The sequence below is a fragment of the Leuciscus leuciscus genome (assembly GCF_965113295.1).
Source record: "Leuciscus leuciscus genome assembly, chromosome: 16".
Classification (NCBI taxonomy): Eukaryota; Metazoa; Chordata; class Actinopteri; order Cypriniformes; family Leuciscidae; genus Leuciscus; species Leuciscus leuciscus.
Genome location: NC_138740.1, coordinates 5,050,185 through 5,122,273, shown reverse-complemented (window position 1 = coordinate 5,122,273; position 72,089 = coordinate 5,050,185). Strand labels below are relative to the sequence as shown.

The 72,089-nt window shown below is 38.3% G+C and overlaps 1 protein-coding gene across 1 annotated transcript; it reads right to left on the bottom strand.

Moving 5' to 3' along the window:
• Positions 1-38,543: 38,543 nt before the first annotated feature.
• Positions 38,544-69,169, bottom strand: gabra6b (gamma-aminobutyric acid type A receptor subunit alpha6b). Its single transcript, XM_082141365.1, has 10 exons — positions 68,959-69,169; positions 68,760-68,878; positions 68,363-68,430; positions 67,530-67,750; positions 67,090-67,172; positions 66,860-67,003; positions 66,406-66,558; positions 56,879-57,126; positions 48,762-49,012; positions 38,544-39,903 (listed from the first exon to the last, which is right to left on the bottom strand). Exons 1-10 carry the CDS (start codon positions 68,991-68,993, stop codon positions 39,894-39,896), a joined length of 1,332 nt encoding a protein of 443 aa, XP_081997491.1. The 5' UTR covers positions 68,994-69,169; the 3' UTR covers positions 38,544-39,893.
• Between the last annotated feature and the right edge of the window lie 2,920 nt (positions 69,170-72,089).

Genomic DNA, 72,089 nt, shown 5'->3' with positions numbered 1-72,089 from the left:
CTTGTGCAAAAGTGTTTTCTGGTGTGGTGAATGCACAGCAGAGGAGACCACAAGATCTTTGAATGGGTCTGGTCCCACTGGGCTCATGTTTGTTCTGGCCTTCTGTCAGGATATACCAGACTCAGAGACAGTTAGTTAAACCCAAATGCTGGCGTTTATTGACACAATGGCAAAGGAATCAATGCAGGTAAGTAAATGAGAGATATACAGTTCAATGATGAGACAAGGGATAAATAACAATGCTCTCTTTCCTTTATCAGGGTATTGGATGATCCGCACACAGCAGAGCAGTTGAGACGTTAGCATACACAAACAGGAAAGATGCTGTGAGTATAAGGGCGAGTAATACAAAACACAGAGGTTACCAGGGGATCGCTGGAGTTAACAAAGGAAACGCTGGAGACTTAAGAGCCAACCACCAAGGTAAGTAAAGCAGGTAAAGAGTTTGTTTCCTAGATGTAGGTCAGATGCTGAGTGACTGGTGGTTTGTGCTTATATGGAGAATTGTGTCTGTGTCTGGCAAAAAATAAATAAATAACAGCTTACCAGGTTTTTCATGGATATTTTTAATGTAAAAAAATACATTTGGTTAAATGATGTTTTAGACATCATAAATCTCCATAAAAATGCTTTTAATGTATAAAAGAGTCACATATATTTAAAAGGTATTTGAGCTTGTTTAATTTACAAGAATTGTTCACTATGCCCAGATCCAAAATGGATCTTATTTAAAAACAAACAATTATAATGCATATAATATAATGCATATAACACTAATTTATAGATACATACAGTAGATGGATAGATAACACTGGGACAAATTACAAAATGTTTAACACAAGAACAAAAAGCACAGCCAAAAAAAAAAAAAAAAAAAAAAAAAAAAAAACAGCGATCATTGGGAAAAGATGCTTTAAAGACATAGTAATTACTACCCTCACACGAGGTCTATAATCAAGTTTAAGCCTTCTCTGCCAGTCTTCAAAGGGAGGAAACTGATGAAGGTCAAGAGTTTAGCAGGTTAGACAAAGGTTAATCTAGACTGAAAAAGCATTATTTGTAAGAAGCCCGGCTATTTCAGGGCATTCTACAGAAACGTCCACTTTTGGAAGGGCAAGATGTCTTAAAATTGATTTATTTTTCTAACATTTAAACTTACACCACATTATTAGACTACCCTTTGACTTTATGAATATGCATAAATGACAGCTTAATGATTTTTTATATTTTTTGTACATTTATTTAAAGACCGCATGTACCATTTTTTTGTCACTGGTGTTACCTTACTTCTTTGGCAATATTATTTGGTTTTTATAAAATATTATTTCTAATGTTTTTCAGCACATGTAGACAGAGTTAGCGAAAAATAATAATAATGCAACAAATAAGGAGATTATGTTTTATTTATTTTAATCAGGTTTGTTAAAAGTGTGCTTGAATGAGGTTAGTTCATCTGCGCTACCATCTATTTGCTATAACAATGAAAATATTTGAAAACCAGTTAAAATCAAGTAATGATGCAATCCTTTAAATCTTAACTTTTGAGTGTAGCAGAATTAAATGGATGTAACATTATTACTATGTCACATGTGACATTGCATTTAATGTGACAGAAAAAAAGACAGTAACACCAGTGACACAATAAAGTTTATCTATAAATGGAAGTCACTGGTGTTACCCATAAGAAAGGTGACACCAGTGACAGTAACACCAGTGACAATTTTCATGAAAAATTATTTTTTACAAAATGGCTGCTGCAAGGTAACAAACCACATGTTGTCAAGCATGGTATACTAACTAAATTAAGTAGTTTAATCCATTTGTATTCTAGTTTTTTACAATTACCTAACAGTAATGTAGGTCATACCAGTGACTTCAACTAAAAGCTTCATATGAAATCATGAGATAAATGAGAAGATTTCTGATAACTGAAAAGAGACAGTGGATCTACCATGGGCTTTTCTTCATAGATATTCAGGAAATTGGAAGAAGAAAGTCAAGTGATGTCATCAGTGTGATTTTTATTTCAAAATAAGAGATTTTTGTTTAACGGTAACACCAGTGACACAACTCCAGGGGACCACTACTTTCATTATAAATTTAATAATATTTATTCTGCATTTTTTTTATATATATCATTTACATAATATATTTGATAGTTATGTATACATTATTGTATTTTAAATGGTGTAAAAATCTGTTATTGACCTCAAAATAAAGCATTTTCCCTCTGGACATGACTGTGGGGACGAGCACTTCTGTGGTGCTTGGAATTCTATATAATTAATACAAATCAAATATTGCCACATTGATGGCTCAAGAAGGTGTAATTGTTCAAATAACATATTGTTTTATTTTAAAATGTAAAGAAATTGTAACCCTAAAGTGTTTTTTAAGTGTAATATTTCTGTAAAGGCTAGGGACAGAAAAATTGACATTTTCATAGAATGACCCTTCAACCAGAGTGACTGTGAGAGCATAAACACAATTTATGCACAATTTTCTAAACCTAGAATCACTAATTGATCAAATTCTGTTGTAAGATAATAGTATTGTAAGTGCTTTTATCGAAAGGGTATGGCTTGAAACTCTTTAATGTGTTACAGTTTAAGATAGTTTTTTCTAGCAGTAAACATTAAAATTAAACACAAAACACATTTATTTTACTATAATCGTGGGCACTTGCCATATACTTCTATTGGTTTTATACCTGTTATGTCCAACTGGAAATCGAACTCGGGTCTCCTGCGTAGCAGGCGGGAGCTCTATACCTCGGTGCCACAAGGTGGTGTGTTTCAACTCAGAATGCAGAGACAAAGACAATAACTCAGTTCAAAGGCTTTACTTGAAAAGTGGAGCAAAAGTATCCAACAGGGAACAGGAAAAATCAAAAGTAATAATCCAGGCAAAGGTCAAAGTACACGGTATCAGTCAGAATCAGTGAATAATCCAGAAGCAGGAGGCAAACTCGTAATCCAAGAAGAAGAAGAAGAACTACTATTATTACTATTACTATTACTATTACTATTATTACTAATGGACAGGTTTAGTCAACAGGACTGCACCGGTGTCAACTCAAGACGACAGGGGTTTTAAATAGGCAACTTCACAAGTTTCAGGTGAAACTAACAAATCAATAATGAGAACATGTGACAGGCATCAAACAAAAAACAGGAGGACCTCACATGGCCAAAAAAAGGAACAACAGTCACATAATTCATGACAATACCATTCCCTAACCCTAGCTCTACCCCTATCCCTCCTAAACCTGTAAACCTTTACATTTTGAGATTAAACATAATTTATTGTAGTATTAATCCATTTCCCTCATGGGAACTGCTGGCCGGTCTCCACAATGGACCTGTACACACACAATTAAAATGTACCACAAATGAAAAAAAAGAGAAAAGTTTGCTCTGGTTTTCTTACTACAAAAATGTGGTTGAATTTGAAGAATACAGTCCAGACTTTAATTTGTGTAAAAACTAAGAAGCTGGAATTACTTTTCATTTACTTGTCCTATGTGATGTAAAAAGAGTTGTCACATCCTGGGTGTCACAAATTTAAGGAATGTTACTTTTAACATTCTTTTAATGGGGAAAATTATGTTCAACAGGGTTAAGTGCAAAATGTTTTACAGTAAGTTTCTTCTGCCAAACTGACAATCACCCATGGGATCATTGTCTAGGTCATTACCATAATCAGCATATAACAACTGGAGGCTGTTGAACTGGAGGCTGTTTTCATGTTGATGAAAGATTTTTCATGAGTATTTTGCATTCCATGATGCATGGAATAATGCTTGAGTTAATGAAAATAAAGCAGTATACTGTGTTATTTTAATACACATTTGACCCTACTCTATTGTCCATGTGGCTCTACTAGCAGAGGTTCAAATAGCAATAACAGCTGGTGACAGGTGGTAGAGGTTTTACAGAAAGTTGGCTTGAGCATATGAAACCAGCTTGGCACCAGTGTGTTTCCATGGTAATGAGAAGTTAACCTTGTTTTCGTGTAGCATTTATCATTTCCTTTGCAACACAGACACATCACACTTACTCTCACAGACTTAAGCTAAATGTGTTTTTGTGTCACACTTACACAAATAACCCAAGGGTATGTTCATCTATATTAGCATAGCTTCTGTCCAGCATACTCAAGGTGCCATCAATCAGAAATATGCAAATGTTTCTGTATAGGGGAAATAAGAAACATCAGAGGCAGTGGCTCCCCTTGATCTATGGGTAGTTATATATATAAATACTGCAATCCAGATTATAACAGCAAAGTGTTTGGTATCTGTTTTATATCTTCAGCAATTTTGGCATAGTAAAAACGTGTGATTCTTTATCATGCCCATATCCATCACTTTAGACAGATATGCACAGATAAGATAAAACTTTCAGGTGCTTACATCAAGAGATATCCCTTGCCGTTTTAGCATTGTCTTTCAAGGTCTTTAAGTTATTAACAGCTGTGGATTGATATAACTTTAGAACAGTCTTTCTCAACCAGGAAATCACTTTGAAAGGTCACGCGTGACATAGGCAGAAGTACCAACCTAGTGTTTACAAAGCGAACGAGTCAAATGCCATCTACTAATAATGTAAATAAATAAATAAATAAATAAAAGGTAAAACAACGATGGCAGATGATTTTGAAGTTGGAGGAGAAAATGAGATGGAGTTCTTCGCCCTACCCTACCTTTTTGAACCGGAACACCTTTCAACATGACTACGTAATGCGTTGCGCATCGCAGATCTAGTGCAAGATGAGCATTTGTGGTTAAAAGTATATATATATATATTATTTATTTATTTTTTAAAGGACCGATCGTTTCGCTAGATAAGACCCTTAATCTTCGGCTGGGATTGTGTAGAGCCCTTTGAAGCTGCATTAAAACTGCAATTTGTACCTTCAAACCATTGTACCCCATTGAAGTCTACCATATGGAGAAAAATCCTCGAATGTTTTCCTCAAAAGCCTTTATTTATTTTCCACTGAAGAAAGAAAGACATGGACATCTTGGATGACGTGGGGGTGAGTAAATTATCAGGACATTTTAATTCTGAAGTGAACTAATCAGGTTAGAACTTGATAATAAGTTTACACCCAAAAAAATGTAAGCATATTTGGCCTATAGACCCCTTTTCAGTTGGTAAACATTTTTTTGTGGGCGGAGCTTAGGTGGAGGCAGAACGATCCCTCTGGCCACTTCACTAACGTTAGTGTGCAAGTTTTGTTAGCTTGTTTTTTAACAATGACTGGAGAAAATTCGATTTTATCTTAATGTGCAAGGTCACTCACTGTCCAGGACCGCGATTGTTATTTGCAAAAGTAAATTTTAACGGACATCCCAGATTGGCTGACCCGGCATACACGCTCATTCAATGAATGGACGATCTGACAGGATTAACGTCAACGCTACCTTCGGTTGAGTGGCCTGACTTCTACACCTACCTGATAGAGAAACTGAGGGTAAAGAGAAACTGAGGGCATATACATATTTAGATGCCTATAACTGTACTAAACGGTCACGTACAAGACTTGTGTGGTAGCCTACGATCCGCAGTTCTGCCTAGCCAGCGTCATGACCAGACAGAAGACGACAATATAAAGAGTGACATTACGGTGCAATTTTAATGATGTGAATATTTTCTAGAAATAAAAATTCCAGATACAGCATATACATTTTTTAACTATGTATTTGATTACACTTTATTAACAGGTTCTTCAAAAAGTCTAGTCACAATCAATCAAAACAATGTATACAATCATAGATGATTCACAAATAATCACAATCATTTAGAAAACATTATGCGATAAAATTTCAAATTGGAGCCTGTACTCCGTCGATTCTTGCACCCAACAACACAACAAGAGGACATTTAATAACAATAAAAATAATTTAAGCTCCTTATTATGTAGCCGAATCTGTGCCGGTTTGTATTGGCCGCCTCCAGTTTTCCGTTTGTTTTGCCTCCAGCTAACGCTGTGACGTAACTGTGACGAAACTGTGACGTCGGCACAAAAGGGGTCTATATACTTCATCTATTCAATTGAAAATCAGAAAGAGATCAATTTTTTTAAAAATGTTACCTTGAGCTTTGCAAGCAACTCCAAAGGATCCTTTAGGTATTTTAACACATCGTCCGCAAATTGCGCTATTTAATGCTTTATCGTCCTTTATGTTATTTCCTACATTTGCCTAATACACTGTCCCAGGGGTTCGAGAAGAGGGGACAAAGGGCACCCTTGTCTTGTGACCCTTTTCAGTATGAACATCTTTGTCAGATCACTATTTATTTTAAATCTTTCAAAAGGTCTTGTAAATTCAATCCTGTATATTACAGAAATAACTTTCTCTTGCCATGAGGCGGAAATCATTCTGATGTAAATCTGGGCCTAGTGGTTTATTTGTTTTTAGTTAGGATATTGCTTAATTTATTTATTCAGGAACATTCGCTGATAGATTATCATTCTGGATATAACTAATATTGGGAAGTTTTAAATGACAAAGTCACAGTCAAAGCTCCACTAGATCCATGCTGTGCATGATTAATAAAGAACCAGAGAGTGAACTGTTTAGTGTGTGTTTGTTTATACAGGTTGACAAGTCGCACATGGATGTTCTTCCCATTGGCAGTGGCAGTGTTAAAGTCAGACAAAAAGGAATCTAGCAGCTAAAGATGGACAAGTTAGTAAGTGTGCCCACATTAGTTGTGCCAGGACAGAGAGAGTAGTTAATTAGAGAGTAGGCAACGGTTATATTACTCCTCACCATTAGTGGGCATTAACCTACCTCTAACTGTACGTTCACACCGCCGCCGACTTGAGCTTCCAAAGTTACCGGAAGTCATTCATTTTCAATGGAAGCTGGCTTCTCTCAGCTGCAAGGAGCGTCAAATCCATCGGCGTCGCGTTTTGGGCGTTTTGAGCGTTTTGAGCGTCAATCTGAAAGTTGAAAGTATCTCAACTTTATGGTAATGAGCTATGACGCGGTTCAGCGGCAAGCAGCGGCAAACGCCAGCAACCAATCGGAATATAGACGTCCTTCGCGCTGGCTGATTCCGGAGAAACATACGATGTAAACTTTCGTTCCTACCAAAACATTAGTTCCGAGAAAATGGAGGAGAAACTGATAATCGTTGTTGCTGGGTTTCCTATCATTTATGATATGACGTTATTTTCATATAGGGACCCAGTTACAAAAGAGAGAGAGCCCCGGCCGCGCGCGCGCACTCACTTTCACCGTCTTCAAACAATACGTCTTGCTCTCTCTCCCTCGCGCATATTAGTCAAAATATTTTTTTTCCCGACCAAATCGGTTATAAAAATGCTGTCATTATAAAAGGTTCCTAGTATCAATGTATTGCTTGTTTTTTTTTCTGTTTACATTTCATGGTGTGACACAGACTTCAGAGCGGCCAAAGCGTCAACAAGCTTCCCCGTACTTTTTTGACAAGCGTCCTTGACTGGGCGGCCAGAGCTTCTTTGCAGCTCAAGTCGGCGGCAGTGTGAACGTACAGTAAGGAGGGTATTTATACATGATGGTTACATGAAGCAGTCAGCTGGGGGTGAAATTGCTGTCAGGCAGTCGGAATCAGAAAGGCGGATGGATGGGTGGTGAGTTACAGCAGCTATATTGTGAATGTAATTGAATGGCTTCAAGATCTGAGGATGATGGTTGGCATTTTGAAAGGGACATGGAATGAAGGTTACTATAAGGTTACTTTTAAGTGTAAGAAGAAAAATAGTAATGGATCAGGAACAGAAACAGATGATACAGTGAAAAGAGTAAGGGGTGTTTTCACTCTTGATCCTTTTTCAGGGGTCTGAGCACCGTTTGCTGGATTGTCGGCCCATGTATGAACCGAACCGACACCATCTCAGGAGGTGGTCTGAGTACGGTTCGCTTTTATCTTATGGTATGGTTTGCTGAAAACGCGCAATCTGATCAAAAACCTCTCCAGGCTCACTTGATTTTTCCATTCGTGTATTTTTATTAATTTGGTCTAACACACCTCCATACAAATTGTATATTCATCATAGCTGCTGCTGGAAGAGTTAATGACATATGGGGAAACTACAGAACTTCTCCAAATTTGGGAGGAAGTTCCCCCCAAAACTTCCTAAAGTTTAGGAAGACTAAATAATGCAACAATTATCAACCACAGACAGTAATGCAGAAGTTTTACGCAAAAATGAAAGACAGAGGATATAACCGAACCCCCTTTTCAGTGCCGAGTTAAAGTAAAAAAATTATATAGAAATATATGGCCATATACAAGATAAACTACGGTGTAGTGGGCAATCAGCCGATGTCGAGTGGCCTCTCTAGGATCTGTTAGACAAAGGGGCAATGTTAGGGTCACTAGGAACGAGATCCATATTAGGCTCGGCCAGTATGGCGCTACTAGTAGTAGACTTATTCTGTCCTGGCAGACCTTCTCAAGAACTCCTGGGAGCAGAGCAATCAGGGGAAAAGCATATAAATGTAGCCTCTGCAATATCTGTACCATGGTGTACACTGATCTCAGGGACAGCATCTTCCCTAGGGACCTCGGGAGGATCTGGTGCGCTAATTTGCTCAGTGGAGTCTGTGCGGACAAGCACACAATGGCCTCTTAGGTCTGGGAGGATGTGTTTGAAGGCCATGAAGACAGCCATAATCTCCAGAAAATGTATGTGCCACATACTTACACATACATCCCCAAGGGGGAAGTGGGTTCCCCCTTGAGGAAAACTCCTTGGTCTTGAGCCACCACTGCAAGGGCCTCATGTACAGCAGGCCAAAAGGTATCACGTTGGACGCAGCTGCTGTTAGACCCAACAGTCTCTGAAACTATTTCACAGTGAGTGACTGGCCTGGCTTTATCTCTTTTATGACTGTGAGGATAGCCGCAACACGAGCAGGCGATAAGATGGCCTGCATTGTCACTGAATCCCACACCACACTAAGAAAGGTGGTCCTCTGTACTGGAGTAAGCACAATCTTCTTGGCATTCAGTCTCAACCACAACTTTTGCATGTGGGCGAGAACGACATCTCGATCCGAACCGCCATCGTCTATATAGATCAGAATACGAATTCCTTGCAGTCTGAGTGGCGGCAGAAATTTACGGAGCATCCACGCATTTCGTGAACGTGTGGGGTGATAGAGCTAGACCGAAGGGAAGAACCCGATACTGGTATGCTTTGTCCCCGAAAGCAAACCTCAGGCATTTCCTGTGTTGTGGAAGGATGAAGACATGCAAGTATGCATCCATTTGCTCTATCGTGACAAACCAGTCCTCGGATCTGATTTGAGTCACAGTCTGTTTCAAAGTCAACATCTTGAGCTTCTTGACTAAACATTTCAGATGACGAAGATCTAATATAGGACACAACCCCCCATCCTTCTTTGGAACGATGAAGAACCGGCTATAGAAACTGTTTTTATGAAACTGAAATTAAACACATGTTGTTTTCATCTTATGGGTTTTATGCGCTATTCATTTTTAATGTACACTAGCTACAATATTGGGGTGTCTTTTAAAATTAAAATAACATAAATTTCAACTACAGCCAGTAGATGGCTTCAAAGCATTACTCAATGGCTCATTTGCCATTTCCATTGCCATATTTTCACAAGTTTCTTTTTTTTCTTTTTTTCTTTATGTTTAGACATTCTAACATAATTATTACAACAACGTTTAGTGTGTAGTTTTTTTGTGTGTGTTTACTCCATCAGGGATGTGTTGTGGTATTGCCCCTTAATTTTTGTGTGTTTTCTGTAATTTAACTGCCTTTTTTGACAAATTATGTAACAAAAATAAATGTTTTATCGTCTCCCATTGATGTCTATGGGTGATTTTTGGGGGTGGGGCTGTTTGTGGAGGGTGGAGCGGTGTATGTGTGTGTGTGAGAATGAGCGTTACACATTGTGGATGTGCTATAGACCTTATGTAGCCCCGCCCCTTTTCAACGCTGCGCTCGTTGTCTTTTGACTTCCGGTCTGTATTTTCACAGCGATTCTGCGTGTTTATTAATGAGCGGCTCGTTTTAAAATATTCCTGGTCTACTGACATTTGTTTAGTCATCTGCTTTAAACATCACAGTCCGCATGATAACTTTCGTTAACTTTACATTAAGTAAATCCACTTCAAAAGCTAATTACTCCTGGACAGCAGCGCCATAGAAATATACAGAGCGACCGCAACAACGGAAGTTAAAAGACAATATTCTAAAGATGGCGGCGCCCTCGTTTCTCTGGCGCATAAGGTCTATAGGATTGCCATTTCACTTTGGTGTATATGTGTCCTGTGTTGTGGCTGATTTAGTTTTTTTATTTGACAAATATAAAAAAGTATTGATTATTTAATTTCCCCATTCATCCTATTATTTTTAAAAAGATTTTAATTGATAAAAAATACATTAAATCCCCCCAATACTGCACAAATGTAGAGTAAAAAAAAAAACATTATTATGTTACAAAATCACATTTTATTTTCTGGGGTCTCGGGAGATTTTTTTATTTATTTTTTACGCTAACATACGACCATATATCATTCAGATTTTTTTGTTTTGTTTGTAGAGCTAGCAAGCATGACACCAAGTCTCATGCTATTTGCAAAAAAAAAAAGAAAAAAAAAAAAAGTTCCTCCCCCTGAATAGCGCATAAGGGTTAAAGGGAGGACGAATCAAAATTATGTCTATAATTTAATCAACATTATGCCATAAATGCTGTTCAGTAAATGGAACTTGTATTGAACCAGGAATATTCATTAAAGCAGCCTAGAAATAGATGTGGTAGCATTAAGTCCTATCAAATGTATTTTTTATTACCAACATTTTGCCATACATGTTGTTCCCATCATCTTTCATTGGCAACTGATGACAACAACAACAACAGCATCAGTATTGATGACAGCTCCACACCTCCTACTGGATCTTTAGTAGAAATCAGTGATGAGGGGATTTCAAGCACTCATCCAGTTGAAGCAAAGAGAAAGGCCGGCAAATCCAACCAAGACGAGAAGAAAAGCTCTCTACAACAAATTACCACTTTGATTTCATCAGTCATTGAACAGCAGAAGAAAGACTATCATTTTATTTTTTTATTTTTTTATTTTATTTTTTGCCGAAAACAAGAGGAAAGGCACCAGAGGGAATTGGAGTTGGAACGAGAGCGTTACAAGCTCCAAATGGAAGTGGAAGAGAGGCGACACTGTGCACAGATGGAACATGATCAGGCTATGATGAGGATGCCGTGTCAAGATGAGCTATGATGAGCTCAGCTGTAACTAACACTTTTCCTCCTATGAACACACCTTTGTACCCCAGTGAATTGGTCTCTCAAACCCATCCAACTGAATAACCATTTTATTATACTTTGACTGTCGTACACCAACCAAGAGTTTCAGTTACTGGTCAAGGAGTCAGTAGTACCAGCAGTAGTGTGCAGACACTGTCTTCTATCTTGCATGAGTTGAGCAGTTCTGATAAATAATGCAATTCCAGTTTGAACAGAAAACTGCCAGTTTGTAGCAGATTTTTATAGCTGCGATTAGTAACATTTGCTAGTGTGTTCTTTTTGTTTGCTGAATTATTAGTAATGCGGCTTACCACAGTTCTGACTGGTTACAGTTGGGACCTTTATGCGGACAGGTAATAAACCAGCTAATATTGTTTTCATTTCATAATTTTCAGTTATGTTTTATGAGAGCAGGACCATTATTGCTGATTGATACTTGATTCAAGTATATTTGCAGTTAAAAAAAGAGACCAATTTTGAAAAATATTTTTGTATTTTGTGATGAGCAGTATTTTGAAACATTATTTGTTGACGTGTGGCAGTTTTACAACACACTGACAATAAAGTGCTTTCCAACAGTTTAAATTGTTTGTACCTGCATTTATTAAAAAAATTAAATAAATAATTATCAGTAGGATAATTTTTTTTTTATATGCTTTACATATTACATCTAGCATTTAACTTTGCCTATTGTGTTTCGCCTAAGGAACTGTAGACACACTCAGAACCCTTTCAGAAACTGACTACACACTACGCACATATACTAACCACACACACACCCACACACCCACACACCCACTATGTATATATACTACACACACACACACACACACACACACACACACACACACACACACACACACACACACACACACACACACACACTATATATATCAAGAGGTTTAGCAGTGACGGAAAAATCTGAAAGCCATCCATCATTTTGTTTGTAACTTATCATGAGATATGTGACAGTGATTAGAAGCTGTTTTATTGACGTATTTCTGTGGTTGAAACACTGATTGAGCGATTACATAAGAGACATGATACGGATTTCGGTAAGTTGGACTGTGTCTTTCAACATATTTTTTGATGGTCATTCATTCATGTTTATTTCGTTCTGTTGTGACACTGTCACATAAGAAACATGTTTTACTGCTCTATCCCGTACAAGTATTGGTATACATCATGGGTCACCAAACTAAGGCCCGCGGGCCGACTCATGCCCGCCACCCCCCTTTGACGGGCCCCCCTAGCCCCTCTGCCCCCCACTACTTGAACTACTATGAGGCAATCCCCAAAAGTCGTCATGGCCTATTTTTTTTAATTGCTTTTTGGAAAATAATAACATGTCTGCATCTGGTATTTTGTTGATTTTTTTCTGTTACAATTTTTCAAATTTTCCGAATTTTCGTCACCCGACATGCTCGAGATCAAGCAGTGACAGACAATGCACGCGCAGAGAACTGTCAGATAACTGTAAGTGTTCAGGACAGCAAAATGGCTAGCGTTAAACGAAAAGTTGATAGAGAGTGCAGAGTTTTCAAAGAACAGTGGACCAGCGATTATTTTTTTGTTCAGTGTAAGGACCGTGCAGTTTGTATTATATGTAAAGAAAGTGTGGCGGTTTTCAAAGAATATAATCTGCGTCGTCACCACGAAACCTGCCACAAAGAGTATGCTAGCTTGCGAGGGCAAGCAAGAGAAGACAGGATTCGGAGGATGGCTGTGCCTGGACATGGTAGTGGGGATGGCTGTGCCAGGCTAGTAATCTCTACTGCACAATGAGGCCTGCTGGTGGTCATTTTGGTCTGGGTCATACAATTTTATGTTATATAGCTGACCCGGCCCCGGCCCCTCCATCACAGTCAAAAACGATAATGTGGCCCCAAGAGAAAAAAGTTTGGTGACCCCTGGTCTACATGTTTCTTAGTCCATATTATTCCCCTTAACATTTTAAGTGTGTATGTCTTTAAGAAATGTATGGTTGGCCTGTCATGTGAGGGATCACATGATAGGAAGCAGAAACTACACTTGTATAAAGAGAGCAGCATGGCAAACAAACAGGGTTCCAACAAAGATGGGAAAATAGCAGAACAGGTGGTTTTATAGTATTGAGAAATCAGTAGGGAAAAAAGTGCAGTTTTTTGGAAGATATAGAAAAGAAGTAATGATATCTAGATTAAGAATGGGACATACAGGATTAAACTCAACATTAGCATTAATGGGGAAGCATGAAAGTGGGATGTGTAACGAATGTAATATTTTAGAAACAGTTGAGCATGTGCTTTTTAATTGTGGTAAATATGATGGTCAGCGTGACAGTCTTTTTAATAGTTTTAAAAATAGGCCAGCGTTGTGGATCTTCTGGGGAAGGGTTTAAGTGACAATCAGATATATAGGGCTGTTTTAACCTTTTTGGAGGTTACAGGATATAGAAATATAGGGTCTGAGGGTGAGATGTATGGTGCCTCTGCCTGCCTTAAAGGTTGAGGAGCCCAGTGTGGAAGTTGGAGGAGCTGAACACGCAGCGTCAGCTTTGGGGTGGGTGGGGTATCCACCCCCCCTTCATTTATTTTTATTTATTTATTTATTTTTTTTTTTTAAGGAAGGAAGGAAAGGAAAAGGAAGGGGAAATAAAGAAAAGAAAAGAAAACAATACAGATTCATCACCCAGGTGGTTAAAATATTCAGTAGGTTGCGGTAATGCTCCTATGGAGTGAACGGCCAGACAACTAAAAGAAGAAGAAGAAGAAGAAGAAGAAGAAGAAGAACAAACAGGGTTCACAACAGATACCAGTCACTTTACTGGAGTGTGGAGTTACACTGAATTGAATACACTGGTGGACACTCACATTGTGACGCTTCAACACAAGGATTTTTATGGACTGTTTTAGGGAATGGTGCGATGGACTCTATGCTTTTAACAGCCTGAGTTTTCCTGGTTTTATTGTGTTGTTTTAAAGTCTCTTGTGAAGATTGTATATACAATATATACAATACACCATTCTTATCCACTTTAACCTCAGTTTTGTCTCATTCTTTTAACACCCAATTCCTCACACAGTAAAATCTGACCCCATTTTAACTTTTGTAATCTCAACCTTATTGGCTGAACGTTACACTGTAACGTAGTAAAGCGGAAGGAATTGATCGCCTTCACTCGTGCTCTGCTTCGCTTGAACTCAAGCGCTACAGTGATCTCTAGCGCCACATCAAAGAGTGCCAAAACGGTATTTATTGTTTGAATGTTGTGAAAAAATAGACAGAATTTGAAAGCTGAGACTTTGTTTCATATCAAAAGTAACAAAGCACAAAGCTTATTGCGATTTATTGGACAAACATTCATGAGATGAAACCTGAAAAGTGATGCACAGTCTCTGTTGAACTTTCTCTTCATAAATAAATAAATGCATAATAGATCATGATGGAATATTTATGACCCTGTCCGTCAAAATTAGAGACAATGCGGAAGTGTAACACGACCTCTGCTATACAGTGTGTATATATATATATATATATATATATATATATATATATATATATATATATATATATATATATATATATATATATATATATATATACATACATTTTAAGCAAAATGAAGAATATATTGCACATATTGTCTGTGTGATGTTATTTCATTAAGCAAGTTTACACATAAAATGCAATTTGTTTGAAGAAATTTGATTGTATAAGTATATTTTACATCAGTGGACATGCAGTGTACCCTAAATTATACACACACACACACACACACACACACACACACACACACACACACACACACACACACACACACACACACACACACACACACACACACACACACACACACACACACACACACACAGCACTCAACCACTTTGAGTTGAGAAAAATACGAAGCAAGTGCTGTGTGTATGTCTTGTCCTGTAATGTCATCTGCAATAGGTTCATCCACTTCTTTGCTCGCTACTTCTGTTTCAACTTCAATGAGATTTGGTTCCAACTCTTCACCACTGCCCTCACATATATTGTGCAGTGCAACAAGAAGCGATTACTGCGTTGATGGTGCTTTTGAGCAAACACCGCCAGCAAGCTTTTCGTCTTCCAAAAAACCCAGTCAGAGCACATTCTTGTGTGGGTTAATCTGTAGTTGTACTGGGCTTGAGTGAAACCTTGTACCTCTGCAAATGGTATCTGTAACCATGGCAAAAGGGGGTAAAAGCAGCATCACCTATTATTGTTAAAGAACAGGTACACCCTGAAAATCTTCAGTCCATGCTGGAAAAACCCTCCTAGACTGACCTTTTCTAAAAAGGCTATTATTTGCAAAACCACATGCATCATGTACCTTTCCAGGCCATCCAACATTAATATTCTAAAACTGTAGCTTATGGTCCACAACAGCCTGCAGCAGCACTGAATAATAACCCTTGCGATTGTAGAAATCTGCCTTTGTTTGACGAGGTTCAATCACATGAGTATCATCAATGGCACCAGCACACTGGGGGAAACCCCATTTGTCTCTGGAACCATTAACAATATCTCTCAAATCATTTCTGTGTGGTACTTTAATAAACTCTGGCATTATAATTTGTATAATTTCTTGCACAACTGCTCTTGTAATTATGCACACTGTTGAGATTCCTATCCCAAACAGGGGAGAGATGGTCCAATACTCTGTGTTAGTAGATGGTCTCCATAAAGCCACTGCAACCCGATTCTCCACCGTAAAAGGTCTTCTGTAGCGCGTCGTCGTCCGTTCAAGGTGAGGTCTTAGTTCATGGTATATAAACATGAATGTCTCCCTGCTCATTCTGAAGTTTCTGTTCCAGTCAAAGTCAGACCAAGACTCAGTGCTCTCTCACCAAATGCGTGATCGGTTTCTGGTCCAACAGGATCTTTAAAATATTCAACAGTAAGTGGAGTTATATTGTAAAAACAGAAAATATATGATATCAAGTGAGAAAACGAACTTTTGAGGAGATGGCTCGATTGTCAGCATCACTGAAGTCAGCATAAGGTGAAGTCACAGAGATAAACAATGCTGCTTCAGCAGGAGTTTTGTTTGGCTTGCTTTTTTTCTCCTTATCCTCTGCATTTGTTTGTTGTGATTTGTTTTCAGTTTTTTTTAAAAAAGTGTTCACTATTTTTCTCTTTTAATTTTAAAAACATGTTGTACGGGAAAATTAGCATGTGTTTAGAGTCAGCCATCTTGCACAATTGTGCTGTACCCACAATGCACAGCATTGCAACATGACTACGTCCCAAAAGGAAATAGTACACTCTAAAAACTCCTGGGTTATTTCTTCAACCCATTTTCTGGGTTATTTGTGTTGGGTTAAAATTATGGGTTATTTTTTCAGAGAGTAACCATTTTCTGGGTTATAGGGCTAATATTTTGACCCAATTCATGGGTTGTTTGGGTTTCTGGGTTATTTTTCAAAGAGTAACCCATGTTCTGGGTTATAGGGTTGGCTTTCTCTCTCTCTCTCTCTCGCAGTTGTTCTGGAATTTTCTCACAACAGTGTTTGAAATAACCGTCGCTTCGCGCTCGATCCGTTTTGGCCTGTGCTTCATCGGTGCAACTTCATCTATATTCAAGGTAAGAGAGTATTTTCAGTGTTGATGTAATGTTAACTTTTCTGTGTCCATGTCCCTATTGCTAGTTTAGCACCATTTGCTAAAAATAAATAAATAAATAAATACTTTGCTACGTTGAGACTAGCGTTAGCCGTGGTAATTCTGTGGTTGGCATGTAGCCGCGGCTATCACGACAACATCTAGGTCTAGGACAACTCGAGGTAACGTTATCGCACAAGTGGACGCGATTTTGAACACGGTCCTGAGCCGTTGCTGGGTGCCGCGGACAGACCGCCGCTGTGTGTGTGTGTGTGTGTGTGTGTCCGTTACACTCATAGAGAATAATGTGTTCGAATTTTAAAGACGCGGCGCTGCGCTTCGCGAGCCCCTTGAGAGAGTGCACGTCCGGTGAGCGATACCTCGAGTTGTCCTAGACGCGACGCGGCGCTTCTTGTCCGGTGTGCGAGTCCATAGCTGCGGCTACAGAGCGACGAGGCAACACAATAGTTGAGTTATGTTTACCAGCTGTGCCGTGCTTATCATATTATACAGTGCTCTACTGGCTGAAGTAACGTTAGGTAGAGTTAAAGAAGCGGGTCAAGTCTTCAAATTGTTGCTAACCTCTATATTGCTATGTTTTCTCCACAGTTTTGTCGCTGATAAGCTAACTGAGTGGCAGCTGTCTGAGCTGACAGAGAATTTTAGAGGTGAGCATTTTACTCTTATTGCCCTTATATCATCTCTCTATACCTACTTTTTTTTTTTAATAAGACTTAAATGTGTCAGTGCAAGATTTTGTGAAAGTCACAACTTCTTCGACAGTGGGGTATGTACAACCCTAAAAGATTACTGTGCCTTGTCTTCAAGCTGTTATGCATAAGAATGGGCTGTCATTACACTTTTTAATGAAAGAAAATATGTCATTCACACAAAATGGGTAATGTTAATGCTGCAAAAGAACCACATTAGTTAACTAGCAATTTGGGCCACGTAAAAAAAATTAAATAAAAAAGCCACTGCATTCCCTTAAAAGTGATTATTTGTTAGCTTGATAATGAAAGAGTGTCTGGTGAGTGGTTCACAATTGTCTCGAGTCTCGACTTATTAACAATACTCATATTGTCTTGTTTTCTGTCTTTCAGATAGATGAGGAGGCATTTCTTCTCTTTGATGAGGACACTTTCAAAAATCTGGCCCCAGGCTTAAATTTCTGAGGCTCTTCTGAGAATTGTTGTTTATTTTTCTATTTTTTATTTCTAATATTGTTATTACAGTGTGACCTAAAATAAATATGAAAATAAACATGTCCAAGTGTGTGTTTTTTCTTATAGATTTTTATTTAATGCAATAAAAATGTAAAAGTGCTTGAAGTGTGTAATATAATGTAAAACAAAGTTTTATTTTCTGAAATAAGGCATACTGGGATAGTGACCCAAGTTAGGTTATTTTTGACCCAACTCCTGGGTTAAAAAGGGACCAACTAATTTTTGGGTTATTTCTACCCAGATGTTGGGTTTTTTAAACCCAACATTTGGGTCAGGTATTTAACCCATAATGTGGGTCAAAAAGCATAACCCAATTTTCTGAGTTGAAATAACCCATAAATTAGTTGGTCCCTTTTTAACCCAGGAGTTGGGTCAAAAATAACCCATTATGGGTTATTTTTGACCCAGGAGTTTTTAGAGTGTATGAACACAAAGAGGTCTGAGACCCCATTAATGCTTCAGTGGACCAAAACATTCCAAAAGAGTCCTCTTCTAGGGACAGGTACAGTGTGAACGTAAAGAGAACTGGGTCCTTTTTCACTTGGTGCACCTTTTGGTCCACTTAAAGGGGTCTGAGTTTGGTTCTTTTAAAGAGGAACCAAGTGTGAAAACACCCTAAGAGGACATGATAACAGAACATCTTCCATGGAGTCTCAATTGTACAGTTTGGCTGTAACAACAAAGTTGAAGCAGACAGACTGGCTAAACCGACCGTCTGCTAGCTGTCTCACGTCACTGAGGTCAGATAAATCCCATCACATAGAGACTGTTTCACCTACATAAATATCATCATATAGAGACTGTGTCTGTTCCCCGAATTAGGAAATACAAAAAACTCCCAAACCCATTAAAGGGTATTAACTTAATTGATGTTTAACAAACAAAAAACAGATATAATACAGACGAACAAATGATAAAGCTCGGGTTGCTGAATATTCGTTCCCTTACTTCAAAAGCACTTATTGTTAATGATATGATTACAGACTATAACCTAGATGTGCTGTGTTTGACAGAAACATGGCTAAAACCAAATGATTACATGACTTTAAATGAGTCCACCCCACAAGATTATGGTTATAAACATGAACCTCATCTGAAAGGCAAAGGGGGAGGTGTTGCAGTAATTTATAGTAATATCTTCAGAATTACTAAGAAGTCTAGTTTCAAATATAATTCTTTTGAAGTGTTGGTGCTTAATGTAACAATATCTAGTGTAAATGATAAATCACGTTTGAGATTTGTGCTGGCTACTGTATACAGGCCACCAGGGCACCATACAGACGTTATCAAAGAATTTGCTGACGTTTTATCGTCAGTTAGTTCTGGCTGCAGAAAAAGTCCTAATTGTTGGTGATTTTAATATACATGTAGATAACAAAAAAGATGCATTGGGATTGGCATTTAAAGACATTCTGACAGGACCTACTCATTGTCGTAATCATACTCTAGATCTAATATTATCACATGGAATCAATGTTGATGCCATTGAAATTCTGCAGCAGAGCGATGACATCTCAGATCATTTTCTAGTATCATGTATACTTCATTTAGCCAAGGCTGCAAAGCCGCTAATAAAATGGCTTTTGAGGAAAGTCTGTGTACCCAGTGGCCCAATAGCTGTCTGGTTTGGGGGTGGGTTTAGCCTCAAATCAACCAATCCACTTTAACATGAATGACCAAAAGAAGACGGCAGAGTGTCACAAAGGTGTTAATGTCCCCTGAAAAAAAAGTTTTAAGGGGATTACTTGCCATGGCAACAAATGGCCATTGCGCTGAAGAATACGTCAGTAACGTACATCCAAATTTGTATAATTTCAGCAGTATACGGACCCATGGTATTCTCCATATCTGTACCATGAAGCCGGTTTAGGTGGCTAGCCAGGTATGTTTCAGGTTAGTTTGCGCCAAGCCTGGGTTTTAGGCACCATGAAAGTGACTTAGATTTTTGTGGTGTTCATCGCCACAGTATCTTGCGCTCCACGGCTAACCTGCTCTGGGGCATGTTCTGTGTAAGAGAACTCAAACTGAAATTGGACCAGTCAGCTGTGAGCAAAGTGACACATCTCTGACACAATAAGGTCACTCCCCCAGTTACTCTTGCTCCAAATTAAAGGTCACCCCATAGTAAAAGATTTTTAAATACAAAATTGTCTGAATTCGGACATTTCTTTTGTGACATACTGTTTTTCGCTTACTATATAGTCAAGTCAAGTCAAGTCAAGTCAAGTATATTTGTATAGCGCTTTTCACAATACAGATTGTATCAAAGCAGCTTCACAGTATTAAATTAAAATAATACAACAAAGTTTGTTTCAAGAGGAAAGACTATATAGTAGGGAAGTATGCAATTTCAGATACAGTGTAAATAACCCTCAGTAAATTGAGTATTTTTTGTGGTTTAATATATTTTTCTAATAAATCCTAAAAGATTCCTCTGAATAATCTGACTTCTCCTGCGACGACTGTCATATTGGGCCCTATTTTAACGATCTGAAACGCAAGTATCAAGTGCGAAACGCAAGTAACTTTGTGGGCGGATCTCGGGCGCTGTTGCTATTATACCAGCGGGATAAATGACTCTTGCTCCCGACGCAAATCTAAAATGGGTTGGTCTGAAGTAGCTTCATTATTCATAGGTGTGGTTTGGGCGTAACGTGAAATAAACCAATCAGAGCGTCATCTCACATTCCCTTTAAGAGCAGGCACGCTTGTTCTATGGCGGATTGCTATTATAACGGCGGATTTGCCAGGCGCACGCCAAGAGCGGTTCACAGCCGAGGAGACCGACGCTCTCGTCAGGGCCGTAAAAGACAGAGAAGCGACATTGTATGGGGATGGAGAAACCCACCCAAATTAACTTCGGTTAAACAGGCGTATGATAATTTGGGTAAATGTGTAAGCTAGATTTATGCTTTTATAATAAACTGTCTATCTATCTATCTATCTATTGTAATAATGTATGATTTGCAAAAATGAAAACTGCTGCTTCTGTGTAGATGAGAGAATCAAAGTGTATGCGCGTTGTGCACACGCTACATTGATTATGGCCAAGCATGCGCCCTTAAAATAGCATATGAATAACATGCGCAACGCGCCACTGACTTTAGACTAGGTTTTTCCTGGTCAGTGGCGGAATTGTTTTCTAAACCTGCAAAATAGCATCAGGGAACGTTTGCGCCGGAACACGCCTCATCTTTGCGCTGAACCACCCTGGGGAGCGCAAGTGTATTTCCTAGTTTACCGACGTGCGTCTGTGGAGGGAAAAGTCCACTGTGCGCGGGTGCAAAATAGGAATGATACATGCATCGGTGTACAAAGTCAATTGCGCTGGGTGCAAGATAGGGCCCATTGTCTTCGTTTTTCAAGACAAGCCATGAACAAAATTAACGTAGGAAATTTCTATGTAGCCACCATTTCAATCCCGCGTGTAATGCAGCTCACTGTCACTAAATGTTTCTTTGATTGATGATGTAAAACTCCAGTCGAGTTTTCTTGTGTGCGTCCATTTATAACGCGTCTTGACGGTCGTAGAGTCTGAAATTAATGACAACTGAGATCGTACAGTGTGACATGGCTTACAGCGATGATCATGTTCGTACAGTCTGACAAGCAACAATCGTAAAGAGCTATTATAAATCGTACAGTGTGCATCCAGCTTAAAGGTGCAATATGTGATCTGGGAAATGCTAACTGCTAACAGCAGCCACACATTGGCTATTCCCATCCCCTCTGCGGAGCTTTGGGTCTGCGCCATCGGACTTCCTCCACCTGTGCCATCTGGGTCTCATCGTCCTGCCATCACCATCCCTTCGCCACATCTTTCGGAACCCCCTCCATACCTCCCTCTGTCTTCGTTCTGTTACGGCACAAGGTCGCTCCTTGCCAGAGGGGGCGTTATGTCACCATTCTGTTCAGCTTAGTTTAATTTTCATGGACTTTCAATTTGTTTTCATTTGTCATGTGTCTTCTTTGTTCAGATTCCCGCCTCTCTGTCTCCTTGGTTACCGTCATTATTAATTTGTATGTGTCAGCTATGTTTGATTAAGTATCCTCATTTGTGTTTACTAAAGTTGTTCCTTCACCTACACTCCTTGTCCCGGTCACCGTTATACTCAGTGTGTGTGTTAACCTGCTACCTTTTCAGATTAGATTAGATTAGATTAGATTCAACTTTATTGTCATTACACAAGTACAGGTACAAGGCAACGAAATGCAGTTTAGGTCTAACCAGAAGTGCAATAGCAGCAAGTGCAGGATATACAGTGGTTCCATAAGTGCAGAACATGGATATGTACTGAATAAATATAGAGTTGAATACTATTATAAACAAAAATTTACAGATAGATTTGTCCTATGAATATAATATACAGATAACTATTACTGTGAACAGAATTTACAGCTAGATATGTACTGAATATAATATACAGATGGCTATTACTATAAACAGAATTTTACAGATAGATATGTACTATGAATATATATATACAGATGGGTTACTATAAACAGAATGTGAGCATAATATACAGATGGCTATTACTATAAACAGAATTTTACAAATAGATATATGTATAAGTTAGGCTAAAATGAGCAGTATAACAATGGATTTAAAGTAGTGCAAATAAAGTTTGGACAGAGCTATCCGAGTGAAAGTGCAGTGGAAGTAATTGCATATTACAGTTAAAGTATGGTATTGCAAATGTATATGTAAACAGTCGGTACTGTAAATAAACAGTCGGCAGTGCAAATTGAGCATATTCCAGTCAAGGTAGTAGTGCAAGATGCATATGTAAACAGTTGTTTCTGTAATAACAGTCAGCAGTGCAAATGAACATTATAGTATTGCAAATAACAAATAACAAATAACAAAATGGAGGCAGGTGTGAGGAGGGAGAGGAGAGTCAATCAGTATATGAGGGGAGTGGGATCAATGAGGGTTAGAGTTTAATAAAGAGACAGCTCTGGGGAAAAAAATGTTCTTTAGTCTGCTGGTCCTGGTCCGGAGGCACCTGAAACGCCTGCCGGAGGGCAGGAGAGAAAACAGTCTGTGGGCTGGGTGAGAGGAGTCCTTAAGGATGCTGCGAGCTCGATGCAGACAGCGTTTCCTCTGGATGTGCTCGATGGCAGGTAGTGGAGTCCCAGTGATGCGCTGGGCGGTTTTCACCACCCGCTGCAGTGCCTTGCGCTCTGCAACAGAACAGCTCCCATACCACACTGTAGCACAGTTGGTCAGGATGCTTTCTATTGCACAGCGATAGAAGTTCACCAGGATAGTGGAGGAAAGCTGATTCTTCCTCAGTGTCCTCAGGAAGAAAAGGCGCTGGTGAGCCTTCTTGACCAGGCTGGAGGTGTTGGTTGTCCAGGTCATGTCCGCCGAGATGTGGGTCCCCAGGAACTTGAAACTGGAGACACGCTCAACAGCCATTCCATTGATGTGGATGGTGTCGTGTGTGCCTCTTGACACTTTCCTGAAGTCCACGATGAGCTCCTTCGTTTTGGTGGTGTTGAGGAGCTGGTTATTTTCAGTGCACCATGTGGCCAGGTGCTTGATCTCCTCCCTATAGGCAGTCTCATCGTTGTTGCTGATGAGACCAATCACCGTAGTGTCGTCCGCAAACTTGACGATGGAATTAGATCCGTACACAGGCTTGCAGTCAGAGGTGAAGAGGGAGTAGAGAAACGGGCTTAGCACACAGCCCTGTGGTACACCAGTGTTGAGTGTGATGGACGTGGAGCAGTTGGAGCCTGATCGAACATTCTGGGGTCTGTTGGTCAAAAAGTCCAAAATCCAGTTGCACATGGAGGTGTTGATGCCCAGGTCTCCAAGTTTGGCTATTAACTTAGTTGGGATGACAGTGTTGAATGCTGAGCTGAAGTCAACAAACAGCATGCGTGCATAAGTGTTCTTATTGTCCAGATGTGTGAGCACAGAGTGCAGTGCCATGGAAACTGCATCCTCTGTGCTCCTATTGCTACGGTAGGCAAACTGGTGTGAGTCCAATGTGGATGGAAGAGAGTCTTTTAGGTGTGCCAGGACCAGCCGCTCAAAGCACTTCATTACGATGGGTGTGAGTGCTACAGGGCGGTAGTCGTTAAGGCACTTCGGGCTGGAGTGTTTTGGCACTGGCACAATGGAAGTGCATTTAAAGCATGTTGGTACAGCTGCTTGGGCAAGAGACAGGTTGAAAATGTCTGTAAAAACCCCAGCGAGCTGCTCCGCACATGCCCTGAGTACGCGTCCAGGGATGTTGTCTGGTCCAGCAGCCTTGTGCGCGCTGATCCTGCTCAGTGCATTGCAGACATCTGTGGAGGAGAGTGTGATCGGCGGGTGGTCAGCTGAGGATTTGAGCTTGGTGGCAGTTTCTCTGTTGTCTCTTTCAAAGCGAGCATAAAAGTCATTTAGCTCGTTCAGGAAGTTGACATCAGTGGCTGCGGGGGTGGAGTGAGAGGGTTTGTAGTCACTGATGGCCTGAATGCCCTGCCACATGCGCCGAGGGTCAGCGTTGGAAAAGTGTCCCTCTATCTTAAGCTTGTAGCAGTGCTTGGCCTCTTTGATGCCCCTTTTCAGATTTGCTCTGGATGTGCTATAGGCTTGTGCATCTCCTGATCTGAAGGCAGTGTTGCGTGTCTTCAATAGGAGTCGCACTCTGTTGGAATATTTTCCAACAGATTGTTACCTGTTGGGATTATATGAAAAGTAAACTTTGTTTTGGAACCTTACTCTTCGGTGTCTTCATCTTACTGCCTGCATACACTGGAATAATGAATCCCTCCAAATAGTCCTCCAGCAGTTTGAGTTCTTCCATTGTGAGAGCAGACCTCCACTTTTTTAAAGAAGTTTAGCCACTATGCGTTTTGATGGAACGCCCAAATGGTCAGCTACCTTTCGACATTCTTAAAGCCTGTTCCTGCTAGCCATGATAGATGTCCTAGGGTTGTTACTCTAGAACTAAGAAGAATTCCTTCAAGTGCAGGGAGGGCCTTCATGTGATATATCCAAGCTTGATCCATGAATTCCATGAATCAAAAGTTCTTACCAGTGCAAGGAACCTGTATTACAGAGTATTTGTACAATAAACAAAGTCCAGACTTGGACAAGTCTATCTTTTCAAGGATTTAACCAGAAAAAAAGGCTTGCAAAATAGCAAAATTCCAGCTTGAGTCCACAGGTCCAGTCAGAAGTCTTTGTGCAAATTGAAGCCGAAAAGCTGCTGTTCTGCTCTGTAAATGTATGATTCCATGTCCTCCCTCTTCCTTGGGCTATACAAACAGCTTTATTTTTTAGAATTTACTAAATTTCTAACAAAAATTCTGGTGGAGAATCAACACAAATTAGCAGATGCCAGAGAGAAGATGCTACAAAGTTATTGATGATCAATGTACTATATGACATTTTTGGAAGCAAATATTTCCACTTGTCAAGGGAACCTTTTAGTTCTATCAGAAAGACTCGGGAGATAGAATGATATAACAAAGCATATATTTATTAACAACCCAGCAAGCAAATATTTATAAAGTTCTTTGGCGTAGAATGCTGGCGTCCGTAGCGTGCAATCCGAGGGTAGCGGAAACTGCATTTCCTGCCTGAAGAAGAAGGCAGGGGCGCAGCCGACCCCAGGGAGGTATGGGAAGGGACCATCCTGGTGGTGGTGGGGAGGATGGAGGGAAAGGGACCATCCTGGTGGTGGTGGGGAGGATGGAGGGAAAGGGACCATCTTGCTGGAGGTGGGGAGAATGGAGGTAATTGGCAGCGTCAGCGTCAGCATCTGCGAACTCAGACATGTGTAAGTACCAATCTTTTATACTGCAAGTATTAGCACGTGATTGGTTAGATGTGGAGGTAATAAGTGACACAACGATTGAGTCTTCCTAACAGAACTTACGCTAAAGCTTTCATTTTTTCAACAACCGCTTCAAACCGCTTCTCCACTTAACCAGCTCCCAACCAGGGAGCTCCTTCGCTTTTAGACCAATTTACTTGTGTAGAAGAAAACATCTATTAATATTTTTGCAACAATTTTCACATCTCTCTGACAACTTATTAAAGTAACAACATCATCAGCATATGCTGATAACTTAAACATTTGAACAATTTGAAATATAAAATCCATACAAATCTATTCTTAACTTATTTAAAATAGACTCTATTGATACAACTTCAAGCATATCAGACAAGGTGCACCCTTGTCTAACACCTCTAAAACCTTTAAAAGGAGCACATAAGTCACAATTAACTTCCAATATACTCTCAACGTCACTGTACAAAACCTGTATCATAGAAATACAAGTGGGAATAAAGCCAAACACACTAAGACATGCCATAAAAAAATATGCTAAACTCGATCAAAAGCCTTCTCTTGGTCTGTTGACTAGATCAAAATCTAAGTTGAGACTCTAAGTTGCCAATGTCTAAAACATCCCCAATAAAATAAATATTATCAAACATGCGTCTACCAGGTACACAATAAGTCTGGTCAGGATGGATAACTTTGCCCAATCTATAAGCCAGAGCCTTAGAGAGTAGTTTATAATCACTGCACAGCAAACTCACCAGACTGCAGTTTTTAATATCATTTAAGTCTCCCTTTTATGGCAACAAAGTGAGAACCGCTCTACGGCAATTTATGGGCCAAAAAGACTTGTAAAAGTCAACTGGTAGCCCATCAACTCCAGGCACTTTGCCACCCTCCATAATTTGGAGATCTCTTTCCCAACTCCTTAAAGCTTTACTGAGTTCAGCATTAGCTGATAATAAATTCTCAAGGAAGACATTACCAGCAGTTTGTTAATATGAAAGTTCACTGCCACATATGTTACAAACATTGACCTTTGCTTATGACTACACAGGTTTTGCACCATTTTCCTTGATGCACTGCAAAATTCCTGAGCTCCTGGTGGATCAGCAGTGTGCGGAGGGGATCTTCTGCGTGTGGATCTTTTTTTCTCTGCAGTTTAAAACAGTATAGCTAAATTGAGAACACATCATATAAGGTCAATTTTAAATGATCTTAGTAATATATTTGAGCTAAAACTCAAGAGTTTTTTATTATTATTATTATTATTAGAACATGCCTTTACTTCTAAAATGAAACAAACAAGAATGTACTTATTAAAACGCTAAGACAGAGGTGGGTTTTTACTTAATATTAAAAGCAGTAATTTAAATAAAAAGGAAATACATTATTTTCAACAATAGAGGAGACCTAGGGCCCTATCTTGCACCCAGCGCAATTGACTTTGTACACCGACGCATGTATCATTCCTATTTTGCACCCGCGCAAAGCGGACTTTTCCCTCCTCAGACGCACGTCGGTAAGTTAGGAAATACACTCGCGCTCCCGGGGGCGGTTCAGCGCAAAGATGAGGCGTGTTCCGGCGCAAACATTCCCTGGGTTTCTCCATCCCCAATGTCCCTGACGAGAACGTCAGTCTCCTCGGCTGTGAACCGCTCCTGGCGCGCGCCTGGCAAATCCGCCGTTATAATAGGAATCCGCTTTAGAACAAGCGCGCCTGCTCTTAAAGGGAATGTGAGATGTCGCTCTGATTGGTTTATTTCACTGTGGCGAGCAGGACGAGGCCGAGGGCCGTGAGAGAGCGGCATGAGGCCGGTGGCGTGATTACTCTGATGAGCGACACCTGCGAGACGCACCGGTCTCGAATCTCTCACGGAGGAGCGGAAGCATAAAGGAGGAGCGACGACAGTGAAGAGCGAGAGAGGACAGGCCTGATTTTATGTTGTGTTTTGTTTCTGTTTTGTGTGGCCAGCAGTCGTCCGTGAGGGGCTGCTGGCTTTTACTTTCATTTTGTATTTGGTTTATTTTTGTCATTAAAATATATTGAATGTTCGCCGGTTCCCGCCTCCTTCTTCCCATAACTATTGAACCTCGTTACATTGGTGCCGAAACCCGGGAAGAAGGAGGAACGCGCTGTCAAAGAGCCCTCGCCGCTGTGGGGAATCCGCTGTGCCATCGAGCATGGTGAGCAGAGTCCGTCGCCATGGACGCTCGAGGCGGTGCGCTGGAGTGAGTTGCCGGGGGGACGGTCGAGCTCGCTGCTGGCCGCCTGGGTGCTGGAGGGACGGCTGCCGTCCGTGAGGGAGAGGAGTCGCCGCCGCCGTTCGCCGTGGGCCGGAGCCTGCTGTCGTCCGCCATGATGGGGAGGAGCAGGGAACGGGGGATTCCTGCCGTCTGCCCGTATCCGAAGGAGCCGTCGCCGTCCAACAGGCGGCGGAGGAGTCTCGTGCCGTCCACCGAGGGCTATCCAGCGCCACCGCCAGGCACCGCGAAGATCGCCCAGCTGGTGCAGGGCCAGATGGCAGCGCGTTGTGGGAACCGGACTAATAATTTTTTATTTTTTTTTCTCTCTCCCCTCTCTCGTCTCTGTCGCTCCTCATGCTTCCGTCTCCTTTTCTCTCGTCTCGTCTGTCCATACCCCCAGGTACCGCAGCCGCCGTGTTCGGTCTCCCCGGAGGAGGGGGAGGGGGGGGGGGGGGGGGGGAGTAGAGCGCAGTCTCGTGGGTACCCCCCGGCCTGCGAGGGGCGATGGGGGTATGTGGCGAGCAGGACGAGGCCGAGGGCCGTGAGAGAGCGGCATGAGGCCGGTGGCGTGATTACTCTGATGAGCGACACCTGCGAGACGCACCGGTCTCAAATCTCTCACGGAGGAGCGGAAGCATAAAGGAGGAGCGATGACAGTGAAGAGCGAGAGAGGACAGGCCTGATTTTATGTTGTGTTTTGTTTCTGTTTTGTGTGGCCAGCAGTCGTCCGTGAGGGGCTGCTGGCTTTTACTTTCATTTTGTATTTGGTTTATTTTTGTCATTAAAATATATTGAATGTTCGCCGGTTCCCGCCTCCTTCTTCCCATAACTATTGAACCTCGTTACATTCACGTTACGCCCAAACCACACCTTTGAATAATGAAGCTACTTCAGACCAATCCCTTTTAGACAAGAGGCATTTATCCCGCTGGGAAAATAGCAACAGCGCCCAAGACCCGCCCACAAAGTTGCTTGCGCTTTGCGCTTGACACTTGCGTTTCAGATCGTTAAAATAGGGCCCCTAGTGTTTCCAATTGAATCATTCACTCAAAAATATAATTGTCATCATTTACAGACTTTTCATGTTATTCCATACCCATGACATTTAGTGGCGCACAAAAAAATAAAACAATAAGAATCTTCACTTGTCTTTGAGATTTCAGAGATTTCGAGTGAATCTATTACATGGCTTCAAAACAATTGAATGAACAAATATAGTGCATAAGTTAAATGCAAACCAAAAATATTGAACAAATATATAGAATAGCATTTAGAATTTAGGTGAAAGATTTTCTGTTGTGTTCGGGTCATTTTGACCCGGAGAGGATTTTCCCGTACCCGAAAATGCTAGTTAATGTTATTGCATTGGACTAAAATTGACCGACTTTACTCACCGAGAGTCTAACAATTGGCCAAATTGTTTTTGGTACTTTGTGTAATTTTTTATGCGTTTTTTCTCACATTGTAACACTTGTGGTGTTCCCGGTCAAAAATGACCGGCCTACAAAATATTTATTAAAAATCTCTCATTTTGCTACATCATCACCAATTATTGGATGCAATATTTTTTTCAACTTGGTTTCTATCAATTAGGAATACAAATATGCAGTGTTTATCACACTAGTGTGCTTTAATGTTTAACCAGGAAATTTGTTTTGAAATGCTTATAAATCTCTTGTTATGTATTGAATCCAATAATTGGTGATAAAATACCGTAACAAATGATTTATAAGCTATTGTGTGTGTGTGTGTGTGTGTGTGTGTGTGTGTGTGTGTGTGTGTGTGTTTTCAACACAGCACAAGGTTTAAGCAGATATTACTCAATAACATTAAACAAGAGAATCTGCTGAATCAGGTTCCACCAGTTCTCTCGTTTAACATATTTGAAATCCTTACAGTGTATGACTTTGCATATAAATAGAAGTAATTACGGTGATTACGGCCAGCAGCCATATCACCCTGTAGCCCAAGACTTGTTGCCCACTGAAGCTAAGCAGGGCTGAGCCTGGTTAGTACCTGGATGGGAGACCTCCTGAGAAAAACCAGGTTGCTGCTGGAAAAGGTGTTAGTGAGGCCAGCAGGGGGTGCTCAACCTGTGGTCTGTGTGGGTCCTAATGCCCCAGTATAGTGACGGGGACACTATACTGCCAAAAAGAGCACCGTCCTTCGGATGAGACGTTAAACCGAGGTCCTGACTCTCTGTGGTCATTAAAAATCCCAGGATGTCCTTCGAAAAAGAGTAGGGGTGTAACCCCGGCATCCTGGCCAAAATTTGCCCCTTGGCCTCTGTCCATCATGGCCTCCTAATCATCCTCATATACTGATTGGCTTCATCACTGTCTCCTCTCCACCAGTAAGCCGGTGTGTGGTGAGCGTTCTGGCGCAATATGGCTGCCGTCGCATCATCCAAGTGGATGCTGCACATTGGTGGTGGTTGAGGAGATTCCCCCATCTATGTAAAGCGCTTTGAGGTCTCAGAAAAAGCGCTATATAAATGTAACGAATTATTATTATTATTAATTAAATCACACACACACACACACACACACACACACACACACACACACACACACACACACACACACACACACACAATGACTGATTCAATTACTCAATCATAATTAATTCTTGTTTCATTACTGGGTGAATCAGTGTTTTTTTAAACAAATCTCTTGAATAAATGATTCAATGACATACATTTTAAGTAACTTTTCACTACCTAGTGGCTTAACGATGTAATTTCTAACTTACTTTTAAAAGGATTTGCTCTATTTTCATTGGTGCCATTTGGATACCGTTTATATCCAAACTATAAACTTTCAAAAAAAAATTAAAGGATATATAAATCCTTATATTTATACACAGTGTCTTGCAACTTCTAATAATAGGTGGTCATTTATGATAATGATTTCATACCTGTAGCTATTTGGTTAAGTTACAACACTCACTTGTCTACCTTATAAATGTCCCCAATCGTCTCTCCCCAATAGAATTGCAAAATGACATTAAATGGTGTATGTATCATATGGTCATTGAATGTATGTATGGACCACAGTACCTCAGTCGTGTACCTTAAATATGTTGGTTAGCTGGACGCATGACGGTGTGTGGCTTGCAGCTCATGAGCCGACTAGAAAAGGAAGATGGTCAATAAAAACCAAAGGTAAATTGGAAGGATTTTGTCTAAGAGCATTTACAGTATAATATTTTTTAAAGTGCCTTTATGATATTCATCAAAACAGTTGATACTGTGGATGAAACACGGACTCATCAACTAGTTCATCTATCTTTAATGAGCTTTTGCAGTCTTACAACCAACAAAATACTTTCAGTTTTAACAAAAATAAATCAAAATATTTCAAAGTACCCCTGGAATGTGCCTAAATACCCTCTGAGGTATACAGTATGTAACCCTGATTGCAATGTACTTTTCTTGTGGAAGGACATATGTGAAAATAAATATCCACACATGCTTGAAACGGGATTCAACAGTGCCATATTGTTGAAGACTAATGGATCAGCGCACGTTTAGTTGTAGTCTAGTGTGGATCTAGAGAGAGCCGGATTCCACTGTCATGTTTATTTAACGACAGCTTGGCATTTGAGGGACAAGAGTCTGCCGTCATTCGGCATGAGTAATTTCACTCCTCTCTCCCTTTGATCTCTTTCTCTGCTTTTACTACGTCAGAACACAGATTGAATCACGTGTCATCTGTCAGTCTGCTGTTGGAGCAGAGCGGAGCTAATTTTGGCAGTTTTGAATGAAAAAAGAGATCATTCTGATTGTCATCACTAGAGCAAAAAAAAAAAAAAAAAGAAAAAAAAAAGGAAAAGACTAAATCCCTAAATTATACAACATATGCGAGGAGTCATAAGTTGCTGGTAGCTGACTGTTGATTGGGAAATGCAGAAATTAAAGAGAGTAAAACATTTTAAAAAAGTATAGAATGTTCTTTTTTATGGTAATATTTCATGCACAGAAGATTCTGAATCAACCCATGATGCCTTTTGGGCCTCTTTGTCAGCCATCTGTTCCTCAAAACGCACTGCTCGCCATCTCTAAACATCACAAACTGAGCATGGTACAAAAGTTTATTAGTTGCATACCTGCTTGGTATTGGTATTAACACGTCTTGGCACTAGGCAGGTGGAAGGGAGGAGTAAGTGCATAGGGCAGGTTACAAGCTGTGTACCAATAGGTGGCACTCTCCCCTTTTTGACTAGAAAGGGCAACCCTGAGCATTTGGGCATCGGGAGGATGTGGGTCTGTAATTGGATGTAATTTGACATCTTGAATGTTGAAGTTTATTTGCATAATCTCAAGCCTTTTGGCTGTAGGAGAGACATAAGTAGATATTACAGAGATGCATAGAGTAAGATATTACTGGGCAATACACTGTCAGTACAAAGTCATTCATTCTGAGACATGAACCCCAAGGACAATACATTCGAGAACTTCCAGATAATGCACATAATTCATGTATAATTCAAGTGAATGAGCATTTGAACTTTTTAAAACTGATTTTTAAAATAGATACAAGTTATAGATAAAGCTAATGCTGGCTAAATGTGCTTGCAAATACTGATAATTTCTGTCCATGGACACTCTTAGAATAATTTATGGCTCAGTATTTAAATTAGTTTTAGACCAGAGAATATTATTCCATTGCAATTAATATCACAATTTTCTTCCTAGTTAAATAGCCTTAAATACAATGGCACAGTCATGAATTGCAGGTAAAGTCCACATTGCTTTTTTTATCTTTAAATTTCTCAATAAAACAGTCTTGTTGCAATAAGGTCCCCATAATAAATAAATAAATAAAATAAAATAAAAAATACATACATACATACAAAGAAATACAACAGAGCAACAAACATTACAATTTCAAAACTGAAAGAAAAATAGTTTAAACGTGTTCAAATCAATTAAATATTTACATACCACAGCAACATGTACAAGAACAGTCTACATGCTATGTAATCAGGCCTTGTCATAGAATACCGATAACAAAAAGGCTTTAACATAATTTGACAACATATTACATAAGCATGCTAAAATGTATTTTATTGGGGGAAAAAAATACAACAACTTAACAATCAATAGCTGCGTTTCCATTACCCTTCAAATTGCGCAAATTGAAATTGCGAATTGAAAATACGGCCAATGGAAACACGTCAATTTCGCAAAAACTCCCATTTATCGCAAAAAGTTTTTACGCTCGCATGAGGTGGTTTTTCAGGCAATTCGAATAAAGAACTCTGTATCGTATTCTGTCCAAACACACCGCGCCTTCTAAGTCAGGTGACTGTAAATGCGCAAAAACTGTTTCCATTGCAGTTTTGCGAAATATTCCTTTTTCGAATTGCCTGAAAAACCACCTCATGCGAGCGTAAAAACTTTTTTGCGAAATTGACGTGTTTCCATTGGGCGTATTTTCAATTCGCAATTTCAATTTGCGCAATTTGAAGGGTAATGGAAACGCGGCATCATTATGCAGACAAATTAGTGTATAAATAATGTTGCGCTTTCAACATGTTATTTCTGCATTTTCTTAATGATGTCAGGTTTAAACTGCATGCTGGGAGTGAGAAGGTTCGTGTGTGAGAGCATGTTTCTGTTGTGCTTCATATTTTATTTTGTGTTTGCTTTTTCACTATTCTTGACTTTTAAAGTTTATTATTTGTAGAGAATAATATAGGGTTCTATTAAGTAGTGTGCCTGGTGTTAGGTATGCCATCCACATGACATTGTCTCTCTTTCATGGTTTCAGGAGCGTGCCAGAGCCGAGTGCTACACCTGAAGATGCTCTGCAAGTGCTTGGTGAGCAGATGAAATAGATGCAAATATAATTTCGGCTTCGAGAATTAACAAAGCTGTAGTTGGTTTTCTCAAAACAGAAGCATTGGTCAACAAGGTTTTTGAAAACAGTTTGTGGGTGAAAGAACATTTCGTTAACACTACTCCGCTGTTTGTTACGGCAACAATGAAGGGACGGTAACAGTCACAACAAATACTGATGAAGGGACAGAGCTGGGCGATGTGACGTAGATGAAAGAATGCTGATTTGGTGATAGAATTAATATGAGCCTGGAAAGAGAGAGGAGTCAAAGATTACACCAAGATTTTTAAGAATACTAGATGGTTTGATGTGAGAGCCAGCAATCTCACAGGTGAAATTGGTAGGAATTTTGCTAGTGAGTGACGGAGGTCCAGTAAAAATAATCTCAGTTTTGTCCATGTTAAGTTTTAGAAAAGCCAATCTTTTATTTCATGCACACAAGCAGAGATGTTGTCGGTTGTGAGAGATAGAGCAGGTGTACAGATGGTATATAATTGGATGTCATCAGCGTAAAAATTATAACTAAAACTATGACAGTGGAAGATCTGACCAAGAGATGTTATGTAAATTATGAATAATAATGGCCCAAGAACGGATCCCTGGGGGACACCTTGCTTCAGGAGGACAGTAGGTGGACGCAAATCTTGTACTGAAATGAAATGTCTGTCAGAGAGATAGGAAGAGAACCAAGAAAGAGCAGCACCAGAAATACCGACATCCGAAAAAATTTTTCAGTACAGTTTAAATGGTACTGTTGTCATAAAAGAGCTAATTGTCAGTGGTGTGGAGTGTGCGAGTAAGGAAGAGGAGGATGCGGTTTCTGACATTACGACACATAGGATGATGGGAGTTTGTTAAGTATGTCAGAACTCTATAAAGCTAGTGATGACTTGTGTTCTGTTAAACGGACAAATGTTATTTTAAAAAAAAACATTTTGACGAGACTAAAAGGAAAAAATGTTGACATAGTAGATTTCCTTCCCTGATAAGGATAAGTTTAGCTTCTGTAGTGTGGGCACATAAAACGTACAATCATACTGTTTTATCACAGCAGAAACGGTTCAGACATAAGTATATAACGGCAATAAGGCAGGATACATTTTTTTTTAATAAAAAACCTAAATAAACATTATGGCTTTGCCTATATATCTGTGCATCTTTTTTTCTTTTCTTCTGCTCTTTCTATCTCATGGAGTATCTAAAAATGTGAATGTCTGAGGTATAAGAAAAAGCTTTATTTAAAATAACATTAAGAATATTTCAGTAGGTTTTCTTAGTAATATTGTCATGGTTGGTGGCTGAAATTAAGCGCACGACGAAGGAGATATTCAAAATAAATATTTAAATCATGAATCAAAACAATAAACAGGAGAATAACTTGGAGGAAACGCAACCACGACCACGCTGACTTCAAACAATCAAAGGCAAGGAACTAACAGAAAGTGAGGGCTTAAGTAGAAGGGCAAACAAAGGAGCTAACAAGATAATTAAATAACACGCCTAAAATGAGGACTCAAATCAACCTGTTACCATAGAAACAAACAGGAAGGGGAAACTGAGAGGACATAACTAAACTAATTAACAAACTAGAAAGCTAACCTAGACAAAGACATGACAGAACAGAACAGGAAAAACAGAGCAAAAACATAGCCTACTCAAGACGTGACAAATATGAGCAATGAGTTTGAATGGGGATTGTGCTGGAAGGGAGCATATGTTTTAAGTCATGGCTCTAATGTTAGTGCAGGAGTTGCTATCTTGTCTACCTAGGGGCCCGTGTCAACCTTAATCTACCCCTGTAGGTCAGCATTGGCATTGGCAGCAGTACTTTACCTGTCTCTTTATGAAGGGAGGCAAGGATTAATTGATATAGGATGTAGGATTGCTGCTTTGAGGCTTTTGTATGGAAGGATGTTAGTTGGGCTAATGTGACTTGTGGTCTTTTGAGGAGAGGAGGATGACTGGGACTAGATTGCAATTGTTATTAATTTAAATGATGTGGAACTAGCCGAATTAACACCTTTTTATAAGACAGTTCTAAAATCAAGGAATGTTTTGAGAATTGTTTGAGAACAAGGTATTGTAAGTGGATCATGGATCAAAGAGGAACCTTTTTTATAATCCTGCATTACCTATGAAATTCGTGAACTCTCCTTCAATGCAGGCTGCTTTGGTGAAATCCCAGTTTTATAAAAGTCTCTCATCTCTTAAGTAGGGGTGAATGGTTGTCTTCAAAGGAAATTGCAGTAGCCTAACGCTTGGTTCACCCTGTGTTGTAGAAATATTTTGGACTGATATATATATATATATTTTTTTTCTGTAATACCATCAATGGTGGAGGAGGAGGAAACAAAACAACATTGTATTAATGAAATGATTGAGTTTTCAAGTTTAGGGGTAAGGGCAGCTGTGGAGACATGGCATAAGGATGAAGAAAAGTTATTGAATTGTAAAACTCCAGAACTTAATTTGTTATGTAATACTTGAAAGAGAGAACTGTATTATACTTGTGTAAAAGTGATGCATTTTGAATAATTAAAATGTATTTCAGGCAAGGATTAGTGGGATTTGATGTATCCCCTTAAGGTAGCGATGACTTTGTATGAACTCCTTATTAATTAGAGAACTGGTGACCTCCAATGGCGGATAATACATGGAGCCATTTTGTTTTGAGTCTGAAGATATGTCTCACTTATTTTTTGTAGTGTGAAAGGTTGAAGCCAATTTGTCAATTATTGGAAGAATTTAGTAAAAAAAATAAAATTAAAATGCATTTACATTAAATGTTTATTTTATGGCCTGTAATATAAGTATCAAAATAGAAAAATAGATGTGTTCATTATTTTGTTATATGGTCAAGCATATGAGTTTGAATTATGTTTTATCTCAATTGAAAGATCGAATTTTACAAATGAATGTGTGAGGGAAATCTTGTGTATGTAATGTAGTTTTTTGTTAAATGAGTGTATACATGTTATGTGTATGTTTATGTATATTTGTGTTTTAATATATTTTGATTAATATATTTTGGTCTCTCTCTCAAACACACACGTTTGTTTCACTATATTAGTGAGGACATTGCATAGACTTCCATTGATCTATATCAGGTTATTGATATTTTATATCGTTTAACCCAACAGACCTTTACCCCTAAACATACCCATCACAGAAACATGCAAAACACTAGATTTAAATAAAAACATGTTTTGGCCAATTTATAGTCGGTTGTCATAATATTTCACTATATAATTAATGACATTTGGCCCAAGTATAGCCAGATCTGCGCGCACACACGCACACGCACGCACGCACGCACGCACGCACGCACACACACACACACACGCGCACACACACACACACGCACACTTACTTATGCTTATGATTCTTTAAAAAAATAAAAGACTGCATAATGTCAAATATAAGCAGGTCAGAGAACCTGCTAATCATTATATTATAAATTATCCATAGTTACACATGTACATACACCAGGGAACATTTTTATGGGTGGGTCCCCATTAAAAAGGGCAGTCAGTATACCCTTATAATAAGATGAGAATTGAACATAATTTCAAGCCATGACTTATAAATTGCAATTTATAAATAAAAATAAAAATATGTTCTAAAAAAACACACACAAATAAATGAACTCATTTCATAGCAGATGGACTGTTGCCAGGAAACCCTCTTTAGATGTTAGTTTCTTCCAAAGCAGACTTGGGTGGGGATGTATTTAAACATACATTTTAAAATGTGCTTTGATGAAGGCCAACAAATAAATCATCTTCAGTTATTATAGCACCTTGTATAAGAACAACAATTTATCAGTGCCAAAATGGACAGCACTGAATCTATCTACTCCTGCACTCTTGAAAAGGGCGTATCTGTAGCAGTGAGAACATATCTGTGTGTTTTTTTTAAATGTGTGAATAAAACAAAGCATTTGAAACATACTGTACATAGTCATAGCTGTCCCCAAGGAGTGCTGCCTTTTTCCAAAACTTCATTCAATGAAGCCAAAAGAGTGGAAAAAAAATATTCAAGATAATAGCTACTGTCAGAAAACAGCACACATTCTTTGATCTAGGTGGACTCCAGTGTCTAGAAAGACTTTTGTAGAGAAGGTGGACCGAAGCCACAATAAATAAAGCATCTTAACTCGCAAAATAAAACAAAACTATAAGAGCTGTTGTAAAGATTAGTCATATGTGACCCTGGACCACAAAACCAGTCACAAGTCGCACGGGTATATTTGTGACAATATCCAACAATACATTGTGTGGGTCAAAATGATTGATTTTTCTTTTTTACGCCAAAAATCATTAGGATATTAAGTAAAGATCATGATCCATGGAGAAATTTTGTAAATATCCTACCTTAAATATATAAAAAATATATTTTTGTGAGTGGATGCAGCACAATCGCCAACATAAATGGACAATTTTAAAGGTGATTTTCTCAGTATTTCGGATTTTTTGCACCCTCAGGTTCCAGATATTCAAATAGTTGTGTCTCGGCCAAATATTGTATTATCCTAACAAACCATAAATCAATGGAAGCTCAATGTAAAGATAATATAAATCTGGTTTTGTGGTCCAGGGTCACATATTAGGCTGACTGACAATATTTCTCAACAATAAACATATCGCTGAAGAAGGCTAATTAGTTAGTATCAAAATCGCAGGTGCATCAGTTGCACAAACTGCACATTTATTCAATGAGCCAAGAGGAAAATCCAGCACTTTATTTTACGGTACCGTTTCACATTTACATACACATGTGAAATATTACATGTTACATAAAACATGTTGTTATTATTTTAGAAATTTCAATAACTGTGTGATAACTAGTTACATACCCAAAACTCACCCTTAAACATAACTCTAACCCATGTAGTTACCTTATTTTATTCAGTACTTTCTTAAGTACACTGTATAGTTAGTGCACATACTGTAAAATAAAGTGCGACCGAAAATTCCCCTAGGCATTGATGGACAAAACTGACACCAGACAGAGTAGTTGCTAAATTCTAAAAAGTAAAATATCAGAACCTAAAATCCACTCCATAATGTTTCTCATAACCATAATGTATGTATCAGCACACTGGGGGATAATGGTTTGGCAAGGTCCAATGATTGTCTGGAGAGTCATACAAGGGACAAATAACATGAGCCATTCACAAGACCAGGTGTAACCCATGAAAATAAAAATACATGAATGAATAAATCACGTGCATCCTTCATGATGTTTTAATGCTCAAAGATTATAATGCACCAGTTCAAACAATTGTCAGTGAGTTCTCAACCAACAGATCCAAAAAAAAAAAATTCTTGTAGAATGTTACACTATCCCACTACACAAAGTTCTGGACCTGTATGACAGTCTTTGATGAATGGACTCAAGCTGTTATAGCAAAGGATGGCCTTAATTCAATTTAGTATTGCCTGATGCCTCTTTTCAAGGTAAAAGTAAAATGGCTGCTATAAGGCTTGTATTTGCTGCTTGTATTCCACCTTGGAATGCTTTACCCGCTCAATACTGTGAGTGTCTGCTGAGTTTGTTTGTGTTGTGATAAATGTGTGAAGGAAGAATGTCATAACAAGAGTACCAACAAGTGCTATTGCAACTTGAACGTCTTTAGAGAGTAGGAAAATCATTCTGTAGTCAGATAGTTTCATGCCAGAGCAATGAGAGGTCGATACATGCTATTCAGGCCGACAGAGAGGGAAGGGGCAAAGGTGAAGAAGATTAACATTGAGCCCTCTCAGGACAATCACAGTTAAATCTTCAGCAGCTGACCCTTATCGTTTCTCTCATTCCTCCGTCCATCCGTTAGTTTATTAGGTGGTCGTTGTCTTCAGTCACCTTTCTCCATTGTTTCTAACAGTGCTCACACTTCCCTGAAAGAGAAAGAAAAAAGGAAAATAAACCAAAAGAGGAAAAGCAAGAACTTCAAACAACTGGTTTAAATATATACTGTATATATATTTATAAGCTAATGGTTAACAAATATGGCTGTCCTTGCTAACCCATCATGGACACATAAACATGACATTACACCGATAACCGTTCAATAGTCTAATACCTGGTTTTAAACCACATTTCACCTTTGATGTGCTTTGAAAATGACTGTGTTGACAACTATTACTAAAACCTAACTGAATGTCAGCTTTTATTCCATGCACAATATTGATTATGCATCACAACTGAGAAGGTTCTGAATACCGCTATAGATTTGCTTATTCATGTTGGCAGGTTTTAATATATACCTTTTTTTGCAGCAGGCCCGGTTCCTGCCAGCTATGGCAAGCGTGACACTAGGACATCAAAATTCTATGATTTTGCTGACTTCACTTAATTTCTGATTGGGTGGGCAATACAATATTTTGGAGCCATGATTTGTAGTTATGTCAAGACAATCAGCCACAGCCTCAGAGGACTCTATATGCAATATCTGATTAGAGAACATGGAAGTTGAAAGAAAACATCTAAAACAACTTTACTATGAATACAAATGCAAATCTGTCCAAATTATAACGAATACATAAATGCAAAATAAGTCAGACAACACAATGACAATTCTGAAAACAAAATAGCAGAAGTACAGCAGGCTGCTGCAGTAGAAAGCTGATTCGCGTGTGCATGTGTAAATATTACAGCTGTATTGTCTATGATAATAATTGTTCTTTTAACAATGTGTGAGCTGACGTAATTGGGTTTGTCACTCACTTTGCAAAAAACAGACAGCCCCTCAAACATCACAAACAGCTCTTACAGTGCTTGTGAAAGCATGTCCCAACAGGTAAAATTAGGCTGTTTTCAATAAAAGTACATATTGTGAATATTTTTTGCTGTGTTGCTATAGGTCATCATGAGTAAGCAACTGAAAAACAGGCTAACACTTTGTCTATAGAGAACGTGAGCATCTCGCTTATAATAAACCGTTCCAACGTATCTGGGCTGCGTTTACCAAAAGCATCGTAAGACTAAGTTGATCGTAGAACATTTGCCATCAGTGGTCTCTACGATCAATTTAGGCTTACTATACTTCCCTTTTTCACGATACTTTAGATCGCGGAGGAAATGCAGACAGCCACAGGTCTGGGGGGGAAAAAAGTTCCTGGGACAAATTTTTTCTGGTAATTTCGGTGGAAACGCGGCTAAAGTTAACACTTTGTGGGGAGATAAACCCATAAATGGCATACTAGTAGTCAGTAAACACTAAACTGGATTAAGCAAATGTATTTTAACATAGAAAAATCTTTCAAACTTCACCTTTAAGACCAACCCACATCCAATTCTACCTGAGTACAGATACATTTACAGATAATGGCATCGCTGCATTCCCCTGCTTTGTGTATATGTATGTATGCATTCATTCATTCAATGAAATAATCCTATGCCCTGGAGTGCTAAATGTAACAAATTCATACAAAAACACACATACAAAAAAAGGTACCTTAAACTGTGCTATGTGAGTGTGAATCCATACAGATATGATAAATCTGGGTCTGTGGGTCTCACGTCCAAAATTTCCTGACATATATTTGGCCAGTAATTGAACGGTCATTACACCAAAGTTATGGCACAGGCCTGTGTGAAGATGAGAAAATGGGGGATTTCAGGCTGTGCTGACATTCATTGCCTTTGATTTATGAGAAAAGCACTTCCTCTCACATCAGGCACTCCAGCGGGCAATCAAGCGAAGAGCTGATCACCAGCAGTAGCTTCTGTGAAACTGTGCATTCACACACGCAAGTCAACTCAGACAATGTGCTTCTTAATGTCTGGACCTGAATGGAACTATTCATGGGAAAGTCACCAGCAGGCTGGTAGTGCCTACTATGATGTCTTTGTCAAGCACACACCGGCATACTGAACGTGTGTGTGTGTGTGTGTGTGTGATAGAGGAGATATCTCATATTTTCCTTTTGTCCCGTGGCAGCTTTATCATAGGCTTTGAGGCCTTTTTTTTTTTTTTTCATTCTTTATTTTTCCCTAATGGATTTGAAAAGAGAAAGGTGACACAAGGACAGGTTAAACCTGTTAAGTTTGTGAATGAAAAGCTTAAATTCATGTTTATTAATTTGTTGGAACAAAAGTCTCTCAAATTTAGGACATTACCAAAATAGACCATTTAATATGACTTAATATTATTATGTCCAGTATATTATGAAAACAATGAATCAGTTCTCAGAAACATTTCAATACCACAGCATTAAAACGTTTAATTTATTAGCTTATTTGAGTTATTTAAACTACAAGTTTAAATGTCAATGTCAGTTTACCTAAAATGCATTTAAAGGTAGGGTATGGCAATGTTTTTTATTTAAAAAATTAAAATAAATAAAAATGCTGGTTGAAAGTCTTTTCACATCCTGATAGCAATCAGTAATTAAAATAATCTAAATCTTGAAGTCTCAGGACCATAAAATATCCATCCAATTTATGAGGCTTTGAGATATAACAATTCAGTACAAATCATATAACTTGTATGCAGTTAATATTCACAAGTGAATAACACATGAGGCACGTTCCCCCCTCCACCAACGGCGTCTCTCGTGACGCTTTGCAGACTCTGCTCTGGCTGCGCACATTCACGTGTTTTAGAGGAGACATGGCTTTGGAGAGAGCGCTGAAGGAAGGGTGGGATATACCTTTATATATGCTTTTATTTAATATCATTTCAGTAGTTCTCAACTGTTTTTACTTCAGTCCACACATACACTGTCAACCATACACACTGTCACGAACTGCAGGGAGTTCAGGAGTCATGGATCTAATTTTATTGGAAGGAAAAGATTGGAATCAAATTGTTAGCAAAACTAAAGAAAACAACTAGGAAAGTTTTTAAACCCATGCACAATAAACCGACATCAAGCGTCGAAAGGTAACTGTGTTGTCGCCCCTCGTCATGTTGCGTCTATTTCACTCTGCAAAGACCATTGCAGTGTTTCCCAAATATGTTCCTAGAGGCACACCAACACTCTTTTTTTTTTTTACTCTTTCTAATCAAACACACCTGATTCAACTCATCACCAAGACCAGAAATATTTGTGTCGGATAAGGGAGACATCCAAAATGTGCACTGTTGCTGTGCCTCCAGGAACAGGGTTGGGAAACAATGGACAACAGCCAACAGCCAACTGCCAACTAGCACATACTGTATGTCTGAGCACCTGCATGTGAGGACATACCTGTCTATACCAGCAGGTGGCTGCATTTCTACATTCAATCTACATTTGTCATTCAAAAAAGGAAACCGAATCTAGGGCTGTGTCCGAAACCATAGTGGATGTTATTGAGTGCACTCATTCAAACCCACAATGCACTGTAATAATGAGTGAACAATTGATGTACGCTCAACGGCTAGAGAATACCCATAATGCACTGTGAGAGTCGAGCGACGAATGAATTCCCGCGTCTCACCAGAAGATGGCGCCTGCAGCTGAATCAAATCATCCATCCATTTTCCAAACCGCGCTGGTCCAGAGTAATATCATTCACTGAGTCCCTCAATTTGGACTCTAATTTTCAGCGCGAGGTCTAGCTTTCTGGGATTGTGGGTAGTTTTATTGATAGTTTAATTACCATGTCCTGTTTAGTTTCTTTGTTACGTGCTGTCACTGTTTTACCTGAGTTCTAGTCCTTTGTTAGTTTCCATGGTTTCTTGATTAGTGCACACCTGTTCTTTGTCTCCTTAATTATCTAGCCCTATGTATTTAAGCTCTCTGTTTCTTCTATTCAGTGCACTGCGTTAACATCGTTGGTGTTTCTATAGTGTTCTCACTCTCTATTTAATCAATATTGTGTTTATTCATTCATTCTGCGTCACGCCACTCTTTAATGGATGCGCTAACAAGGCTACCCTTTACACATGAGGGATAACAGAGAGTAGGGGGTAAGGAGAAAATAGCAGGAAACAAATATGCCTATTGAATCCTGAAATTTGTCTCAGCATTGGCCAGGAATTAAATTTATATTAAATATGCATGCCCTATCATAAGATTTTTTTTCCCCTGTTCAGCAACATAAAAGCATTAATAAGTGTCTTAATTCTATTCAGTCAATGAGACTACTAATTAAACTGCTTCACACTTAAAAGACATCAGCTGTACAACAGTCTCCAGTCACGCATATAGTATGCTGAATTCTAGTGCCTTTAGCTAGGGGTGTAACAATACATCGATATGGATCAATGCAGCGATTAAACGTTTAACGGTATGATGCATCAATGCCACACGTAAAATATCAATATGAGGTACCTTTGTTTTGACACTCTCCACATCCTCACATAACATCCGTCTATGCACTTCCGCCAAAGTGCACATTTTCGTTTACTCACCATACTGTCTGCCGGTGTATCTTTGTAACGTTAATCTCCTCAGCTGAAATAGACGCCTGACAAGATTGACTGAACCCTAAACATGTTTAGTCACAAAAGCCGCTATTGTCCACTGTCAAGGCATTGCAAGTTCATGTTTTACAGCAGAAACCGACAAGCACCCTTGTTGTTTGTGAACACAACCCGATATATCCGTTTTAGCGAATCAGCGTGCAGTATTCAGGTCAGGTGACAAGGCTGAATTTTTTGAGGTATCGGCAAATGTCGTATCGCTGGCTGAGAGAATTGATATCATATGGTATCGTGATGAACTGTCCGATTTACACCCCTAGTCATTAATAAACATATTAATAAAGGTAATTAATTCATTAATTTCCATCACCCCTTTCTGACCATTAGAAATAATTGGGACTTTATTTATCGATTGATTGATTGATTGATTGCCAGTGTGCCTTTCAAAGTTCTATGTAATTACTTTTTTTGCATGGGCAATGAGCGGAGCGAATTATTAGCTATTCTACTCTTGTCACATTTCCAGGGTCCTCAGAAGCAGAAGTCATCATAAGTAAAATACTTCTACAGAGGTGAAAGGAAACTACAGCAAATATTTACGTTTTCATTTGCTCCAATAGCAAAAATAAAAAAAATAAAAAAATCATGACAACATTTGTATGACTTTCCAGAAGAGAAAAAGTACTGACACATTTATTAGTGTCACAATTGGTGGCTGAAGTAAATTGCATGAAGGATATAACAAAGAACAGGCTTTGGGCCCTATTTCAATGATCTAAGCGAATAGTCTACAGCGCATGGCGCAAGTGCGGATCCACTTTTGCTAGTTTAATGACGGGAAAAATGGTCGGCGTTCCCGGTGCATGGTCTAAAAGGGTTGTCCCTATTCTCTTAATGAGTAATGGGTGTGTTATGGGCTTTACGTGCAATAAACCAATCAGAGTCTCATCTCCCATTCCCTTTAAAGGCCAGTTGTGCTCACGCCATGGCGGATTCACTATTTACATGACGGAATTTGATAGTGGAAAGACCGAAGCCGCCTCCAGAGCGCAAACGGATCTGCTCGTGCGCGAGGTTAAAGCGCCCGAGCAGACCATCTATGGGACAAGCCGGATTCCACCATATCTTTATGTACACAATAATAATCTTTTACATTGTAATCCTTTTATTTTTTATATTTGGCATGTTTGTGTGCTGCTGTGCGTCCCTGTGTGTATAATAAGCAGAGTGTATGCGCGTTGTGGACCCGTCTATAGAAGTACATTACTAACACGCTCTTTAAATAACAAAACGTGCCAACAATGCGCCAGAACACACCTCGCTTTCAGACCAGCAGCCCATGGGCGCAAATGCATTTGCTATTTAAATAACGTGACACAGGACGAGAAAATGATAACTGTGTCAGGCTGAAACTAGCAAAGAACACTTTTTTTGTGAAAAACACGGCACTGCATAGGGCCCTTTAATTCAAAAATCCAAAGCAGGAATACACAGGAGATAACACAGGGAAAAATAAATAAAACAACCTTGTAAAGACATTGATGACACAGAACAATGAACAGAGTAAACTGAGGACTTAAAGGGATACTTCACCTCTGGAAAGATGAATGTGTATTTAAAATAGGTCATTTATGTAGAAGAAATGTGAAATAATTTTAGAATTTGGAGCTTTCTAGACTGTGAAAAGAAAGAAAATGTATTTTTGGCTTATGTGGATGAAAGACAACAACTCCCAGAATGCACTTGCTTCGCTGCCCTAGGAGTCCACTCCCAAGCCACGCCTACCGGTAAGAGAGCGCAGTTTAAAACAACAAGGCTAGGCTACTAGTGAGACTCCGTGACGAGTTTGCCCGGGATTTCGAGATCGCCCAAAATGTCCGGGATTCGGCTTTTGCGTTCTACACTCGCCATTCATTGTTTTCTGTGGCGAGCAGGACGAGGCTGAGGGCCGCGGGACAACGGCGCGAGGCCGGTGGCGTGATTACTGATGAGTATTCACTCATATCTTATCATATGGTCTCATATCTCTCACGGAGGAGCGGGAATTTTCTTAGCAATGTTAAAACGCACATCAACCGATCACTTGTTTAGCGTCCATGTAAACACTACATTCAGATTCACCAATCGGAATGAATTCAGTTAGATGGAAACAAAAGGTGTGCCATGTAAACAATGAATGGCGACTGCAGAAAGCAAAAGCCGAATCCCGGACATTTTGGACGATCTCGACGGTCGGACATGTCCGGGAAAAAGAGGATGGTAACCCCTACTACTCATCTTTCTCCACAGAGCAAGAGCCTGCTAGCTTAGCTTCCAAATAAAGACGGCTGACACTGTGTGCACATTCTGTGAGTGAGATCCCACCCTCTATGGGCGGGTTGAAAACATGCGGGACAGCCCCTACTACTGGCTGTAGTCTCTAGCCTCTGGCCAAAAAATCCTCCGATGACACAAAATGACGATTTTTGCGTCATCGGAGGATTTTTTCCAGACAAAAAGTACATAAATCTCTCGTCTCAGGGGGATATGAGGGTGGAAAGCACGGTAATTCGAAAATACTACAGGTTTTCTACTAATACAAAGCTTAATGCTAAATCCTGAAGTATCCCTTTAAATATACAAAGAGAATGAAGAAACTCATTGAACAACAGGTGAATGTAAGCAGTAACTAATGGACCTAAGTAGTAAACAGAATTCAGGCAAAACAGGGAAAACGAAACCAAAACACAGTGAAACTAAACAGAACCAAACATAACCCTGGAAATTATTAAAACCCTGTCATAAGAGAAAAAGATATATATATATATTTTTTTTTTGCCCATTTTAGTAACACTCACACAGCAGCATTAACTAGTTTTCTGTAATTGAATGACAATGTAATATCAAACAAAGCACACTGTTATAAATGTACTTAAAAAACAAACAAAATGTTAATAACTGTGGAAATGCATCATCACATTCTGTTAAAAGGGTCTACTACCATGTTCCTGAAGACTCAAGAGGCCCCACTGATGTGTATATGTGGACAGCACTTTGTAAATGTGGGTCAAATATTTCAGAATGAGAATTTTTTTTTGTTTTTTTTTGTTTTGCAACATAGTCTTACTAAATGTTCTTTTTGGTTTTGGGAGGAACTCCTCAATACATACTCCCAGCCTTTTCTGTCTGAGCCAGTACGCAGGTTCCATCTCAATAGTGAGTGTACACTTTTAAAAAATCATTTATGTTACATTAAGCATTATGCTTCCTTTTAGTCAGAAGCAAACCCTTGGTAGTGGAGACATTAATCGAGAATGGCACTGTTCTTTAGACCAGCAGACAGCACTCAGACGCAGACTCTACAGTCTGTGACCTGTTCTTCTTTCAGTGAAATTACAAAACAAAAATCAACCAAATGAGTCCTGATTCTGACATACAGTACAGCCACTGCTTTGCTGTCGCTATTTTACTTGGTTTTCTAAAAGTTGTACATTGGCCAGTTTTGAACCCCAGACAACTCGTTACAAAAGATATGTCTCTCAGAAATCATAGCTTGACAAGAGTAATAACGACTAAAATACTACATCATACACATTTTCTACAATTTGATATGTCTTAAAAGGATTTCAGCTTTGTATGATAGGATCAACGAATGTATGAAACAAGCATAACACGATCGCAAATCAAATAGCCACACCCGTGTTGCTGTCTCTGACTGTCTCTCAGAGGCTATTTCTCTGATGAAAGTAATATCAACTAAGATACTGAATCATACACATTTTCTACTAGATACGTGATATGTCTATTTAGATGTTTTAAACCTTATAAGTTATTATAGGCTGCATGATATCTCCCTCTCTTTCTCGGAGATGGCAAGCATTTAATGTATTCTTTATAATTGGTTCGGATTTGCATTTGTATGCATAGTACAAGTTGTTTTTAACAATTTTCAACCATTGAATATTTTCTTCCCTACTTCCAAGCTCTCTAATCAGCTATTTTATATAGAGTTTGACTTCTCTTATTTGAGGTGGATGATTGTCCTGACATTGTCCATGAATGAAAGTTTCTCTGGAAAACATTGTATATGTTGTTTTGTTTTTTTTACATTTAGTATTTCATTTTTATTTATTTTTTTTATCTCGAAGCACTGTCTATGAGGCTATCCGCTCCGACAATTAGAAGATATATAAATCAATTTTATAAATGTAATAAAAATAATAATGATTATTATTATACAAGGTATATTTGTGAAATGATAACTACGCAGGAAACCAAATTTACATTTAAAATGGTCTTTTCAAGTAAATTTTGTGAACTTCCTGTCAAAGCCCATCCCACTTCCATTTTTCCCCCAAATAGTTCTTCATATTCTTTAGAAGAATGAAAAGGCAAGGTCTCCCAAACAGAGCAGATCCATACCTGGACTCCATAGTGTCTTTGGTGAGATAGACAATCCAGTAGACCAAGTTGAAGGCCCCAAAGGACAGAGGAAAGAGGATGCGTGAGTACTTGTCAATAATACTAGTTCCTATCAGCATGTTGTTGGCAGGGAAAGTGGAACCATGCTGATGGAAATCACACTGAGGTGGCCTGGAGAACCTGTCAGGAGCATCTCTTTGGGAGAGGGAGTTCAGCCTTTTCTTCAACACACCTCCGGGGTCTAGAGGATTCTAGACACAGAGAGATTCATTTGTGACAAAAGAACAGGCAAACAGTTATCAAACTTTTTGACTGGCTCCAAGGAAGATGAAGACGATGATTCAATGACAGAAGATTTAATATAATTCACAGAGTAAACAGCCAACATATGAAACAGCGTGTAAAAACAAACGGTGAGGGAACAACTTAAGAAGGAACACAAATGAGGATAATTGATCACACACAACTGACACATATGAACTAATGATAACGGTAACCAAAGAGACAAACAATGGGCCGGAATCTGAACAAAGAAGACACATGACAAATTAAAACAAACTGAAAGTCCATGAAAACTACTGTAAACACACTGAACATACATAGTTTATTAATTCATAGTTAATATATTGTAGTATCTACATTGTTCATATATTAATAGACTAAATACAAATAGTGAGTTCTTTATTCAATATCACTGTAGTTAAGACAATTATTATAGTTTAATTAGCTTGTAATAAAGTAATTGTCAATTGGCTATTAGAAGTAAATAGTTCTCATTTTAGATTAGGTCCATAACCATAATGGTTAATTACAGCGACAATGAAGGATGATAAAACACAACAAAACAGCCTAGTGGAAACATGGGGAATAAAGGAAACAGGAAGAGAACACATGAAAACAAGGTTAAACAAACTAAAATAAAGCAGAAGAAAACCTAAGATTACTCTTCCCCTCCCAGAAGGCACATCCTCGTGCCATAAACAGAAACTACACATAAGTGGATGGAGAGGGAATAACAGAAACCGAAAGTTTGGAGGAGAGGCAGGGGGAAGAGTCAATGGGGGGAAATGAGGAAGGCAGAGGGAAGGACCAAGGAGCAGGCGCTAGAGGGAGGAGCCAGGGAGGAGACGACAGAGGGATGAGCCAGGAAGCAACCCAGAGCAGAGCCATTAGGACGAAGGAAACGATGGAGGAAGGAGCCATGATGGAGCCAGTAGTCCGACTGACTGAGGTGGAACTATAAGTGGGAGAGACCAAGGTGGAGCCCAGAAGACTAAGACGATTGGGATAGAGCCTGGGGGACTGTGGAAAATGTTGGAACCAGAGGGAAGGAGGGGCTCAGCAGAGCCAGAGGTGTGGAGGGTCAAGGGGTAACCGGAGACCCGGAAGTCTGAGGCAAAACCAGAATGGCAATGGAACAAGGCAGAGCCAGAAGGACGTGGGAGCATGGCGAAGCCAGAGGGATGGTGGAACACGGTGGAACCGAAGGAGCGTGGAGCCAAGGTGGAACCAATGGGTCAGAGAGCTGAGGTGGGACTCGGAGGATCGAGGTGAAACTAGGGGATCGACACACCGGGGTGAAGCTGGAGACCTAAAAGCACAAGGTGGATCCAAGTAGCTGGGTGGAGCAACTTAAGAAGGAGCAGAGGGGTTGAAGGGAACCAGTGGAGGTGTGGTCGAGGTACTGAATGTGTTGTGAGAGGAGGAGGGATTGCGAGACTGGTGGCGACAGAGGAGTCTTGAGGCTGGATGCGACCAGCAACTACAAAGGAGACCGGAGGCTGGGAGGGACCAGAAGCAACAAGGGAAACAGGAGACTGGGCAGAACCAGCGAGTCCATTAAAATTAACTGAGCTCTTAGCGAGAAACTCCATGTCAAGGGTGGAGGAGTAGGCAGGATCTAACTCCAAACAATTAATCCAAAACAATCTGGGTCTGCGGTAGGCTCTAGCTTTGTGTTTGCAGTGGGTGTGTTAAAGGGCTAGATGGGCTCTGGGTCCATGGCGGGCGTCGTCTCTGGCTCTGGGTCCGAGGAACCCATCACCACCGGTTGGGCAGACTCCAAACAGTTGAGGACATACTCCCTCCAAGTCAGATCCCCATCTCCAGCAAATCCATCTACTGGCTATTCTGCATGCCGACCCAATAGATAGTCTTCAGACTGACATCATTAAACTTGGAGAAATTAGCAAACTCACGAATAAGAGGAAGTCCCATGTGATGGCGGCTGGTGAATGTCGCAGCTAGATCTATTTGTTGGATCGGTTATTCTGTCACGTTGTGGCAGGGAGTAGTTGAGACAGGATCTAGTAAGTGCAGCTTCTTCATTCAAGATAATAAACAGGACACAGAAATCAAGAGTAGTCAGGGGATAAAGCACAACAAAACAGCCTACTGTAACTAAGACTAACTGAAAAAGAACTGAAGAAACTAAGGGGAATAAATACACAAGGGTAACCAGATAATGAGCAACTCAACTAGAAAAAGGTGATGAAAACAATCAGCAACTACAGGAACAGGAACGGAGCACATGAAAACAAGGTGAAACAAACTAGAAGTCCATAAAACAGAATGAAAACCTTGCATAAACAATTTAGCTTTGCGAGCAGCACACTGATATACACTGTTATTGCACTTCGGGATGCTCAAGTTCAAATCCTGGCTTGTTGTTCTTTCCGATTCCTGTCTACTATCAATACTGTCCTATCTAAATAAAGGCTAAAAAAACAAAAAAAAAGTTTGTTTATTTATTTAAAGAAGAATAGGATTCACCCTTGTCATTCATATTTATTTTGATTTTGTTGAAAATAAAATTTTGTTGGGGAGTGATGTGGAATGTGAAGATAATTGTGTAGTTATGCTGTAAGTTTCATTGCAGAAGTGTTGACTAATGCTGATTAGTGTTGAATAGTTGTGTGATTTATACTGTGAAATTACTAAAAAGGATATATGAAAAATTGGCATTTTCCAATTTAACATACATTGGAAATGGTCTTTGACCCTACATTTATTTGTTTCATCCAAATCGACTACATTCTCAGTATCTACTAACATCCTGATCTAAACCTGAACTCTTATTTTATTTTTATTGTGTTATTTTATCTTTAAACAAAATAAAATCCTGGAAGCTAACTCGCCAATGTTACCAATTACTGTCTCTGTAAAGAACTGTTGTATGACACATAGCTTTTTATTTTTTTGTGATGATGTAATTTTCAGGTCATAATCATTCAATTCTCCAGTCAGGTGACAATTAATGATATCTGTAAAATGAGTTTAAATCAGTCTTTGTTTTGAGCGAACAAGGTTATTTATGGCTTTTTATTTGCAGCGCCTTAGCCCTTTCTGGCTTGCAAAAGTTTTGGCATTGAAAACGGCTTTGACTCGGTTCCATCAGTGAACAGGTTTCCAAGCTGTGAGTGTCAGCTGCAGATCACTGTGTCGCCCCTACTGCAATGTGAAATCGCCCAGGGAGCACCTGGCTCAAGCTGCCATAGTACCGCAGCTATTTCTGACACCGCAACAGGCAGCAGCTAACTCAGGCTAAATATCCAAGGCAATGGGACATTCACACAATTGTATCATATGCCTAGCTCTCTATATGTATTCTATAAATGTGCACTGTTCTCCAAAAGAGCAGTCATATATGTATATTTCAGATTTAGGGGAAGTGTGTTATTTCTTAGTAGCGTTACCAAAAAGAATTGCAGAATTAGTGACTGTTTTCTCAAACACATCGACTGCTCCTTCCCCTACCGCATGCCATTCACATTTCTTTCCAGTTATGAGGTATTCTTACCCCAAACGCCTGCCATTGGTTGAACAAGAAAATGTTTAGTCTTGTTTAAAAAAGCCACAGTGTTTCCACTTTTCAGGAAGTCTACCTCAAGAGTTTTTAAACTGGAATACAATAATTAATAGTTACACTTTACATCAAGGTTTCATTTGTAAGGGTTTATAAAGGTGTTCATTAATGACTAATAACTTATTTACATATTACATTATAAGTCGTTGATAAGCAGTTATAATTGCATGAATAAAAACAGTAACTCATATGTTATAAATGCTTAATAAATAATGTATTTGTAGTTTTATCCTTAATATCTCACGCTTCGTGACACTGTTGCTTACCAAAAGCTACTCTGAGTGTTACTCATGATACTCTTTTAATGATGCCTATCCACAGCATTGTATAAAATCTCATTTCTTGTTTATCAAGATGAAAGTATCAATCTGTATTGTGAACATAACCATAACTTGAGATAACAATGAAAAATGTAGTTCCAATATTAGTTACCTGTGAAACTTAATGTAGGGTAAACACCTGTGAACCATTTATTCATACACGTTTGTAACGTGAAAGTGAACCTTAAAGTGGACACATGTGAAGCATTTGTTTATTAATTATTAATGCACAAACAGAAAAGAGTGTTTTTTCTAGTGTGGGTAGTGGGTAGTGTTGATAAACTATATAAGTAAACAGAAATGTAAACTTTAAACAAAAAAGATTACAATTTTATTCAACAGCACATTGGAAAATTACTAAGCATGACTTCATATTAAAAGTGACTTATCCAAGTAAACTCGCATTAAACAATTCAGGGAAACAATCAAGTCTTCCATCAAACGATAATCAAGTATCACATCTATAAGGCAAAAACATTTGATAAATACAAGCTAAATAAAGACTATCTAAAAAATGTTTTATCTAATTTAACAATTTTGTAATCAATTACTGAATACACATTACAGAACATTTATATAGAAAGTTAGATAATGTCTTTCAACAGAACAATACAGAACTGTTAGCGGGAGCGCCAGTGTGGTTATTTGTATGGTACTAATACATTGAAGTAACACAACAATTACACATAACACTTGGACAACATAGTCTGCAATGTCACCTCAGTTATATTACCTGTCAAATCAGAAACACAATATGAGATAAAATGTTTTACTTCAGAGTCCTAACAGCGTGACTTCTCATGTAAAGTGGCTTTATTGGATACTCACTTGTGCAAACTCCTGTCACATGCCAGAACACACATGCTTTAGTGATGTGAAGCTGAAAGAGTATAAAAAAAGTATATCCTACCTATATTTCCAATAAAAATAATGCATTGCATATATACATATTTGCAACAGTTGTTTGTTTGTGAAGAGCAGTGAACTCAGGAAAAATACAGGAGAACAACCCATCCACATGAAGACGAAATCTGACAACCAAAGATAAAACTCAGGGCTATAAATACACAAGACTAAATGAGCAACAAAACAAGATAGGTTGAACCAAATCAGTTACTATAGAAACAAACAAGGACTTAGAAACCAAATAAAACAGGAACAAAACAAGGAACTGAACACAAATACAACAGAATACAGTAAAATCAAAACAAGATAATCTAAATAGATGAACACAAAACTAGAAGTGACAATATTATATTAATACACTGCACATTACATATTATAATGTGGAAGATATGTGGAAGTTCCTGTAAATTATATGTTATTATATAATTTCTGATCATTTGTAATGTGATAATCTTGTTTTGCATTGTTATACACTGATACATTTAAAAAAAAAAAAGAAAAAAAAAAGAAGATTTGCATCACCAAAGCCTGTAGTTGGCGCTAGTGAGCATCCGATAAAGCCACTTTTCATGAGAAGTCACACTGTCAGGACTGTTCCAACGTTCTCTGAGGCAAAATTTTTATCTCACATCGTGTTTACCGATTTTTCAGGTGAGCTAACTGAGGTGACATCGCAGAATATGTTTTTTAAAGTGTTTATACTGTAATCGCAGTGTTACTTCACGTCTCACTTCTTAAAGGCTGCCTATCTGTAATCGCATCTTCTATTGCTCACCTGATCAACTGTTCTATTTCCTCTGGGTCTGTCCCTCTATCATTAAAACTGCTGCTGCTATTTCTATCTCATTTCAGACCTATATCCAATCTACATTTCATTCTAAACTGCTAGAAAAAGTTGTTCCCTCTCAGCTACAATCTCATCTTGCTGTTAACAATCTTCTTGATCCCCATCAATCTGGTTTTCAATCAGGCCATAGGACTGAAACTGCACTGGTAAAAATGACCAATGACCTTCTCCTATCTTACTGTTCGCATGCTTGATTTAACAGCAGCTTTTGACATCACATACTTATCTCTCATCTTTCAGCTCTAGGCATCATGGGCAGCGCTCTTTCTTGGTTTACATCCTATCTCACTAATAGACACTTATTCATTGCTGTCCATAACTTCAAAACTTCCACCTGTTTTCTCTCTCAAGGTGTCCCTCAAAGCTCTGTTCTTGGACCTTTTCTTTTGAATATTTACTTGGTCATATTATCCATTGTCATGGCCTTAGCTATCATTTGTATTCTGATGACCTGCAAATTTACATCTCTGCTTGCTCTGCCTCTGTTCTTTCTCTTAACTCATTAAATGCCTGTATTTTTTACAATTCAAAAGGAATTGAAAAATGTCTCTGAATTGTTCACTTTTCACAAGAATTCATACTCAGTAATGTTCCAATGTGCCGTAAAAGAAGTCTATTTTTTTTTTTTTTCACATTTAAAGTTGAACTGATATAGTGCATCAACAATAAAATACATTTCGCCAAATTCACCAGAAAAATACCATCTCTTCTGTATGTGTAATATTAATTAATAAATAAATAATTTGTGTGTCCACTTTACATTAAGGCACATATTACATATATATATATACGAAGATATTTATGAGAAAACTACAAATGCAACACCCTTCAGTCTCACTATATTAATCTGTTTTTGCTGCATCATTAAATAAATCAGGAATCTGGTTTTGAGTGAAATAAGTATGAATAAATATATTTATTAAGCATTTTTAACGTAATAATTCGAAAAATGGCTCACTATTTGACAGGTATTGCATTAAAATAAAAAATGTTATTCATGCAGTTATAACTGTTTATCATAATGCCTTTGTAAATTAGTTATTAGTCATTAATGAAAACCTTTATGAACCCTTTACAAAGGAAACATTAAGGGGATAGTTCACCCTAAAATGAAGTCATAAATTACTCACCCTGGTGTTGTTCTAATGCCGTATGCCCTTCTTTCTTTTATGGACCAAAAAAGGAGAATCAAAAAAAACTCGCGCTTGTCCATATAACGACCAGCATTAAGCTTTTTAAAAAAGATGCGTATCGCAGAATGATCGCATGTGACGTGTGCTATATATTCCAAGTGTTTTGGGGGTATATGATAGGAAATTGAATGCATTATTAACAAAAATCCAGACCTTGGCCATTGGTCTTCAGTGCTTGGCTACATGACGTGTGCGTTCGTGTGACTCTGTTGCAGAAATATGAAATAAGACTAAAATGAGACACTTAGCAGAAATATCCTATGCCAATTTAATGTAAAATGCTATTTGTATGTTGATCCCCAGCCTAAAAGTGTGAGCAGTGTGACTCTGTGCTATCCAAACATTTGAGCATACCAGCCAGGACAGCATAGACAGATTGGCTCAACCAATGGGGTGTGTTTGTGGCAAGTCTACAGGTTGTCCTATTAATGGCAGACAGGGCAGTATTCAGGAAGCCTGTTGAAAAAAGCACTGTTGTACAATGACACTTATGTCATGAGCTAAACTATATTAGGGTTTAATATTCTTGTCTAGAGCTTTAACACTGCATAGAAGCCAATACAATCTGTTGTTGAGCTGATCAAGGTTAAGCGAACTTAAGCACTTCTACAATTCTGAATGTGTACCAAACAAAACTGAGCCACATACTTTGTCATCATGCCTGACATGAAATGGAAATCTGACTGTGACTTGTTAATTTACTCACTCAGGGCAAGCGTACTGAGCCATTGTGTCTACCCCTACAGCGATCAAGACACAGAGGATAGATCCCCTCGCTTTGAGTCTGGCATGCATTTGCTTGGATGTTTTGCTACATTGAACTGATTATATAATCTGCAGCAGCTAGGGCTAGGGGCTAGGGAGACCACTGGCTGTCTCCTTTCGTCTAGTGTGCTTGTTATCAGCTAAAACGAGAGTGAGCCATGAAAGGCAGAGAGAAGAGAGGGTGGAATGAATGGAGAAACAAAGATGTAGATAAGAATTACCGAAACAACTTCTCCATCACTTCTGGCCGCTGCTGTGGCCGCAGCACAGGCCATGTTGGCCCGCCGAAGTTCCTTATTGGCCTGCAAGGTGGAGAAATAGTTGACAGCAGCAAACTCGATCAGGGCAGAAAAGACGAATGCGAAGCAGACAGCGATGAACCAGTCCATGGCGGTGGCATAGGAGACCTTTGGTAACGAATGGCGGGCGCTAATGCTCAGCGTGGTCATGGTTAGCACTGTGGTGATGCCTGTCGAGAATACATGGAAATCCCCCAAAAAAACAGACAAACAAAAAAACAGTTAGCTTGATAGTTTTGGTAAACAGCCTCAGTTCAACCTAATCCTAAACAGTAGTTAAAAACAGTGATTTAATGAATAGCTCATTCAAAAATAAAAAATCTTCATTTATACTGCAATCTGAGCTGTAAAATTTTATTTGGAAAATTTTTAAAACATGAACATTTTCTAGAAGTATTTTATGTAAACACTTTTCATTTGGCTAATGATACAGTCAAAAGCAAAACAAATGTAAGGGCATATACTTGAAGTATTTATTTATTTATTTTCTTCCATATGGATGTTTAAGTGTTACTATCATTTAAAGAAGGGCCAATTAGTCATTTGCAGTTTGTAAAACCAAAACACACCAGACATGACTTTTGGACAGGGTTGTCATGGTAGCTTGTTTCCGCCACAGATTAAAATATTTAAAAAAAGAATTATCTCATAATTGTGAGTTTACATCTGGGAATTCTGACTTTATTTCTCAGAATTGTGAGATATAAAGTCAGAATTGTGTGTTTTAAAATCAGAATTGCGAGATATAAACGTACAATTGCGTGTTTTAAAGTCAAAATTGCGAGATATAAACTCGCAATTCTGACTTTGTAACATGCATTTGTGAGTTTATATCTTGCAATATATCTGACATCTTTTCTCAGAATTGTGAGATATAAACTCGCTATTGCGAGTTATAATGTCCAATTCTAAGAAGAAAAAAGACAGACTTTGTTCCTCAGAATTGCATGTTTATTTCTCGCAATTCTGAGCAAAAAAGTCAGAATTGCAAGTTTATTTCTTGCAATTGCAAGTTTAAATCACGCAATTCTGACTTTATAACACAATTCTGACTTTATTTCACTATGACATATTTAGCTATGTCTACAATAATCCGTCTACACTGAGACAGTAGGTAATTGAATGTTTAATCACGTATTGTACCCCATAGATATCTGTGTTTACTTGCACAGTGTTGCCAAAGATACTGTAAAAGTTACTTTGTATAATCGTCATATTATATTCCTGTAAAAATGTATTAATAATTGCTGTGCTGCGTCAAAACATGAGGGCAATTATGTTTTATACCAATCGTGGAATGGCGATTGAGTGGATGCACAAGTGGTGGGTTTTTTGCTAATACAAATCATTGTGCCAGAAATAAAGCATGAGAACTTGATTAAAGCATGAGTCTGGTCTGTGTATCATCTTAGTGAGTTTTTATACATTTTACGCATGCACAGTAAGATAAATTAAGCATTTTCTGACATTTCAGAGTGGACAAGGAACTTGGAAAATGCTTAAATGCTAGTATGGACGAAGAGCATTTTCCTATGTTTCTGGTCAGGTCTTGTCCTTTAACCAACATAAAGGGGCTGATGGGAAAACTAGAGGGTGGGGGAGAAGTATACTGTTATTTCATAATGGCTCATAGAGACCCATGGTCTGCTGGTGCGTGCTGGCTCTATTGAATAGGTCATTTACTCAGAGCTCTGCATGAACTCTCATGGAATAGCTCCAGGATAAGTAACCATTAGTTCAGTAAGGACTGAAAAGCCTTTCAGATTCAAAGTGATTTGTCTAAAATATGACAGATAACACTATTTAACAAGCTTTGCAATGTTTTATTTTACATCTGAGCATTAGTTTGAAAAGTGTTGTTTCATTTAATAAAATAATGGTAACCCAAAGGCAAGGGATTTTTATTTTATGAGCAAATGATGGCCTTTCTATGTTTCATTCAGTTCTTTTTATTAATGTTTGGAACTATAAATCTTCTGTTGTGTTAGATATTTTGGTAACACTTTCTATAAAGCCCCATTTATATAGTATTAAGTATTTCTATTATATAAATAGATTTATAAAGACTCTTTAAGACCTATACTGCATTATAAGAACAGTATAATTGCTTACAAGTCATGCATTTGCTTTTTCAATTCACATTATACATTTTCATTATACACTGATTTATAAATGATCAAATATAAAATAAATAAATAAATAAATAAATAAATAAAAAACAGAGAAACTTGTTTGCTGTACCAATTAGTTATCAATGTCTTTATTGGCTAATGTTTGCATTAGAGGTCATGAATGGTAATTTTGACATGTTGTTAAAATCTATATCTCCTCTGCCATTTTCATGGTATAGCTTATAGTAGTTATACTTTACTGAAATTGTACTTTAAAAAAATATTGTTACAGTGTTTTTCTGTTATGTAAAATAAAAATAAAAGATTAAAAAAATGTTACTATTTAATTTTTTCGTTATTTTATTTCAGGAATTATTGTTTGCTACATTTACAAATAAACAACTTAAAACGTATAATGAGCACATCTTCATGATTTTTTTAACATTTGGTTTAGGAAAATTGCATTCTATGTTTTACTTAAAGCCATCAATGATGCATTTATAGAGGTTAGTAACTGTATTATCATTCACAATAAGTATTTATAAGAACACAACACTGCTTTTAATAGCAATATATTCACTTATTTGACGGAAATAAGTTACTAAAATGTCATTGTAACTATAATATAATAACAATATAGAAATGCAGGTTGCATCTTTATAAATAAATTCATGGAGCCATACAACTGACTAATTAATACTTATAAATCAGGGTATAATGGATTATGAGCATACGCTTTAAAAAAGGAAATGCATTACTAAATTATACAAATAATATAAATTAACAATAACTGTTCTCATAATCCAGTATAGGTCTCAATGGGTCTTTATAAATATATTTATAGAATAGCAATACTATTCTATAAATAAGTATAAATGGAGCTATAATTCATTATGTTTTTGATTTTGTAATTGGTTTTGATGTTGTTAGATTATTGCAAAAATACTAAGATAGTATATTAGTAAAATCAACATGAAGATATTAGTACTATCAATCCAATTGTCATACAGTCTAGTGCAATAAGTCTAGTCCAAAACCAACAACAACACAACACTGCACCAGTTATCCCCATAGCTGGCTAGATTACAGATTTCTTTCAACAACTCAACTGCTATTCATTTCATTACACTGTAAAAACATAGTATCCACTCAACCGAATCTCTGCCGAATATCATGCTCACCAGCAATGGGATACAACCTCTATTCTTCAAGCCTCAGCCCCTGCCTCAAGAGTAAATCCGCTCCCAGGTTCAGATGTCCTAGGACATGAATCGCCCTGATGAACAAAGCCTGCACATGGGCTGAGAGTCCAACCCTCCCTGACGATTCAGGTAAGATACCACCAATGTATTGTCTGTCCTGACCAACACATGACAGCCTTATAGACCTTATGGGCGCTGCCATCTTTAGAATATTGTCTTTGAACTTCTGTTTTTGCAGTCACTCTGTATATCTCTATGGCGCTGCTGTCCAGGGGTAATTAGCTTTTGAAGTGGATTTAATTAATGTAAAGTTAACGAAAGTTATCATGAGGATTGTAATGTTTAAAGCAGATGTCTTAACAAATGTCAGTCGACCGGGAAGATTTTAAAATGAGCCATTCATTCATAAATACGCAAGATCGCTGTGAAAATACAGACTGGAAGACGAAAGACAACGAGTGCAGCGCTGAAAAGGGGCGGGGCTACATAAGGTCTATAGGTAGAGAAGGAATCTCCTGAGGGCCAGGCATAACGCTAGCATCTCTAGACCATTTATGTGCCAATCAATATGAGTGCACTTCCAAACCTCCAAGCAGGCCCATGAGACGATTTTGTTCTGCCTGTGTCTTATGCTATTTTAGACTCTTTGCTCTCTATGGTTGGCGTGTTCTCCAGTGAGTGTGGCGTTTGGCGAGGACCCTACTGGCTGTGGCTGGTCTCCGACGGTTGATCATGCAGGTCAAGGTGCAGTCGGAGATCGGCTTGCACCTCTGGTGAGATGTTCGACAGCATAGCAGCTTCTGACGAATGTTTCTCGCTGGGTTCTGCAAACTGTCCAGTTTCCCAAAAGCAACTATGGTCGGAAGTTCTGTCATTACCAATAGAGTTCATTGGAATTTATGACCATAGTTACCTAAGAGTGCTTTAGGGAAACATCGGTTACACCATCCAGTTTCAGCATGGTCCGCCTCATTTCATTGTCTGCACTTCTCCAGTGAATAATCAAGGACACAGAGCCACAAACTTGCAAAAACTCATTGCGTTCACTACACTACACTACACTACACCAAGCTACATTTCCTTTCTGCCATTCTCTCCATCTCTCACAGTTTAATGAAGTGTGCATTGTGCGTGCAGTTTAATAAAGTGTGCAAGTGTGCACACTCACTTCTCAGTCTATATATATATATATATATATATAGTCTATATATAGTCTATATATATATATATATATATATATATATATAGCGGGAGATATCATATACATTGATATCATATACTTCATATATATATATATATATATATATATATATATATATATATATATATATACACCAAAACTGCATGTATGCATTTACCAAAAATATGGTAAAAACAGTAATATTGTGAAATATTATTAAAATAACTGTTTTCTATTTGAATATGTGTTAAAATATAATCTATTCCTGTGATGACAAAGCAAAATTGTCAGCATCATTACTCCAGTATTTAGTGTCACATGACACATGATCCTTCAGAAATCACTATATTTTGCTGATTTGGTGCTCGGGTAACATTTCGTATTATTGCTATTAATGTTGAAAACAGTTTTTTGCTGCTTAACATTTTTGTGGAAATGGTGATACTTTTTTCAGGATTCTTTGATGAAAAGAAAGTTCGATGAACAGCATTTATTTATTAAATATATTAAAGTATTTATTAAATGGAAATCTTTTGTAACATTATAAATGCCTTCACTGTTACTTTTGATCAATGTAATGCATCCTAGATGAATAAAAGTATTATTCTGGAATTTCCACAAATAAATCAATAATAAAAAATTAGGTAGAGGCATGTATTTCCAATGAGTCTGGGTTGCAACTTTTATTATTCTCTATCAAGCGCATGATGACATGCCAAGTCATATGCTGTCACTTGATTATGTTTAAAAAGTCAATGTCACGCTCGCTACCATCAATAAAGGACAATCTTACAGACATCTCTCATCTGTAAAACAATCTTTACTTTTTGCATTTTCACCACACTTTACCCCACCTTCTCAAAACATGCCACTATATCATTTTATCATTGCTGATAAAATCTGCCGTACTATCCACATCAGGACTAGCTTGCTGTGTTTTTGTTGTTCTGATGTGGGTGATCTATAGGGCAGCTCATGGTCGATTGGTTGAGCAGATAGAAATCAGATAAGTTTTGTCAATTCGAGAGAGAGAGAGAGAGAGAGAGAGAGAGAGAGAGAGAGAGTATCTGCTATGAGGACAGCCCAGTGATTTCTTACAGAGGGGACAAGAAAACTTTTAAACTTGATGTTTAAAAGCAATGTACTTAAATAGGTCAATTGACTAACTCCGAACTCATAACTTACACTCATAACTACTGTATTAAATATCACACATAGCTTCATTTACAACTTCATGACCCTACCAAATTGATGTCTTCCACGAATAAATATAATTTAAGCTTTTATCTTCACAATCTTATTAAAAATATCATTGAATGTTCAACTTCAGTTTCAAATCAAAGTTTGATATTCAGAGCTTTTGTACACGAGAACACGTTTAACGTGTCCTGAGCGTGAATAGAAATGTAGTGAAGAAAGAGAAAGAAAGCAAAGGAACAAACACTAATTGCCTTAGGGGCAAAATAATGCTTTTAACGGCAAAAAGCTGGTCCAAATGAACCTCAGTCAATTACATCTCTGAACCAAATGCTTTGGGTTATTTCAGCTCTTAGTGGTAAAAGATTGTGATGTAGAGCAACTACAATAGAAATGGACAGTGAGTGCCTCTACCTATTCATCTCTACTCTCTACAGCAAGTCATTTGTCAGAAACTCTCACTCCTTTTCTTTTTTACACTGTTTTAAGTTTTCTGTCACATCTATTTTCACAGGCATAACACTCTCACCTCAGAACTGAGAAACATGCTGTAGGTTACTCACTTCTCCACATGAGCCGATGTTTGCTTGTAATCGACTGACATGGTGTAATTAACACCTCACTCAGAGCAAGCCATTTTTATACTGAAGTTGTGACTTCATCAGCAAAAGAAGAACATATCCCAATTGCAGGCAACTAAAGCTGAAATGCACCTGGCAACTTCACTGACTGAAAGGCAAATCATCTTTAATATCTCAATGTATATGTTTCTAGTGTCCCTACCAAGACACATTTTGGCACCGGAAATTCAAATGCTGATGTGTTCATAAAGAGAAAATCTTCAGGTTATAGACTCATACACTTCGAATTGCTGAAAAACTCATTCTAATAGCCCCAGTGAAACACAAGCGGGAGACCACAAAGACAGGTGATCATTCTTAAATAACACAATTAATCAGCTAAAAAAGCAATGAGGACAAAGAAAAAGTTCATACATTTTAAGACTACTTCATAAAGACCTAGAACATGTTGGGGCACTTGACTCGCCTGTACTTTCCTTTGTTTTTCTAACCCATTCTAGCAGAAAAAATCGAGTGCCTTCTATAATTTTAAACAGGATAACTTGAAGTTTCAATCTAGCTCATTTAAAGTCCCAATTTTACATTTATTTTGTCTGAGAATTGATGAATTTACCAGAATTAAGAAAAACTCCAGTAAAATGTTGGTGGTGTTTATTTATTGATTTATTGATTTTTTTTTTACTATGTGAACTTAAACAGAACCTCCTGAAGTTTGTATTTTGTATATATATATATATACAGTATATACACACACAATCAAAAGTATTCTCATGCAAATCTGTTATTTTGTGTTTGTTTTGATGCACACAAATACGCACGCACACAACTACTTTCACTTCGCGTTTGTTTAAATTTCCAAAGAAACATGCTAATAATTGGTGGTTCAAAAGACCAAAACCTATGTTTATTGTTTGAGTAGATGATAGTTTCCACCACACATCAACAATCATTCCTGCTCAGAGGAACAAACAATAGATATTTTTAGCCACGGGCGGCTGTCTCTGTTAAAGGTTAAGTAGCACTATTTAGAGTGCAGTAAAGTTTAACGCAAGATATTTCCATACTCTTCTTTACACAACTGAAAACTTGAGTAATCTTCACATGTGCCCATGTTTCTATTTTATAAATGAAAAAGAAAGCAAACAGAGGAAGGCAAGGAAGAGGATCTCAAAATGTTTGCTCTTTATACTGCACCACCACAGAACAAGGGCCAAGGCACGTTAAGTGATTTAGGATCATTGCCAACAGCTGCCAAGAAGAGTGCATTAAGATAATGAAGCAGAAATGAGATCTACATAAAAAAATAAAATGTGCATCATCTCATCAAGTGCCTAGCAAATTCATCTGGATTCTTTTTGTGGAAACACTTTAGTATGGGGAACACATATTCATAAACTACAACTTTTGTCTCAATAAACTCCTAATTTACTGCTTATTAATACTTAGTAGGCTACTGTAGTTTTGTAGCATTTAAGTTTATGTATTGGGTAGGATTAAGAGATGTAGAATATGGTCATGCAGAATAAGGCATTAATATGTGCTTTATAAGTACTAATAAACAGCCAATGTACTAGTAATATGCATGCTAATAAGCAACTAGTTAGAAGTGCGAATTTGACCCTTAAATAAAGTGTTACCCTTTTGTTTATAAAGAAACCCTTTTTATGACAATTACAATTTTCACTTTAAATTGTGTGGTAACTTTTCAGTGTAGAATAATTTGTTTTGTATCGGGTGTGCTTAAAATTCAAACACCTTCTTCTGCTTTCTCTGGCTCAGTTCCAAAATTGAGTGAGCTGCTTTTTCCTCTATTGCCTATATAGGCTGCTGCCTTTTAATATAGCATCATACCTTAAATGTAGCTTCATGTGTGACTGATTTGGAACACTCTAAATGGGCATCAACTCAGAGTGCTACTTCTGTAAAGCATTCAAGTGACTCAACACACAGTCAATTAGGGGCCAAGCACCAAAAGTCTGCAGGCACCCATTGTAATCGCAAGTGTTCTTATTGTTCTTATTCTTTTTCCACCATGGGAGTCAAATCCAGCCCATAGAACCACTTGAGGGAAAGTTTGGAAATTTGGCACACGGATAGGGAACAGTCTAAATATTTGCCCCAGCAAATTTGGAGTCTCTACCTCAATCCCTCTAGCGCCACCAACTGTCCAAATTTGCACTCACATTTATGCTAATAACTTTTGAACCATAAGGACTAGAATTTTTCCCTCAGATTCCTTGGTTCAAGACAATTTGATTACACCATATGACATAATTTCTCATCATTAGTCAAATCGTTCTGAAATAACGGCAAAATGATAGTGAGGCTGTATCTCAGCAAAGCTTTAGCATATTCAGACCAATCTTGGTTTGTGTTATGACAACCGTGACCTGAGGAGACCCACATTTTGGCGCAGTGCCAGCTAGTTGTCAGGAGATATGAAAAAAATTGCTCTTTTTGCTTATAACTTCTGAACAGTTTGGCCAAAAATCACAAAAATCGTAAGGTCTCGTTTGACTCAGTTTCAGCATGCCAAGTCAAACGATACATCATTTTTCCATATAGGCCATTTTGGACGTTGGCTGTTTTGCATTTCTTTGAAAACCTACTTTTCCGAACCATTGGTCCGATTTTCACCAATTCAATTTCAATCATCTTCAGACCATGCCAGCAAAAAGTTATAGATTTTGTGTTGATAGACAAATCTTGTTTGATGGCATGATGCCAAACTGTGTCTGAGGCTGTATCTCAAGTTTTTGCTGGATTGACACCAAACTTTGTGTATGTCATTGTCAACCCCACTACCTCCACAAATTGGTCAAAAGTTATAAGCAATGAAATCATATTACAAGTGATTGTATTTATAATTTTTTACTAAAATCATCTACAATCATCTAAAATAATCTGGCCCCTTAATCGCTACTAGCAGCTATATTTTCAAATGAGTCAGCCATTAACAAGTTAACAATGAACATAGAATAAATAGCACACACAAAAGGTGAAATAGTCTAAATGGTCTGTAGTCTGTTTAATGAACAATTTTCAGCACTGAATTAATTATTATTATTAATAAGTATATCACTTCTTACACTGTTTGGATTTAGTATTATCATACTGGTGCTTGCTCAGTGATCCCAACAGACAAACAGTTTGTGAGGAAGCAAAAAACAGAACTTACCAAACACAGTTCTGGCAGGTACTGACTCTTTGTCAATCCAGAATGAGACCTGTGCTAGGATCACAGTCATAATGCAAGGGATGTATGTCTGGATCAAGAAGAAACCCATTTTCCTTTGCAGGTGGAAGTACACCGTCATGACTATGTATTCACCTGCAACAGATGGACATACGGCATTAGTGGCACAGGCAATCCTAAACAAGTGTTTATGTAACTGTACATTCCGTAGAAATACATTAAAGATTAATAGAAAATCCTGTTTAACAAATGAAAAGAACAAATTCAACACATATGTTTAAGATTTATTTAAATCAGGACAAAGAACATTTAGTTTTTCAACTGATAAAAATATGTTGGCAAGAGGTTGGTATTAAAAAAGCTCTCGGCATTCGTACTCAGCAAACCAGAAAACAACAGTCATTTGTCACTGAATCAAACAACCCAAAGATCATACCTGTGTTTGACTTCAACCTCTCACTAGACACTGTCTGTCCAATGAGATCATACTGTAGTAGACTGGAACTCTCTTGAGGAACTTCCACTGAAAATAATGGCCCTTTCTTCCATGTGTAAACAATCTCACTCATTGGATAGGCATCTATATTATAGGCACAAATCAAAACTAAAGTCAGTCATACCAGTAAAACCATCCAAAGGGAATATGTGCCATTTTAATATACATACAGCTGCCAAATTTCAAAGGGCATGAATGTCCATCCATTGGGAAATTTATCAACCGCATGGGGCACTCTGCATTGATGGTTAACCTGAAAACAAGAAACGTTTTACCTTTAATTTATGTGAAATAACAGACAACCTTGTTAAACCCTATATACAGTGGTATTCAAAAGTCTGAGTTCATATGGGAAAATCCTTTGAATACAATACATTTATTTACTTTATCGGCATAAACGAACAAGAATACATTGTATTACAGTTTTTTTTCCAAATAATTAACCAGTACATGGTATATACTGTAATATAATCCACTGTTGTTGTTTTAATTTAAAAAAAAATTGTGGACTGCTAAAAGAATGTGTTGTTACATTTCTACTGCAATTTTAAAGAGCAAGTGTGCAGTCCATCTTTGACTTGGAGAGCAAATGTTCTGGCACGCTGTTTACCTCATGGTGTACAGAATAGTTCCGTTCTGCATGATGCGGAACAGCTTGTTGGGAGTGGTCATGTTGTGCGAAATAGAACGTTTGCCATTTCGGAAGAAAGTGTCCGGTGTCCAGATATTGCTGACCATTAGGTTGTTGAGACGCAGGATCTCAATGGGGCCCTCAAATTTCAGCCGGTCATCAATCCATGTTTGCCGAAAAAATACATCCATTGTGTATTCCTAAGAAATTATTATTCTTTTTAGAGTTTATTTTTTAGATATTCACATGTTGTTTCTATGACTGCAGTTTTAAATCAACAGAAATCTAAACTGTCATGTTTTTTTGTTTTTTTTATATATATATATATATATATATATATATATATATATATATATATATATATATAACAGCAACCCACAATACATTTGTATGAGTGAACACATCAGGAAAGTGTCATCGGGTATGTATACGAATCAGGCTGGTATACATTTACCATCAGGAATGGTATTTTTATCTTTTTTTCCCCACTAATCTTGGCAGAGATTTATCTTTACTGTCTTTCGGATTGTCACAGTGCATCACATGGCAAGCGTGGTGGCTTTGGACACTGTAGGAAAATAGCGTAGTGTGTAACAGTGGAAAGAAAGCTGAGCCGGGACCCTCAGTGTCAGGGATTGTCATCCAGATTAAAATCCCTAAGCTTCTATAATGACATCCTGCCCAAATGTCAGAATAATGAAGCCAGGCCAACATGAATAGAGGCAGTGGACATAGAAAACATGCAATTACAGAGGATTTAGGTTTATATGCATGATTGCATGCATCATATATAATTGTTTTTAATCACATACCATTTCCACATCAGACACAGGACCAAAGCTGGTGACAAATATGTCCGTTTTAACCTCTGTGACAGGACCTACAGTTTTTCAAATATAAATAAGTAATAGAAAGAAAGAAAGAAAGAAAGAAAGAAAGAAAGAAAGAAAGAAAGAAAGAAAGAAAGAAAGAAAGAAAGAAAGAAAGAAAGAAAGAAAGAAAGAAAGAAAGATGCTCCTTAGTTCACTCATTACAAATATTTTAAACATAATGACCTTATAAAGCAGTAAGGCAGTTTCTGATGATGAACTTGAGGAAGTCTGGCATGCAAAGTCCAGAATAATTTACAGAGAAAATGAAAGTAAATGTATTTAATAAACTACATTAAGTAACACTTTAATATGTTAAGTAATTCCTGCAGTTGCTTACCTCCAAAACCAGGTCGGAGTCTGTTGTCATATCCATCTAACAACCTATCCAAAATGCGCGTAATGTTATCCAAATAAATCCTTGTCTCAGTCGGTGGATTTGCCAACACCTGCCCAACACTGTAAACATTTCCATACGTGAATAAGCAAAGCAGAAAATAAACATGTGTGAAGTCAGATAAAAACACTTTGCTACTTACCAAGACAGGAAAAAACATGTGCGTATCCAAGCCATGCTTTACGCGCACTCTCTATCCAAGTGTCCCCTTGTCAACTGGTGTTAGTTGCACATCCCATAATTTATGTGTGCAAAAGGAGCCGGTGTGGTTGCGAGGCTTGTGTGCGTATCCTGAAGCTTTTATGCGTGAAGTCTTGCTGGAGTTCCTCAGTGGAGTTCCTCTTCTGACTCACTCTGATGGAAAACTAAAGTGCTTTTAAAGAGGCAGAGAGATGTAACCAAAGGACATTGACAAGATCGAATAAAGCATTATGAGGGATTAGAAGAGAAAGACTGCTGATATGTTCTACTGTTTGAATTTACATGATGATTGCTGTGCTTTTTTTCTCAGATTACAAACTTGATCATTAGTTAATGTACATTCAAATACTAAAAATGTCATGAAACTTTACTTAATATATTCACATGTATAATTAAATTCGCCACTACTGATCTTTTAAGCATCATATAATATTTGCCAATTACTTATTAATGAAGGTTGTTTTAAAGTGTTGCCAAAAGAATGTTGTGTTTGCTTACTGAAACATATATATTTATTTCAATGATAAATACTACATTTTAGAGGTTTCCTCTTATGTAATATCCAAAAATTATAAAATAGCCTTTAAGTTAGATTTTATCAGTTGTTGTGAAACATTTCACTTGTTTATATTTCATGGTTATCTTGCTTACCGTCAGGATGAGAATGTATAATATTAAGTAGAAAGATGTTGTTGTTATTGGTTTTTGTTGAAATATGGATGTTTTTATGAACTTATGTATTTATTTATTTTTGTTTTGTGATTATTCAACACAAAATCTCTGATGCAATAAAATGTCATGCTCAGCTATATCATCGGCTGTCATGAAATGGTGATAAAATGGCTCTTTCTATGCTGATACAGCGTTTTTCACACTCAGAATTGATGGGATCACATCTGCCCCATGATAGCTTTTTCCACAGGAGCTTATTCAAATGATGCTGTTCGAATCTGCTGGCATAACCTGTACCACTCACATTGAAACAACTCTGAGCCATTATCCTAATCCACAGTCATGAGGTTTTAATGCATAGAGTCATCATCCACCATTGGATTTCTCTTCCATTTTATGGCCATTCAGTGTGCATCAGTGAATGACATGGTGACATGTGATCAGCAGGATTTAAAATTCTGCCACAGTTTCATCAAAGACCTTGGATTAGTGAAGTTGCCATTAGGTTACTTCTTCCAGTTGCTGTCCACTCTCAATAATTTCATGAAATAAGGTCAGTTGGATCTATACCAAACCCAGATATGAGAATCGTAGAGCTTTCAGTAAAATATAATAATGGCTGAGGATGTTTTTGAAATGAATGTTGAACAATGAGACTGAATGTGAAATACCAACAGAGGCAGGCCTGTTGACTACTGAAGCATAGCAAGAACTGGGAGGCAAAACCCAAGCAGAGCGGGTCACTGGAGCATGAACAGGGGGTAAAGGTGTGCCAGCAGACATGGATACTGTCCTTCTGGTCAACACTAGGGGAGAGCGGGACGCAACCTAACGCGGGGCTAGTTGTAACACCCTTGTTTTAAATACTTCCACACATGCAAGGATGACAAAACTTTGTGCATTTACTAGTTGCCATTTCAACACTAAATAGAAAAGAAATTGCGCCAAAATTCAGAAATCGTTGTAAGATATCTCTGAACATTTATTTAACCATAGCAAAAGTAAATTTCTTACTTGTGTTAATTTTTCATCTGGTGTTTATTTTAAATTAGACAAATCTGATATTATTTTTATCTCCAGCATGTTAAAGCTTCGCTAACTAGCAGACGACACTAGCAGGGTTTAAATCCCAGTTGTGCAGGTGAGGAACGTTCTAACACTGCGTTACAATGAGCCCCTATTAGAACTATTCTATTCTATTCCATACTTTTATGAATTATATTGAGAAAACAATAGAACAAGGTGAATAAAGACTGAGTCAATGATCAGCAATTATTAATTATTATTATGTTTTATACTACGCTGTATAGCTGTGTTTTCAGGTGTGTTCGTTGTCAAACTCAAAAAAGGGCATGAACAGGGCACTGAAGGCAGATAACCTGACATAAATAATACCAAACATAAATTCAAGTTACACAAACTAGCATCGTGTCACATGTGGATGCTACAGTATATAGAGCGCATGAAGACGAAGAATGTATAGAATGGTCTTTTAATTAAAAAAATCCAACAGATCGCAGGTATCAGGAGCAAAACAGATGAAATTTAACAAAGATGAAACCAGATACTAGGAAAACAACAAGACAGGGAGAATATATACTGTACATGACCAAAAGAAGGGACTAACGAGTTAATTAAAGGTGCTCTAAGCGATGTCACACGTTTTTTAGGCCAAAACATTTTTTGTCACATCCAGCAAACATCTCCTCACTATCCGCTAGCTGCCTGTCCCCTGAACACACTGTAAAAAAACGTGGTCACTGTAGACAACCTAGGCTCCACAAACGGCAACAAAAACAAACTGGCCCAGCCTGGACCACGAAACATAACTAAGTGTTCCAGCCAATAACCGACAAGAATGATTTGGGGGTGGGGGTTGGGGGGTTAGTGCGAGTGCACATGAAGGGGGGTGTGGGGAGTGGAGGAGAGAGAAGCATGAAGAGGGAAGTTAGCTAGTGGAGAGATGTCCTAACAACGACTAACGTTAGAATTGTATATTCTTGAGAATTTTGATATGGCCGACACACGTCCAAACATATGGCGTTTCGATGAACAAATAACAAGAATAGGGAAAAGGAGAAGGAATGCGCGAAGTCCCGAATTTACATCGGAAAAGCGTTCAAAAGGTGGCGAGAACTCCGCCGGCAGAAGGGCTTCCAATCCGACATTCAGGTGGCTCTGTTTTTGCTGGACAGGTGGGTAAATCCAGTTTGGCTTTTCTAAATGGTTCATGACTGTTTCAGGAAGCACGGAAGGGAGGGGGAGAGGACGGGATGAGGAGGAGGGAGGGTCGAGCTAGCCTCTGTTTTGTTTGACAATACTTTGAACGTCAACAAGAAGTGGCGTCACCCAACATCGCTTAGAGCACCTTTAATGAACCTCAGGTGAACGGAATGAAAC

Coding starts and splice junctions, on each gene's coding strand:
- gabra6b (XM_082141365.1), bottom strand. CDS start 68,993: ATGGCTTGGATACGCACATGTTTTTTCCTGTCTTG. Junction 68,431..68,759: donor ACTCCGACCTGGTTTTGGAG/GTAAGCAACTGC, acceptor GAAAAACTGTAG/GTCCTGTCACAGAGGTTAAA. Junction 67,173..67,529: donor ACTATTCTGTACACCATGAG/GTAAACAGCGTG, acceptor TCTTGTTTTCAG/GTTAACCATCAATGCAGAGT.